Source organism: Anser cygnoides, chromosome Z (assembly GCF_040182565.1).
Source record: "Anser cygnoides isolate HZ-2024a breed goose chromosome Z, Taihu_goose_T2T_genome, whole genome shotgun sequence".
NCBI lineage: Eukaryota > Metazoa > Chordata > Aves > Anseriformes > Anatidae > Anser > Anser cygnoides.
In genome coordinates this window covers 28,240,671-28,312,759 of record NC_089912.1, presented here as the reverse complement: position 1 = coordinate 28,312,759, position 72,089 = coordinate 28,240,671, and the positions used below count along the sequence as shown (strand labels likewise).

The window sequence follows — 72,089 nt, the reverse complement described above, 5'->3', positions numbered from 1 at the left end:
CTGTAGAAGAAAACAGACACCATTTACAGCAGCCATGAATGGCAGTCCAAGAACTGGTGATCCAGTTCACAGCAGCTATCAGGATATTACAGTATGTGTTAATGTCTTATAATACTGCTGGAAGACAGTATACTAAACTTTTTGTTATGAATTTGTACACTGAATACATGCTATCCATCCAGGGGGACTGCTATGTGCTCCATGTGCTCTTTGGAGTTTTTCCTTCACATTCTAGTAAGTTTGAAAATCTTTTGCTTGATCAAATTCTCACATTTTAGCTTTGCTAATTTTTTATTTATTTTTTTTTTAGTAGTAGTAGTACAACCTTTCAAAATGACAGTATACAAATTCTTTCTCTCCCTAAGCTCTGCCTTGCTATCTCTACTGAGTATTCTGTGTACAGTTAGTTTTCTGCAGTTTGCCTTTTTATGAGGTAAAAGTCAGACAAATAACTAGTAGGTGATTCCTCATGACTGTGTTTAACAAACATTATCCATTGACACAGGAGTAAAACAGGAAGAAAACTACCTCACAGTAGTTTGGGCCTTTTTTCAAGTGTCATAAAACCAAGACAGGATTGTCCTATCATCAATGACACAAACATTGCTTTTTCTTAGAGAAGCACTTTTGCTCTGTAATACCTTTTCTCAGTACTCAGATAAGGTAACGACTCAAAACTACTACATAAGATCTTTGCTAGAGTCAGAGGGAATACCTTCTACTTTTTTTTTTTTTTTTTGTCTTATCAAAGCAATCCTCTCTCTTTCTTCAATGGAGGCAAGCAATTTCCTTACACGGATACTTATAGATAATATTGTGTTATACCAGCAAATAACTGCATTAGATAAAACACCTGAATAACCCAGCCAATGAAGTCCTACTAAGTAGCATGACTCGTATTTCTGTTAGTTTCTGTTAGTACAAACCAAGTTTACAGTCCAGGAATGGCAACCTACCTAGTCAGAGAATGTGGAAACCTAAAGCTACAAATGCATTACAGTGAGTGACATACTCTGCTTACCAGTGAAATGGGGGGATATATGCTTTCAGCATATTTCCTGAGCAATTACAGGTTTTAAAAACTGCCAGAAGTATGTGCTGTCCAGATCAAGGTGGCTGGCAATACATTTTTCTAGAAACTGTTCCTCCGTAGGGGAAGGCATTATCTGAATCACTAAAGTAAAATGTGCATATTGTCACTCTAGTTTGGGATGGATTTGAATACAGGGTTGCAGTTTTTGTCTCAATATCAAAGAGTACAGTTTTAGTTCTTCCTTCAGAAAAGGTCTTGTCACTAAATTTTTCCCACCTTCCATAGATCCCACCACATTGCTTGAAGAAAGGAAACAGGTGTAATGGAGTAAGATGATGGAGTTTTCTTTCTGCATCTACTTTCAATTCCTCTTGCCCAGATTTTCTTATTTAAATAACAATACACCAGACATAGCTAAGGTTTCCCTTTTAGAATATATACACCTAGTTTCCTCCCACAGAAAACCATGTTGTGAGTGGTGTCTCTCTTTCTAAATAGCCACCATGATTCTTTAATTTCCAGGTTAAGAGATTAAATCCCACTGAAGAATGCCAGGACCACAAAGAACAGAATTTAACCACAGAAACCTTGCCATTCAGTTACTTTTCTTTTCATAATAATTTAGGGAAAAATAATATTAAATGAAATGCAAATACAAAGAGCTCTCAGTGGCTAAATGATATAGCCTACAGAAAAATGAATAGTTATACACCAGAAAAAGATTTCATTTTCCTAACAATTTATTAAATACAGCATTTTCTTTTAAACCTACAGAATAAGTTCTATTTTTTCACAAAGAGTATCTTATTTTGATACTTTTGTCTTTATTGTCAAAATTGTGTGAGGACTCATCAATTGACATCAGAAATTGTATTTCCATATCCAAGGGTATTCTTCTACTGCCACATTTTTATTTGCCTTGGGCTAAAACAAATGACTTGCACAAGCAGAATAGCTTTCTCATACACTTATGTCTGTGATTAAGGGTTGTAAGTGACCCTGTGGGAAGCTTCTTGAATTTCACAGCAGTGTCTGTCTTAGCTTTGAATCTCAGTTGCAGAAGGAGACATCAATCCAGTCTAGCAGTAGCAGAAGTAGTTGCACAGAGCAGCAGAACTTTCTGGGTCTCATCCATCTCTAGTTCAACCACTGAGAAATATTTGAGGAATACATCTATGAAGATTTGGATAATTGACACTACAGCTGAAATTTGTCTTCATGCTCCTTACTTATTTGCAACAGAAGCAGTGCCCTGGGGAAAAACACCACTATAACAGTTAAGTGGGCAAACTGAAGCCTGAAAAGATTGGAGAAAAGTAGGCAATGGTCAGATAGGGTTTTAGTGATGAGGTTTATTTGGTTAGTGAAAAATAGCTGATAGAACAGAACATTAATTGCATATTAGCCACGCTGTTGCTCTCTTGCTTTTGAGAAATAATGGTATTCTGCTGACAGTGCAGCAGCAAAGTCCTCTGCAGAACTTTTAGTGTATTCTTCATCATTGCCATGAAAGTCCTGTGAAGTTTCACACCGTTCAAAACATCATCAGTATTATTTCCTCCTCTCACATACGTACACATCTGTTTACAACCTATCATGGCAAATGATCCTAGATGTTTAAATTACACCCAGCAGCACTACATCTCAAAATATTTTTCTTTCTTTTTCTTTCTTTCTTTCTTTTCTCTCTCTCTCTCTTTCTTTCTCTCTCTCATTCTCTCTTTCTCTTTCTCTCTTTCTTTCTCTCTTTCTTTCTCTCTTTCTCTTTCTCTCTTTCTCTTTCTTTCTCTCTTTCTTTCTTTCTTTCTTTCTTTCTTCCTTCCCTTCCTTCCTTCCTTCCTTCCTTCCTTCCTTCCTTCCTTCCTTCCTTCCTTCCTTCCTTCTTCCTTCCTTCCTTCCTTCCTTCTTTCTTTCTTTCTTTCTTTCTTTCTTTCTTTCTTTCTTTCTTTCTTTCTTTCTTTCTTTCTTTCTTTCTTTCTTTCTTTCTTTCTTCCTTCCTTCCTTCCTTCCTTCCTTTCTTTCTTTCTTTCTTTCTTTCTTTTCTTTCTTTCCTCCCTCCCTCCCTTTCCTCCCTCCCTTCTTCCTTCCTTCCTTCCTTCCTTCCTCCCTCCTCCCTCCCTCCCTCCCTCCCTTCCTTATTTCCTTCCTTCCTTCCTTCCTTCCTTCCTTCCTTCCTTCCTTCCTTCCTTCCTTCCTTCCTTCCTTCCTTCCTTCCTTCCTTCCTTCCTTCCTTCCTTCCTTCCTTCCTTCCTTCCTTCCTTCCTTCCTTCTTCCTTCCTTCCTTCTTTCCTTCCTTCCTTCCTTCCTTCCTTCCTTCCTTCCTTCTTTCTTTCCTTCCTTTCTTTCTTTTTCTTTCTTTCTTTTTCTTTCTTTCTTTCTTTCTTTCTTTCTTTCTTTCTTTCTTTCTTTCTTTCTTTCTTTCTTTCTTTCTTTCTTTCTTTCTTTCTTTCTTTCTTTCTTTCTTTCTTTCTTTCTCTTTCTTTCTTTCTTTCTTTCTTTCTTTCTTTCTTTCTTTCTTTCTTTCTTTCTTTCTTTCTTTCTTTTCTTTCTCTTTCTTTCTTTCTTTCTTTCTTTCTTTCTTTCTTTCTTTCTTTCTGTCTGTCTTTCTGTCTTTTTCTTTCTTTCTTTCTTTCTTTCTTTCTTTCTTTCTTTCTTTCTTTCTGTCTGTCTGTCTTTCTGTCTTTTTCTTTCTTTCTTTCGTTCTTTCTTTCTGGTATTTCTTTTAACTCTCTCAATTGCATTAATAATGTAACTTGTAATGTATTCTTGGTTAGTTACAGCACTATCTTATTTATAAAAATACATGTTATTTGAAACTTTGGTATACAAAATCTCAACGACCATCCACCTGTACTTAGTACTATAAATATATTTGCAGCTATTTAAACATATTTTGTTGTATATTTATGTATAGTCCCTATAAATAAGAGAATTAATGTTATATTGTATTTAAACTATTCTTAAAGCATCAAAACCTGCTTCTTAAAACCCAGGCCATTAAAACCCAGGCTTATTTCTCAGTAAAGCTTTCATTCTCATTTTACAGAAATGAAACCCATTTGATGTTTGTCTGCTTAGCTTAAAAACGGAATACCTAATATATTAATCCAAATGGAAAACAGATAAATAAGGCCTGTCAATTTTATGTAACCAAAATTAAGTTAAACAAACATAGTTGCATCTTCTGATATTCTTATGCAACCTGCTATCTTTACTTATTCAATATTTTGGGTGATCTAGGTTCCTAACAACAGGACTGCAAAGACTGCAAGATTTGTCATATTTTACCTCAGACTTCAACAAATGAGCTTGTTCATTTCAACAAATGAACACATTCATTCTCTGAAAGGTTTTTTGTTTGTTTGTTGTTGTTGTTTTGAGATTAGTAAGAGTAGTAACTTTTCATTTACTTCAAGTGTAAGTACTAAAGGCATATACTTAGAGTTCATTAGATACAAAGGTATAGAAGCCTGAGAAATGTACTGTGCAAAACAGGGAAAAGACTTTTCAGTTCTAAGGCAGGCCTGCTTAGGCTAGCTTGGGGATCCTTGCAATGAGTGTTATTGCTCAGGGCTAGCACATTATGGAACTTGTGTTTCGTACAGCCATTGGGCATAAGGATATGGTAGTGATTTAGAGCTACCTTCTCATTAAATTGAAATTTAAAACCTGCCAAAAGGGGTTCTCAAAACTGAAATAGATGTTGTAGCATGTTTTACTTTTTTTATCCTGTCCAGAACTGGGGAAAGGCTCACCCACTTCTAAAATGCTCAGTAACAAAGTCCACTTATCAATGAGTTTGAGCAGAATCAGGAGCAAACTGGAAGATCAACTTAATAATAATAATAATAATAATAATAATAATAATAATAATAATAATAAATCTACATTGAAACTATGACCTGGAAACATTAGATCAAAAATATGTGGATGTCAATAATTATTACAGAAAAAAAAGACAAATATTTTCACAAACAGAAAGCTTGCTGTTCTTTCTGCAGTCATCATACAGTAACTATAGCTGTTCTGAAACTTTGCCAAGAGTTAACTCTATTATAATATAAACTGTCAATGAAATAAAATTAAATGGTAAGAAAAGATCAAGAGCAATACCTGACTAAATCTTTAATCTTGAGGACCATGCTACACCACAAACTACCACATCAAATATCCTGGGGTAGAAGTGAGCTGCCCATGGGAATATCATGTAAATTTTTTTTTCTCCCCATTTTATTTTTTTCTGAAGCCTCCAAAAATGAAAGCATCATAAGGCAAGAGCATGAGTTATCATCAGACGTCTTTCATTAACAAATGAATCATACAATGAATTTAATAGTATTCATTTGACTAGATGCTTCTTGGAAAATTCCTGTCACAACCTATGTAGCCATTAGCTGCAGACATGCATCATCACACTCAGATATGCCTGCACACATTTTAAGTATCTACATGCAATAACTCTACAAGCAGTGAACAACAACAATAAATGGACTTCTGGCCAAGGATCTGGATGGGAATTACACTGAAATCACTTCAATTCCTTTCTTTGCTGTAGATTCAGGTATGTCAAAATTCAATATACAAGGGTCTCTCTTGGTTGTTCCCCTCCAACGTTTCCTTGCAGCAATATGCATGCTCTCTATTCTTCCCAAGCAGGGCAACCTCTATCTCTACAAGGATCCAACAGAGTAGAGAGAGCAGAACAGAGACCAGAGATCCACCAGCTAGCTGTGTCTAGTACATAGGTACCCAGGGAAGAAGGGAAGGTGTGTGCACTGCGCTGCAACCAGGCACATACATTTTCCACTTGGGCAAGTGCTCAGAGAAGACCTGATAGACCTGCTTATACTATCACTTGTGCACTGTGTATGAGCCCACACACTTTCCATGAGACACTTCACGCATGTATACATACTAAATGCGCCAAAATTTCATTCCCATGAATGGCATGACCTGGAAGATACTGAACAGATTTTCTGACAGCTCCAGCTCTAAAACATGGTGCTTATAAGGCTTCTTTACAACTCTTATTTATCAGTATTCTCTACTTAAATTTACAGCTATGTGTGCTTGTGTGTGAAAAGTAATGAAATCTGGAATCCTTACAATGCCGGGTCTGTATTCCAATAAAAATAATGAACTCTACAATAATACAAGCAAATGAGAACAGATATCCTTAAATGTCATAATATAACTTTACTTTTCAAAATAACCATTCACACTTAGTATTGTAATAACATAACAATAATATGAAAGAAGTATAGTGACAGATCAGTGATAATAACATATTATTCATTACCTTTATTTCCATATATAGGAATAACAAAACATATAACATACAAAAAATAAAATAAAATAAATAAAATGCAAATCTACACAATTCAAAGTTGTTGCTAATGGCAGCTCTAATTTTATCCACTTATATAAATACATTAACATAATAAAATGTCATGTGATACAAGGCAGGACGATATTGTGGCTTTGTGCTAACAAAGGCCAACACAATTATGCTGATTCATGTGTACTTAAAGTCGACATTTGCTAGACAAATTCTATTGTTCTCTCTACCACACTGCTTTAACACCATACCCTCTCCTGTCTCCACCATTTCGTGATGCATATCTAACAACCCATATGACCAAGGAAAATTAAATGTGCTGTCCAGATACCTGCTTGAGTAACATTGCTAATCAGTAGAGAACTATGCCAGAAGATATCATGTAAAAAATCAGTAACATACTTTGAGTGCAAGACAGACTTCTTACCATGCCCTAGCACTCTGAGGAATAAATTGCACAGGCAGCTCAGAGAGTCAGCATGTGAAATTTATTTAGCCTCCCCACATTTCCTCAGGACAGCACTGTAAGAGAAGTAATCCCTTTTACTTGAAACATCAGTAATGGAGCAGAAAGTGTATGCATTTGACCTTCATTTATAACACTATACTGACGACTATATGCAGAAGCTTTTTCCACCACATCTCAGCACAACCTGTTATCACTTCCATGTTCTTTAAAGAGGAATATGAGCTTGTGTATTTCAGCATCTGAGACAGAATTTTTAATCAGATGGAAAAGGTACTGAGAAATTCAGACAGTATTTGGTGCGTGAAACATATAACTTGACTCATTAAAACTCTGATCAAATTAAAGATAAACAGCCAAATAAATAGTGGTAGCAAAAGTTAACCCACAGATAATTTCACTCATTGTGCAAGAGGCTTCTTAAAATATATAGATATATATAAAATAATTAAATAAAATGTTGGATACTTGGATACTCCAAACTAGGTTTTTGTACCTTCTACTTCCAGTTTATACAAAAGGAAGTATTAACACTCCAGTTGAGGAAAGGCTACCTCAGTGGTTATTTGTCAAATGAGAACTCTGTGAGAACCTTAATCTATTGCTCACATCATGTGGAGTTTTCCATTTATGGCTAATTACAAGCAAATCAAGTTATAGTACCAGTATTTACTGTTTCAGAAACAAAGATATACTGAAGTTGGACTTAAACGCCCTGTCAGTATGGCTAGTGATGTTATAATGACTATAGTTGTTCAGTTGTCAATCTAACACTGTCCAGGTGATTGTTATTTATAGAACTGCTTTGTTTTACACAAACAACACAGGATGGTATTCAATTACTTGTAACATAATTAATGAGAAAATCACTTTAATGAGCATTACCTCCTGGTGAAATCTGAAAAAAAACAAAAGAAAAGAAAACAAAACAAACAAACAAACAGAAAAAGTCCTTCTGTTGGAAGAAGGGAAAAGATGTTACCATGCTTATTGGGGAAATGGAGATACTATATTCTGATGAACAGTACTATTAAGGTTATAATATGTACAAGAATTCCAGCACTATAAGGTCTGCTGCATCAGTGTTAAATGTTGTACCAAGCCCGTACTAATACAATTTTCATAAAGACCCAGGAACTGAGAAGCTGACTGGTGTTGAACAACCCCTTCCAACATAAACAATAATTGAAACACTGGGTAATAGAATTAAATTAAATGTTATTCAAATAGAGTGAAATTAAATGTTATTCAAATAAAAGAGATTACATATCTTAAAACATGAAATTGAATTGCAAAATATTGGGATAAAAATACCATCAAGAAAGTATGAAACAAAAGGTTCGTTAGCTCTGCTAACGTTGAATAGTCTTTCAACAGCACTAGTGAAATCCTAAAACACTACTAACATAAAGGGGAAATTTTTCAAAAGTTCATATTTCATATCTTCAGATCCAAGTAATTTTTTTAAGAATTCCTCTTCTAAAGTGTTCAGTGAATTGTTGCCAAGCTTTTAAAAATGATGAACTCCTTTGATAGCAGAAAAATTATGATTTTGAGGTTAAACTCTGTAAATTAAAGAGGAGACCTAGAGAAAGACTGCCTTAGATGTTACTTGTTATTTCACCTCTATGTTCTATACATTTCAGTCCAACTCTACCATCATTTTCAGATGTCTTAGGGATTACAAATACACTATTTGATGTTTTTCTTAGTTTCTGTCATCTGTAACACTCTGGGAAATCCTGAAATGCTCCAGAAACACCATGCTAAGCATTTGTTTAGGAGGAGCCTTTCTTCTTAAGAACTGAGACACAACTTTCTATTCAAAGAAGTGCATAATGCTGTGAATGAGTCCCTGCAAAATCAGAAGTCATGGTCTGAAGCAGCATGTTTTAAGTGCTGTTGTCTTCCTTCTCACTGTGTGATTTTCTCTGTCATAGTTGTGTGTGTCTTTCAAGAGAGCCTGCAGAGCCTACAGTAACTGAAGTAGCCATAAATACAACTGACTTTCATTGCTTAATGGCACTGAAACGCACACAGTTTTGGTACTGGCAACTGTGCCTCATTCTACTGAATAATGAAAATTTATCTGAAGCTATTAAAAGCAAGAAACTTACCATAGCAGGAAACCAAGTAAATACAAAGTATATACTATTTTTCTTTGAAATAGAAAAGACTCTGTAGTTTCTATTTGTTTCACATGGTCTATATTTGACATCTTTCCTTTTTCCCTTTCTTCTTCTCTTTACCTAACAAAAAAAGTAACTGTTCTGATACACAAGCAAAGGGAACAAACAAGATCCCTGAGACGTGATAAAGCCTTGCAAATGATCTCTTGCCCTGCAAAACATCTTTTGTAGCTTATAGAGAGACCTCCGAACTTGAGCAATAAGGGACGTTTTATCATGGTAGGGGATAAACACATCCACAGCGCTTACTGACATAGAAAAACAAGCACTGGCTCTTTAAAATAATTTAACCAATGTCTCCAATTTTGTTTTCTGCCTACCAGGAAATTAAAGAAATTGCTGGCATAAACTTAAACTATTATTTGCAAAGAGATTTAAACTCAGTTTTCAAGATGATAAGCAATTGAGAAGTGATAACCAATCCATGGCATGCTCTGCCTCCCATCTTTGTTCTCCAATAGAGAAAGATGCTTTTGTAATGAGTTTTTTCCCTCCTACCAGCCCTCAGTGGTATCCGGGGAAAACAGTAAATTAAAGGTTGTTAATGTGAATTACTGAGTACTTCCAATCTGACTGAGGAAAAAAATAAGATAAAAAATAAAAGATTTATGCTATGAAATCATACCTCTCTACAGCTTGTATTTATTGTATACATTGTCTGGCACAATAAGATATGTCTCTCAAGCTTTCTCTCTCTGTTAGATAGCTTATAAAGGTCACAAAACCTAAAGCCAAACATAATGGCATGGAGAAACATCTCTATTGCTGAGTGACTACTGGCTGACTGTAATAGCATCAATTTAATAATACAAAATAAAATTACTCAGACCACAAAACCAACATACTACGTTCCAATACGGAGCAAAAAAATAAGATTCAAATTAGATTCTTTTTACTGTATGAGATAAACTAGTTTCATTTGGTACTGAGGTAAAGAAGTTAACCTTTGTCTGACTCCTGCTGTTTAAAGTAAGAAGGAAAATATCTGGCTCCAGTAATTCCAATAACAAAATCTGCTATATCAAACCAATTTTTTAATTCTGTTGTGGATTGTGTCATCCTGCTGTATCATGTGTCATAAGCACAAACATTAAACTATGACATTATTTAGGTCTTAATTTATAGCGACTATAAATTCCCTTAACTACATTTTGATAGTTTTGTCTTTCCTTAAAGTCTGAAGAACAATTCATGTTTGTTTTTTTTCCCCTCACTCCTTCGTTCCCTCCCTCTTTTCTTTTTCTTCCTTCCTCCCTCCCTCCCTTCCTCCCTTCCTTCCTTCCTCCTTCCCTCCCTCCATCCCTCCCTCCTTCCCACCCTTCCTCCCACCTTCCCTTCCTCCCACCTTCCCTTCCTCCCTTCCTTCCTCCCTTCCTTCCTCCCTTCCTTCCTCCCTTCCTTCCTTCCTTCCTTCCTTCCTTCCTTCCTTCCTTCCTTCCTTCCTTCCTTCCTTCCTTCCTTCCTTCCTTCCTTCCTTCCTTCCTCCCTTCCTCCCTTCCTCCCTTCCTCCCTTCCTCCCTTCCTCCCTTCCTCCCTTCCTTCCTTCCTCCCTTCCTCCCTTCCTTCCTTCCTCCCTTCCTTCCTTCCTCCCTTCCTTCCTTCCTTCCTTCCTTCCTTCCTCCCTTCCTTCCTTCCTCCCTTCCCTCCTTCCCTCCTTCCCTCCTTCCCTCCTTCCCTCCTTCCCTCCTCCCTCCTTCCCTCCTTCCCTCCTTCCCTCCTTCCCTCCTTCCCTCCTTCCCTCCTTCCCTCCTTCCTTCCTTCCTTCCTTCCTTCCTTCCTTCCTTCCTTCCTTCCTTCCTTCCTTCCTTCCTTCCTTCCTTCCTTCCTTCCTTCCTTCCTTCCTTCCTTCCTTCCTTCCTTCCTTCCTTCCTTCCTTCCTTCCTCCCTTCCTCCCTTCCTCCCTTCCTTCCTTCCTCCCTTCCTTCCTTCCTCCCTTCCTTCCTTCCTTCCTTCCCTCCTCCCTTCCTTCCCTTCCCTCCTCCCTCCTTCCCTCCTTCCCTCCTTCCCTCCCTCCTTCCTTCCTTCCTTCCTTCCTTCCTTCCTTCCTTCCTTCCTTCCTTCCTTCCTTCCTTCCTTCCTTCCTTCCTTCCTTCCTTCCTTCCTTCCTCCCTCCTTCCCTCCCTCCCTCCCTCCCTCCCTCCCTCCCTCCCTCCCTCCCTCCCTTCCTCCCTCCCTCCCTTCTCTCCTTCCTTCCCTCTCTCCCTCCCTCCCCACCTCCCTGCCTCCCTCCCCTCCTTCCTCTCTCCCTTCCTTCCTCCCTCCCTCCCTCCCTCCCTCCCTCCCTCCCTCCCTCCCTCCCTCCCTCCTTTCCTCCCTTCCTCCCTCCCTCCCTTCCTTCCTTCCTTCCTGCCTGCCTGCCTCCCTGCCTCCCCGCCTCCCTGCCTCCCTCCCTTCCTTCCTCCCTCCCATCCTTCCTCTCTCCCTTCCTCCCTCCCTCCCTCCCTTCCTCCCTCCCTCCCTCCCTCCATCCCTTCCTTCCTTCCTTCCTTTCTTGAATTTAATAATTAGTATAAACTTAGAATAATATCTCTGAAGTTTAAAAAGACCTTGCAAATTGATGGGCATCAGAATAGGGCCTTGGGACTGACTCTCTACATCTGTGAATCCTATTTTCCTGTTATACCTCATTATATTGGAATGGCAATATGCACTTTCTGCAGGTGTGAATGATGACACAAGATCCAAGGGCATCAAGAATTATAACTCTGCTTTATATCACAGAATCTTGTTCAGAGAACCTTAAAATCTTCAAGCTGAAATATATTATTGGTATGCACAAATCATGTGATGAAGTTGTTGGAGATGTCTCAACTAATTTTGGACATCAAACAAAAGAGGAACCTTAACAAAAAGTATTTCAATAGGACAGATCATGTTGGCCAGAGTCTTAGTAATAGGGCAGTAATGCTTTTGTCATCTCAGCTGCTGTGTTAGGATAGAAGTAGATCATATTTCTAGACAAACTAGCTCATTCACAAGCAGCACTGGAGGTTACTTGTAACCTAACCTTAGGCTAACAAAATAAGTTCTTAAAATGAATTACATCTATTCTCCTTATAACATTTCATAACTTTGAAGTTCAGTTCTGTTGGGTGTGGAGGAGGGGGAAAACTACCAAAACTTTTCTGTTTCTTCTCCTAGCAACAATTTTCATCATCAACAGCAAAATTGGGGTGGTTGTGGGTGTTAATCTCACAAGGATATTTTAATAGCAAATAAAAGGCCTTTTCTTTCGCTGCCTGTTAGTGCCCACAGCCCATGTGCATACCTGGTTTAAAGGTACTGTAAAGGTTGAATAGTTACTTGCTTCACAAATAACATATTAAACTACAGTTCTGGAGTAGAAATAACCTAGCACTAACTTCTCAGAAAAAAAAAAAAGTCTCTTAGAATAAATCTTTGAATCTTACAGTAAATGTTTAAAAAGGAGACAGAGATAGATTTCATGTTCTAAAAATCTATGTACCATGTTAAATACTTGGATTACAAATTGTACCACAAAGTCAACTCGAATTATGGAACCCACTCTGCTTTTGCTGAATGTGCTTAACTTGTTTTTTACTCAAGTTCCCAAAGAAGAGATAACAATGTCACATGTGGGAATATGAGGATGTCACAAGTGGGAATAGAAGCAGAAAACCCTTCAGACATAAGTAATATAATATTATACAAATTTTAATTTGTTTTGTAATTGATTAGTAGGAGTTTTCTTTGTTTGTTTGTTATTTTTTTTTTATTTGAGAATGCCCATATAACAAAAGAAATGTCACTTTCTGCCTCTTCTCTTTTATTAATAATTCATTAATATTATTAGGTGTGAAGGTTTTTTTTCTTTTGTACAGTTGTCTAGCCGCTTGCCTGCCTGCAGTAGGTGTGCAAGTGATGGGCACTGTTATGATAATGCAGAAGCACTGGTACAGGGTAGTGAAAAGGAAAGCACTGTGAAAAAAATTTCCTAAAAATGCTGTCCTCAAAAAAAAAAAAGGTCAACAGTTATCCATACCTTAACATGTTAAGCAGTTAAGACACTGCTTTTAGTGTGAGTTTTGATCTCCTTTGATTTGATTTATTCTGGGTGGACTGTAGTTACTTACATGGAGACATGCCTGTTAGACACTGGCAAAGTTGAGGGCAATGCTAAAGAAACAAAATTTTTCCTATACCGTTTACAATTATATGATAACTTCAGCTGTAGAGTCCTTTGACAAGATTGCACAGATACCACAGAGTCTTCCTCCTGACCAGTAAAGTGTTTATTTCAGCAGGAAAAACAAACAAACAAACAAACAAACAAAATGAGCATAAAAATATAATTAATCGATACCAGAAAGGCCATAGGATTGTATTTCTAGACTGGCCTCCTGTGTTACACTTGTATCTGAACCATGCCTAAAGAGCTTTTCTACATTTCACTCCTCAGTAAAAAATAAATCTAAGGTGTATTACTAGGCAAGAACATGAAAAAACATATGTAAAAGACTTGTAACCATGTCACAGACTGAGATGACCTCAGGAGGAATACCATAATCTTTTTTACAGTGGGGGCAAATGGATAACTTCAAGTGCTTACCATTTTAACCTGATGGAAAACTTTCCCAGTCTAAAATCTGACCAGTCTGCAAACCTATGATTCACCAGGCAGCAAACTTCATATTATCCTCTAAGCTATATCAGCAGCCTCCCCAGTTCAGTATTCTACTTCCACATGTGATCATTTTCAATGTTTCATTATACTTAATTTTCCTAATAATGCAGTGTTAGAGCAGATAGATTCTTCTTGAAAATTACATCAAAGGAGTTGCTACACAAAAGAGGTGGTGGACAGAAGTATTTTCAAACTGTTTGCATTGTTCCAGACTGTCTGCCTGACTGGAACGAAAGTTTTCATCTACTCATTTTCAGGTAGTTACTAGCTGTAAAATCAGATTAGCTCTCAGACAGGCAAGCCATAACTTGCAATTTCCCACATGCATCCAGAAAGGGAGGTGCGTTCAGATGGGATGGTTCTGCTCTCATAGCACATGTTCCTTCTGTAAGGACTATGAAATATGAAGGAAAAGTATATATATAACAGAGTTCTGTGGCTTTGTCTCTCTTCTGAAGCCAGAAGATTTAATCTTTACTATCATGTATTTATATATTTTACCATTCTGAAGGCAAAGTATAACATATATTTCCGAGTAAAACATTTTCTTAGCAATGGTTGAGGTCTCTGGACAGCACTTTATATCTGTCATTTTTATTAAAAGACTCTGACATACACAAGACAACTCTACTACCATATTTGAAAGAAATCCAATATTGGATATATTTGTTTATGAAGATACTAGTGATGGTTGTTTTTGAAATGTGTGATAATACAATAATAAAACAAAGCTATTCTGGCAGTGTCTTTTGGGGGAAATTCAATATCAAAACTTATGTGATGATATAAGGCACAAAGCTGAAAGTCTAGTGATTGTAATCATCTAAGAAGATTAAAAACAACAACAACAAAAACTATTTCACAGAAATGCACTACTGCTTGAAGTACTATTGCTAATAGAGAATTTAATTTATAAGGAAAAAAAAAAATAACGTGGGTATGAAACTGCTGACAGCCGTTCAGAAAGTTCAGATAGTGTACAGTTTCCTAAAATTATCTCATTACATGAGGACAGGGAAAATGACCTAATAAAGTCTGTTTCATCTCTAACTTCTATTATCTTCAATAAAAATATATTTACCTATCTAAGGAAAGCAATTGTTTTCACATGTAGATGTCATTTTACAGCATAAACACATATTAAATGCTTCCTGGAATACATTCCACATTTACCACAAATTTTCATCTGGAAACATAAGAATTTCCCATTTCTCCTACTTCCGTCAGAATTCTAAGCAACCTCATCAAACACAAATTTATTCTCTGATTCAGAAAAAAAAAATGCATTTTGTTTTGTTTTTTGTTTCATTTTGTTTTGTTTTTGCTTTGTTTTTGCTTTTGCTTTCAGAATTGCTCAGACTGAGACAGGTTTTCAAAACCTTTCCACAGGGCAGATTTTCCCTAGATCTTATCATCAGGTTTCCATTCTCTTTCAAGCTTTAAGCAATGAATATTGCTCTATATATCTTTTCAAGCAACATTAATCACAAAAACAAGACACTAGTATATCTTGGATGAGCACAGATTAGCCTAGTATTGCCTAATGTTCTTATTCTTCTTAAAAATAACAAAAAAATCATGGTTGTTTGTTTATTTAATAAAATACATTAATTCCCCAAAGATTTACTTCTTTATGGAAGCAGTTAAAAAATGTTACACCCTTTTCTGTTTAATGCCAGAAGTGTCTTCTAGTAAAACCATGTACAAACTAGTACATTTAGTATAAAGAAAGCCCATGATTTGTTACTGTAGACATAGTAACTGTGAGTAGACTGTGCATCAGCTACCAAATAAAGACATTTTCATTCATTAGATTCATTGGCAGGTGTGAGTCAAGAATGAAATGGAGGATAGGAGGTGGAGACAGTGCAATATGTATTTTAATCTGCCGCTAAATTGCTCACTTAGGGTTAATACCTAAAGAAATCTTAGCTGAGAGTAGCAAAATTGAAAATATGATGAGCAGAAGGCCCTGACTGTAACACTTTTACTGTCACACTGCAATTTTGATAAGCCATGCTTTTGTTTCCAGCAGACAGCCACTCTCAGAGAGTTCGGATCTTTTCAGTAACTGAAGTTTTAAGGTACATTTCTCTAGTATTGATTTGATTGTACTAATTGTGCTTATGGCAATGTTGCCTACATCAGTCTGGGGTCTCCCTTTTCTTTCATTTGGGATGCCTGAAAATGCCTCCTGGCATTACTGTCTGACATATCTTTACTGAAGCTGAGTTCTCCTTTTCTCTTTTCAAATGGACTACTGCTGAGCAAACAGACAGCTCTTTCTCTCTCTTGCTTTCATGCAATGTTAGGAAGGCAGTCATACAAGATGACAGATTCAGTTTTATCTTCTGCTGAGTGACTACATCAGATATATAATTAACTCTACTCTTTCCATAGAGAAAGAAATCATCTGAAGTCTTCTTTTCCTTATAGGGTAATAATATTTAACTTTAATCTAAAATACAGTAGGGAAAGAAAATATTTTTCCTTCAGTAATGATGAATTCTGAACAAACAAGCATTGGGTAATGAATCTTGAATGGCTGTGCATTTTGCTGGATAGTCCAAGATCACATTCCCCTCTCTTCAGTGTAACAGGGAAAACTGAATGGCAGGATATCTTTCCACAATAACAAGCTGATTCAAAGGGGATTATATATTTTGACTTTCTGTAGTAATATTAAACTATTCTACCATGATATTTTAAGGTGCTGTGGTGAGGAAACAATGAGGGATTTAGTTCATAAGAGTCAGAATCAGCTCACGTCCATTTGAAGAAGCTTGACAAGCAAGGATAATCACCTTCAATATCATGTTGTATTCATATTCTTATCATGCTTCACACTGATGCTTAGATGGTAGAGCACAGAACAGGGACATATTTGATCACATATTTGACCACAGGTTCCCATAGCTATTTTGTGGGATATTGACCCCAGCATACATATAAAAATGCAGTATGGTGTCTTAAATAAATACTGGAGAAATGTCCTGCAGAGCCTCTGGTGAGCTTGAGAATCATATTCAAATAACCATTATACATTAAGTCAGTTAGATCACCTGTGGGGTACTACCCACTCTGTACAACAATATCATGATCTTGCCCTTATAGGCTGAGGGTATTTGAATATGTTTGAAGAGACTTCAGACAAGTATTTAAGTGTTTTACTGAACTCACAGGAAGCTCTTAACTATTTGCGATTTGCATATCATTGGTAACTAGTTTTTTATAACCCACACATCCATCCCTTCTTTTAGAACTGCAGATGCTCCTCCTCATTTAGCTCAAAACATTTCATATGACATTTCCTAGATGATACGCCAAACAGAGAATCAAAGCCTACAAAAGGTACTCATAAAAGTACATTTGAGATTGAATGCAGCAATTTGCATTCAGCATAACATGAAAATATCTCCAAGGTCAAAAGGACTGCTTGCACTCATACACTTAAGGTAGTCTGCAGTAAAGAATGTTGGATGGTGTACAGAAGAGGGAATGGCACAATGTCAATTACAAACACAAAGAAAGAAATTAGAAAGTATTCAGGGCACAAATTTTTATTTATTTATTTATTTTTCCCCAAGAAAATCAATGTACTTAGCACTGTTTGAAGACAAAAGCAATATATTTTGGCATTAATTCTAAACTAGCACTGTTTCACTACAGAAGAACCTATTTCATTACAAATTAAAGTAAGTGGTGCTTGCTCTTGTGTGAAGGATTATTCATGAAAAAGCATGATTTGTAGTAGTAATGATACATAGCTTCTCTATCGTAGTGTCCTAGCCACAATTGTCAAGGAGGCAAGATCTGTTACTGACGTCAAAAACATGGAAAAAGAAACAATGTGCAGACAAATCTTGGCTTGCATTTCCAGAAATCAGTGATAATTATGGGTTCCTCTGGAGTGTTGCTCAGTCAGAAATCCTGCAGCTCATGCCCAGTATTCTTCTGCTTGCTTTATCTCTAATTCTGCATTTTCTGGCTGCATGCTAACCACTACCACATTATGTTATAGCATTTTTTTTTCTAATCCATCTATTTATGTCTGCTCTCAGTGCAGAAGATGATCTGACTGCTTCCATAGTACTCAGCACACAAGGAAATGTTCTTGATTCCACTGACCTCATACCTCAGGATCCCACTCAAGAAGTTTAAGAGGAGACAGCAGTAAGGCTGTTCTACAACATTATACCCTAGTTCTGATTTGGGGCAGAACTTCCCCACGAGTCCACAGAATGCCATATTCATTCAGACTGGGTATCTGTCCCAAGGGATTAAAAAGAAAAAAAGTTTAATAAAAAATCACTATAGTATTCTCTGGAGAGAAGGGATATTATCCAGAAAGACAGGCTTGAGAAGTGGGCCTGTGCGAAAGTCATGAAGTTTAACAAGGCCAAGGGCAAGGTCCTGCACATGGGTTGGGGCAATCCCAAGCACAAAAACAGACTGGGCACAGAATGGGTTGTGAGCAGCCCTGAGGAGAAGGACCTGGGGGTGTTGTCTGATGAGAATCTCAGCATCAGCTGGAAATGTGCTCTTGCAGCCGAGAAAGCCAACCATATACAGGGCCGCATCAAAAGCAGCATGGCCAGCAGAGTGAGGGAGGTGATTCTCCCCCTCTGCTCTGCTCTTGTGAGACACTACCTGGAGTCCTGCATTCAGCTCTGGGGCCCCCAGCACAAGACGGACGTGGACCTGTTAGAGCAAGTCCAAAGGAGGACCATGAGAATAATCAGAGTACTGGAGCAGCTCTCCTATTAAGACAGGCTGAGAGAGTTCGGGCAGTTCAGCCTGAAGAGAAGGCTCTAGGGTCACCTCATAGCAGTATTCCAGTACCTACAGGAAAGCAGGAGAGGGACTCTTCATTAGGGATGCAATGATAGGACAAGGAACAATGGTTTTAAACTAAGAGAGGGTAGATTTAGATTAGATATTAGGAAGAAATTATTTACTGTGGGGATGGTGAGGCACTGGAAAAAGTTGCCCAGATGTGTTGTGGATGCCCCATCCCTGGAGGTGTTCAAGGCCAAGTTGGATGGGGCTATAGGCAACCTGGTCTAGTGGGAGGTGTCCCTGCCCATGGCAGGGGATTGGAACTAGATGGTCTTTAAGGTCCCTTCCAACCCAAACCATTCTGTGATGATATGATTGTATGAATATGGTCAGTTCAGTCACAGAGATGATATCCTGAACAGGAGAGTTGGACCAGATGACCTCCAGAGTTCCCTTCCAGCCTAAATCGCTGTTTGTTCTGTAAGAAAGAAATAGTCTTCAGCAGGATAAGAAACCATGACAAAACAGACCAGTGGCCACTGCAGTAATACTCTTAGTTTTAAAAACTCAACTTCATTGCAATTTTGTTATGTGTAAGAGGAATACCAGTGACACAATTAAAAACATATTTACTGTGTTTCCACTTTTTCCTCCAAAACCAAATGTTTGTTCTCTAGATTACATAACATGCACAGGTATACCCATGATATGTTCATATATAATCTGTATAGCAAGTTCTTCCTTGCTTAATGACAGAGGCACGTGTGTTTTCTTCTATCAGAAAAATTTTGAAGGCCCAGAAGGCTATAAGAAAGCAGTATATGCTGACTTTTTCAGGCATCTTCTAGCAAACTGATGGCCTTTAAGACATTAAAACAAAACAGTTAAAATTCCCTCAAAGTCAGGTTTGGGACTCTCTTCTTTTACTCTTGACTCTTTGTAAGAGAAAAAACAAAAGTTCAGTGATGATTTTTGAGCCTTCTAAAGATAGCACAACTCTATCAAAAAACCATATCACAGAACCATAAGGTATATACAATTGTTTTGTAGTACAGGAAAGGTTTAGTACGTGAAGATACTATGCTTCATCATTGCTTGTGTCAAACCTTGGTACATATTTAAGCATTTTAAACATTATACATATTTATCATTTTAAACAATGGTGGGACCAATCGTCCTATGATTTTCACTGATATAAAGACAGTCATGGAAGACTGTCAGCCAAGCCTTCTTTGGAGGTTTGAACTATTGACCTACTGACCATCACAAGCCAGCAGTCTGAAAGAATTACACTGGATGAAAATCTGGCATGATAAGTTATTTAACATAGAAAGGAGAATTGGACTTGAAGCCCAGTTTCTTGAAGAACCAGTTCTTTGAAGAACCAGTTTCTTTCTGCGTCCCATCTCCTAACCCTCCACTGCTCTACTTTCTTTTTGCTGCTTCTCTTTATTAGCATGCATTTCATTACATGCTCATCCCAAATTTGCTACCCCTGTAAAAAATATAATCTCCAGTGATACTTTCACATGCTTTGCTTTAAAATCTGGGGATTTCTGAGCCCAGAAATGCTTTTGATGGATAACACTTATGAAACTGTTCTTTAACTGACATTTCATGGAAGGTAGTTCAGGTTGTCATGGGTGATTACCCAAAGGGTGAAAATTTGCTATATTTATAGAAAAGTTCTATGAAAAATAAATTATTTTAAAATATTTTATTTTGGAAACACCTACAAGCTTTTTTTAACTGAAAAACTTTTCATGTGCCCTCTATTTGTCTCTGTCACTTCTGAACCAGACACAGATGTTGTTAATCTGTCATAAATACAGCTGAGTTTGCTCCCCTCCCCTAATTTATCAGTTTGGAAGATTTAGATCTTTTTTTGAAAGAACTGTATCTTAAAGAACAATAGAGTGGCAGAATTCAAGCAACCTTAAAAGTTTTCTGCCAGTTTGTATCCTAGTGGCACAAACACCTAAAACATGTGTTTCTTTTTTGCAGTCTCACTGACAGCAAATTAAATGATCAACTTAACCTATCAGCTAACATGAAAATCTTCCCTCTTCAAGCAAGTATACGAGAGATTAAAAGATGAACCTCTCCAGCACATCAGATAGTAAACATAGGTGGCCAGTCTCTTTTTAAAGAAATAATGAAAAATTTTCATTGTTGACTTTGTGCTTTGGCAACTAAGTAGTTCGATTTTCAAAATTCATACATATCTTACGTTCACAGGGAAGAAGATGGTAAGAAACTGGAAATTTTACAGCTCTCTTCTGAAATCTCATCTTTTTTATCTTTATATTTATAAAGGTCATTTTTGAAAAATTTCACAGCTATATATTATCCTGAAAAGAGTCAGTAAGCTGTTCAGTTACAGTCAGAAAAGGAAGAGAGATCTAAGGTAAGGATATTCAAGAGAAGTCTCTCATTTTGTAAGCAGGTCACCAGATTAAAAATGCTGGAAATCTTTATCTGAGCTGTGCATCAGTCACGGCTGGATTATAGGTAGTCTGGCTGAGCACATGGCACAGTGTGCAGATAACCAGGTTAGCTCAGAACAAGCAACTCCACGTACCAGAGGCATTAAGGTCACACTAGTTCAGTGCTGCACTGTCGCTTCAGCAGTGTTAACTAGGTGCAGGAGAACATCCCATTAATGGGACTATTCATCTTCTGATATTGCTTTGTTTGGAGCAAAGATGAGTGCCTCTACTTGGTAGCAAATATAACTACGTGGGTACACTTTGATGAAAAACTTTTACAAGTAGCAAAGGAAGGCCTTCAGTCTCTGACCTCTGTACAGAGCATAAGGCACTGGGTGAAAAAAGTGACAATGAGATGTCTATCATACATGAATTCTTGTGTCTCTGGGTGAGTCTTGGACAAGCCAGAGATAACTGTGTGAACTACAATGGCTCTTCAGAGATCCAATAGAAACTAGGAGAGAGAAAAAAAAAAAAAAACAATATATCAAGGGGAAAAAAAATCAAGGAGAAATAGGAAACATGTGCATGCATACATGCACAAGCTCCGTGATGCACTTTGATGAGTTAAAAGTTTTACGCTCCTTGTTAAAAATGTTGGTATGAATTTGAAGGAGAAGAAATAGTATATGAGCTGCAGCATGAGGTGTGCATCTGTCACAGTCTGGCTTTTGAAATAAATATCCTCAAAATTTTTTAAATAATCCAGTTTGTAGGAGGCATCACAATTTTCCCTATCACTACTGTCAAGGACAGGTGATGTTTCTTAGGCACTTTCCATTGTGCAACACCTGCACCATCATTTCTTTCTGAGTAGAGCTTTAAAGCAAATTCTAACCTCAGTGAAAGGCACCAGACTTACAGTTCTGCAGAATTCAGTGCCTGAGTCTTGCTCACTGGTGGTGCTGACCACCCCACACAACCTCTCCACAGTGTGAGCCAAACTTCTGTGGAAGCAAGCAGTATCATTCTCCAAGCTGTAGCAAAAGCTAAAGGCTGCAAGTTAAGATCAGACAAGTATTTTTGGAATAAGTTTTACTTAAAAATAAACAATAACAAAACAAAACAAACAAAAATATGTCATTTACCCCTAGGACAAAACAATTTCTGCTATTTAATTTAAATCCAGACAGAATGCTCTGAAGATGTCTAACACACATTAGCTGCTACCAAAATTATGACAGTCATGCCATATAACTTCTGTATGCATGCAGATAGGACAGCACACTATGAGGAAAGACAAACATAGTCATCAGTCTTGCCATAATACATTTTCATTATTCATTGTTGTTACATTTGTTACAATGTTGGTACAACAAGGATAACTATTGTTTATGTAATATTTGTGCTGTATTATTAGGCAACTAATAATACTTCTGTGTTCATTTCTGACGTACACATTTGAGACCACATTTTTAAAAATGTTTTGTACAGAGCAGTCTCCAGAAACAGCTGTATAGTTATGAATTTTCAGAGAAACCCATCACTGCACAAAAGACACTGACAACTACAAACAAGTCCTTTATAATGGTGTGGAATGCTGTACAGTAAATGCTTCCAGTACCTGGGGAAAATCCTGACATAAAAAGCAGCATGTTTTGTTTCTTGGTTTTCATTTGTTTTTAAGGTCATCTCCCTAAAGAATTGTTAAATGCTGCTGTCTTCCCTTCTTGAAGTCTCTGCTCTAGGAAGAGCAGCTGCAAAGTAAATTGGGCTGTTTTGCAGGAGACCTGCCATCAGAGGCTGCTGACAGGAGCTGGTCAGCCTGGTTCATACTTCACTAGCAAGCTCAATGAAGATTTACCTTGCTGGGCTTTGCGATCACCACATTTCTGTCCATGCTTCTAGCAGTAGCCTGAATTCAATACTTATGTTATTCCTGCCTTATGCTGAGTTTAGAGTGTGCCCTAATAAACCATGCTGCTGCCTTCCCGACCTCACCTACACTAGAGATGTCCAGATCACAGGAGCTGGAGACCTGGTCTGCATGGTGGCTTTGCACCCGCCTCTCTTCAGTTCCTGCAGAGCACACGGGAGGTTGGGGGAAACATCTGCTGCTTGAGTATACAGCTTGTGAAAACTCTTAGAGCTATGTATCACTCAGAAAAAGAGGCAGGCTTCTCACTTTTCCTTCTGAGGCTGCTCTGCTGGTCTGCCTGGCCCCACAGGTCATCAGGCACTGCCAGGAGTTTGTGTCTTGGTGATTGTGCCATGATGGGTTAGCAGTGGAACTGGGGCTGATCACACTGCCATCCATAGTGCCTTAAACGACCACTTTATTTTCTTTCAGATCCAAAATCTGTTAAAGTATGTCAGATGACATATGTATATCAAATGATATACTTAGAGATGTAAACTTTATATATATATATATATATATATAAAATTCAGATTACATGTGTTTTGTAAGAACTTAGCCCAATTTTAAAGTGGTGTAGAATCTGTATTGCAGTGTACTTTTATAAACAGCAAATCTGGAACCCTTGAGGGAAAAAAAAATCCAGGCTTCTGCTTTCAGAATCAGCCAAACTATATTTTCTATTGCATAGGTGACGTAAATATAATGCACAGGTGACACAATTCAGATGAATCCTTGCATGCGTTAACATGCATTCAATCCTTTTCTTTAACAGCTCAGCTATTGCTGTATACCATACAGGCTATTTTATAGCCTTGGAGGCATGTAGCACACAAATTACTGAGTGACTGCAGTGCTACTTGCTGAGACACTAGACTGCTGGCTGACTGTAACTGTTTCAGACAGACAGCACTATTTCCTCTGAATTCCTTTAGGGTGTTCTCCCAACAAAGGGAAATGGTTTTGAAGTTTTGCTTTTACCTGCTTGCTGCCAAAGAAGCTCATCATAAAACCCATGCTGTTAATCCCTGTTGGAGCTGGAGCCAGGAAGCTGTGAGCCAACAGTGCTTAAAAGCTAGATGAACTCTGCAGAGCAAGCTAAATATGCTCAAATATATGCAATTCTGAAGTAGATTAACTGTTGAAAGGCAATTGTTATATCAACTACACTAAGTCTTTTACCACGCAATATAGCTTAGAGTGATTTGTCCCTCAAAATCATTGTACATTCATTTTGTACATTCATTTTTGTACAATCATTTTGTACATTCAAAGTTTGAGCTTTTGAGAAGACGACATCACTATATTTTAAACCAAGGTGTACTGCTACATTCTGGCATCCAGGTTCCTCTTTTTTTTTTTTTTTCCTGAAGAAAACTGAGCAGCTGTGGTTTCTGCCACCGTGTTACAGAAAGCATTCCAGGGCAGCTGATACTGAAACATGCAGGTGTCTATTTTCAAAGGAAATTCTGTCACAACCCTCCATGGGACTTATGTGGTCAGTTCTCCAAATAGCCTCATAAAAATGTTTTCCAAGGTGTTTCTCATACTCTGTAGATGCTTCCATATTTATATATAAACACCTGATTGCAATTTGGTATTGTTTTGGAAATAGGAGTGTCTTTAATGCTTTTTTTTTTTTGAAATATAAACTGTCAATAGTATTTTGTAAATATATACTATCCAACTGAAAGTCTTGCCTGACTCAAACAAAAAAGAAAAAAAAAAGAAAAAAAGAAAAAAAGGGAGCTGTGTTCTATAATATAACTTCTGCTGCTTGTCTGCTCTGCACCACTGATCTCTGATTTAGAGTTGCATGCCTGAAAATACAGAAGAGAACATAAATTGCAACATTAAAAAAACAAAGCCCAGAAAACATTATCCGAATTCCTTGTTACACCTGTTCTCCCAACAACAGTTTTCCTTTCCTCCTTTCACCCCTATGATCAGTTATCATTTCTCACAGTACATGTCTAATTCACTCAAATTACAGCCTCCAGAAAAAGCTGGTCAAGAATTTTCCAACTGAACAGTTTTTCAGTGAAAAATGTCGAAACACCGAATCCAGAAGTTTTCACAGTGACATTTCAGTTTCAATAAATTTCCACAAGACACCTGCCTGTTCTCTGCCAGCTCAGCCATGGGGCTGCAAGCATATCTGGGCCTTTAGGTCTGCAAAGACTATGCAGCTTTGCTCCCTATTAGATGCTGCAGGGCATTGTAGCTCCCAGGGTCAAGAGCCCAAGGAACTGTCACCTCTGACCAAAGTGTTTAGTTCAGATGACTGGCTTTGATGGAGAGAGAAAGGAGTCAGCAGCCCTAAGAGTCCTTGTCTGAGATGTCCTCTCAGGGCTTCCTGTGTCTCCACACACACTCTGATGGGAATTTGGCGGTTGTAGATCCCCTAGGACCCCATGTTCAGCCAAGGCTTTGCCAGCTCTGGAGTCTGCTTTTCAGTGCAGGGTCTTCCCCAGGCATTTTTTAACATATTGCTCAGTCTTGTTTTCTGAAAAAAAAATCAAGACAGAACACTTCCTTTCTGTGGGAAATTTCCAATTGTCAATTATTTGACTCTGAGTCAATATTCTAGAATTCTTATAGGAAAAGAATTTCCCTTGAGAGGGAAATCCCAAGCTTTGAAATGTAATCCTTCAAAGATATAGGGAAGAATGCCTCCAGAAATCTGTCATTCAGGGAATACAAAGTTTTACCATGACAAGCACAGGCAGACCTCTTCACCTGAGCTGCATCAGAAGTATTCTAAGTCAAAACAATTCCCATATTTTTAAATAGTTACGAACATTTTTCTTCAACCTATCTTTTGCTGTTAGTACTGTCCTCAGGCAGACACACCACAGAGTCAATAGTGTGAACCCCCTTAAACATTTAAAAGGCATATCAGAGTAGATATAATTGTAAGGCAAATGTCTTTCTCCTGTACGGCAAAGCTGCATGCAAATGTGTGAAATCCATGAATCTGGCAAAGGAGATATTTGTGTCGGCAGCCAAATGTCTGTACATTTAGATTAGGAACCTGGATGTACAAAGAGATCAGACAATGCAGATAATGTGTAATTCCTCAATTTATTACAATACTTGTTCTTACAAGTGCCATTTTCATAAAACAAATACAGAGAGCTTAATCATGCTGCAGGATCCACTGTATCACAGTAAAATGGTTCTGTAATACCCATAAGCTATAAATCTTGCTCTTAATGTAGTTCAGAATTAGGAAACATATATTTCCTTTTAATTTTTTTGAAACCATGCACATGCATGCAAGCACACGCAAACACACATATATATATTTGAAAGGTATGCTGATTTAGGAAAACCGGAACGTGTCCTTCCCATCTGGTTCACATTTTTCTACACTAAATGAATTCTTATATCTTTGCTATGGCAGAGTTGTTACTGAATGAATCTAAGCTTGTTCACAAGAAATAAGCAGTAAGCAAAGAGTCTCACAAGCATGGCACTGGAAATTTTTAGAAGTAAAAAAATTACTTAATCCAATTTCATTTAAAAATTTCTATTGTTTTCATTAAAATAACCCTCAAAAGTCATTTTTCATGTTTTGAGGAAAATCCCCAAACACTTGTTCCAATAAATTAAAAATATCAGATTTTTTTTCTTTCAAAAAAGTGGATAGGACTTATACATTATTTTCCAATCATATCAAACATTTAACCCACAGTGGTAGCTGAGTAATCCTGATCTCTATGCCCATTAAAAAGTTCTTTTCGCCTGTGACCAAAGAGCAATTGATTTTAAATTTAAAACTATGTTTAAAATATTTTTAACATGTAATCCCATGACAATGATTGTATTCATACCGATTTCATATACAAGGCTTAATATGCCTCCAGTATTTATGTATAAGTGAGCAGTGCTCTGCGTAAAATATGAATTATGGAGGTATAGTCAGATGGTAATTCGTCACATCCTCCTGGCAGGTAATCTGATTGTGTATGACAGCTATTGTTTGCACAGATGAGCACAATGACTGGCCAAGACTCTTTTCTGAGCAGTCTCAGTGGATGTTTAATGTGCTTGATTTATTATTTTTTTTAGGTAGACAAACTTCAGAGTATACCACAGTACCTTTAAGAAATTGAAGGGACACCATGGTAGAAAGCAAGCTGCACTGCTGCTGTTGCCCTTTCCTGGCTTTCTGGCAGCCAGAAGGCTTTTGGTCCTCTCACAGAAGCTCCCACGGATCTTGTCTTTGTTGTCTTGACATAACATACTCTGCTAAGGCTTCATCTATGTCTTGGGCTATTTCTTTTCCCAAGCTTTAAAAGGAATTTCATCTGATCGTCTGATGTTTTACTAAGAGATTATTTTAACACAAAAACTTGGATTAATTTCTTACAGCAGAACTTCATTTACTGGCTCCTTTATATGTAAGTGAATAGGAGAAGAAAATAGAGAAAAAAAATGTCTAGTATTACTTTTTCTGAATATGTTCAATGTAATTCCAAAATATGATAAGTCAATTGCTCTTCTTATTGTATTAGAAGCTTTATCATTTGGTTACTCTGCAGAATTAAGGAATCAGATAAATTCAAGAGCAATATAAACTGATCTAGTTCAGAATATTGTTTCCAGCAGTAGCCAACATGTGTCTCAAGAACAGGACAGTCATGAATCACCTGTAAACCCTAGAAAATCACAATTAGGTCTTTGAGAACTAGAATTATACCTCCCCCCCCCCCCCAATAATCCCAGAAAAATATCTCTCCAAAAAACTTGTCCAGATTTCCCCAGAGCCCCCATAAGACTTCCAGTGTCTAGATCATCCTGTGAAAATGCTTTCCACAGATTAACTATGAACCTGGTGGAGAACAACCTATTTCTGTCTATTTATCATCCGGTACTTGATATGATGTTGGTACGTTCTTGTAATAGAAAGGACGGTAAACAAAAAATAAGCAGAAGGAACTTCCCAAATTGTAATGCATCTCTGTTTGCATCTGTTTCATCTATGATTTGATGGGTTTCTTTAAAGTATCCTTTCCCTTTTCCAGGGCAAAGGAAGACCTTTACTCAATTTTTATGATTCATCATACAGAAGCAATTCCATACCTTCAGATGCCCTGTAGTGTCTCTCTGTATCTCTTCTGTTTTATTACAACACTTCTTAGAAGAGTGAGCAAATACTGAGAAGAGTGTTAAGGTACAGATGCATTATGGCATTGACAGCTGATGTGAAAATGATCTGCCTATTCTTTTCCTAATAACTCCCTGCACGCTGTTTGCCATCATCTGTTTATCACTTGAAAATGTAATCTGCCATTTTATTACCCACTCCCTGCACAGATCTTCACAGTCAGCCTTTGTATTTACTCTACTGAATCATCCAGTGTCCTCAGTAAACTTTGTCTCCTTCCTGCTCATCCCCTGATCATTCATGATCAAAGTAGCCCCACACTACATATACTGTGGGAGTCTACTGCTAACCTTTTCCCTTTCAGATTACTGACCATTTATTCCAAGTCTCTTCTTCACATTTTCTAAGACAGTTATTTAAAAATGTGATGACCTTACACTTTGTCCCATGACAGCTAAATTGCTCTAAGACCCTTTGAGAAGGGACCTTGTCAAATATCTGCTAGAAATACAAGAAAACCATATCAACGGTATGTCTCCTGTGTATGGGCTTACAGTCTTCTTCAAAGCACTACAATACTTTTGCAAGGCAAAATCTGTTTAACTATTCCTCAGTGTCTACCATTTATTCATATGAACAATAATCCCATTTTAAGAAGAGTGCCTAGCAATATTTTGTGTACAGCTAGCCTGTAATTACCTCTCACAGAACCTCCCTCAACAACTGGCATTGCATTAACCATCTTCTAATTCTGTGACATTAAGACAGCTTTAATCAAAAAGCTACATGTTAGAGTTTGCTAGCTCAGTTGTTTGGGTTTTGAGCTCCTTTAACATTTTAAAAATCTTCATGTTTTGTTGCTACTTATTTTGTTGATTTCTTCTATGCTGTTTTGTATATCAGTTCAGTTTGAAACAATTTCATTCCCAATTACACCTGCAATAAAAAGGCTCTTGTAGAACCAAGCCGTTTCAAGATGAAACTGAGGTCTAAAACATTTGTTTTTGCCTTTTTTCCTGTCTTTGTCTTTTTCTCTTAAATTTTATTTGCATTTGACGGTACCTTTTCCTGTACCCAAAGTGTTCACAAATATGTTTTTTTATTATTGTTTGTGCTTTTTTCTTCCCATTTGTCATCCCACATATTCATCTGGTGTGAGAGGGGTTGGGGCAGATGCTACTGTGCCTGCTTCACTGCCTAAGTATAGGTTCCTGATAAAATTCTCCTGAGCCCTTTTCAAAGCAGTGCTGTTAATAAAAGAGTTTTTTTCCACTACAGGAAACATAGAAAGTCACAAAACCAACAAGTCACGCAACTCATCTAGATCAAAGCATCATTCTGGATTACATTTTGAAAGGTTTTTAAATCAGTCCCACTTTGTCAATACATATGATTGCACCTGCATTTTCCTGGCAGTAACATTTGCTTGGTACAAGTTTTGTGTGAGCAAAGTCAAACTGCTTTTGCCTGCCAGTAACTGGGCTCAATATGTGAGTGCAAGCAGATTTCCAAACACCAAGAAGCTACTTTTCAAAACTTTGGCCCACAAATTTCTTCTTTTACAATTGAAAGATATTTCTACATTTAGAATTATCTTTTACAATTATTTGTTAGATCAGAGGCATAAACAGGGATTAGCTATTTCATTCCTCCCCTGTCTGAAATGCCATAAACAATGGTTTGATTAAAACCTGGCTAATTTGCTGGTCATATGACTTCTTCTGTGGTTACATGCCAGTTAATCAACATGAAGAGGTATGTAACTACAGTAGGGCATGTCTGGTTATTCAGTGGTATATAGGTAATATATCTGCCACCAGCCAGAATCGCATCAACAATTCAGCCTGCTCTCATCTGTGCTGCCAGCAGCCTGCACTTTTGAAAACTCATAACAGCCTTTTGTAGTGGGCAGAGCAGGAATGGTCTGCTTCACCAACTTTCCTTATATAACCTCATGCTTCAGCTGCTTTACAACACATGGGCTGGATCCCAAACATATGACAGCAAATTTCAAATGACAATAACAGAACAGGAAAGCCCATCCAATGTTGTAGGTTTGTCAAGCTGTTCAAACAAAACATAAAAGGCATCTTAGGGGCCTGACACATCAGCCACAATCAGTTTACAACTCTCACCTAATCTATCAAAATCTTATGCTTCCTTGTCTGGCAGCCCAATGTACCTGTGAAATCATAAAACCACCTGTCTGTCAAATCTGGTAGTGCTCACTGGCTTCTGTGAAGATGATAGCTATTTGTAGTTCTTACATGCTGAATGATGATCACTACTTGGTATTCAAATAAGTCTCAGAAAGCATGGTTTGTCTCTCCTGACTCCTGTTATTGTGCATGTTTCCAATACTCAAAATATTAATCTACATTACTGAGTCATAGCCTGTGAGCCTGCTGAAAACATTTTGTTCTTATCAGTCATGTCCCCAGGTTTCAGATGTGACGAAAAAATTCTTAAATCATTCATTTCTAATTGTTTTCCATCAATACTTCTGTAACCCAAATGCTGCAGCTGAGAGCAGAATTCAGATGTTCTCATTCCTGCTATACACAGCCTTATTCTCAAAATCCTCCAGCTTCAGTTGCTCATTGTAGACAATAAAGGTGGAGTTAAAGGTTTTAGAAACTGGTGTTTAATTTGCTGAGTAAAAGGGAAAGAAAAGACAGAAAATAATCTCTAAAGTGGAGGTTCATTACATCACATTTGCCCATGAACTAAGGTTTCAATTTGATTGGCACAACAGCAGAAATAAGAGAGTCAGTCGTCTTCTCCTTTTGATAATACTTGCTGTAAGACTTTTAATTGCTCGGTATTGTATTACTCACTCATTAACTATCTTCTGACTCTTTAAAGCAGCACAAGAGACTACCAGCCACAATACATAGTAGGTATCTGAAGCTGCTCTTTTTCTCCTTTAAAATTATATGCTAATATAACAAAACAGATGGCAGATTATTCTTACTAGTATTGAGGCCCTGATATTGCAAACCTTCCAAGCACAGCAGGTTTCATAAATATCACAAACCCTTGCAAACAACTTGCAGAGCTATCACCAAGTAAAAAGTAAGGGGGTCAACCAAATAGGTTCACTTCACAGTCCTAGTAGGATAGCAACACTGTAGAAATCTCCAGTCAGAGATGGAAAATTTCTCATGTCCCAGCTCAGAAGTACAAACCCACTATTTTTTCACCCCTACACACAACACTTCCTTATAACACCTTAATTTCTTCCAGCTGGAGAAAATTAAAATCACAGAATGTTCTTTGTTGAAATGGACCCACTAGGGCCATTCAGTACAACTCCTGGCTCCACACAGAGTAACCTAAGAGTCAAACCATGTATCTAAGAGTGTTGTCCAAACACTCTCTGAACACTGGCAGACATGGGGCCATGACGACTCCTCTGGATATGCTGTTCTAGTGCCCATCCACCCTCTCAGTGAAGAACCTTTTACTAAAATACTCTTTAAACTTCCATGGTGCATTTTTAAGCCATTCCCTCATATCCTATCACTGGTTACCAGAGAGATCAGAATGTCCCTCTCCACTACCTGTCATAAGGACCTTCTAAACAGCAGAGGTCACACTTCAGTCTCCTCTTCAATCTGAACAAACCAAGTATCCTCAGCTATTCATATGTATTGCCCTCCAGTCCTTTTACCACCTTTGCTGTCCCTTTTTGGACACTCTAATATTTTATATCCTTCTTGTATTGTGGCACCCAAAACTACGCTCAGTACTTGAGGTGAAGTTGCACCAGTGCAAACTATAGCAGCATAATCACTTCCCTCAAACAACTAGATACACTGCGTTTAATGCACTCCAGGAGACGGTTGACCTTTTTGGCTGTCAGGGCACATTGTTGACTCTTATTAAGATTACTGTTAACCAAAACCTGCACATCAGTCTCTGCAGGGTTGCAGTCCGGCCACTTGTTCCCCATTCTATTAATTCATCAAGGATTATACCTTGAGAGGGTATAATCTGCACTTGAGAAGCAGAGAATCTGGCATTTGCTCTTGTTAAATTTCATGGGGTCGGTGATTGCTCAGTGCTCTCACCTATCAAAATCTCTCTGTAAGGGAATCAAAAGCTCCTCCAAATTAAGTATCATTCACAAACTTACTTAGTGTGCACTCAACTCCTGTGTCCAGGTTATTGATAAAAGCATTGAAGAGAACTGACCACAAATGGATCCCTGGGGAGCACCACAAGTGACTGGTCTCCAGCCTGATGTAACCCCTTTTGCTATAGCCCTTTGAGCCTGACCTGCCAGCTGGGTTTTTGATGCATTTTATTACATAGTTGTAAATAATGTATACATACATACATACAATACTGAATGCTGGACATTTTCTCCAGAAGAATACTGTGAGAGACAATATCAAAAGCTTAGCTAAAATAAAAATTCAAAAAAAAAAAAAAGACATTTACTTGACATCTACTGCTTTCCTTTCTTCCACTAGGTGGGTAACCTCATAATGAAAGGACATTACATTAGTAAAGTATGACTTTCTCTTCTTGAATGCATGATGGCTTTGATCAATAACTGCATTGTTTTTCAAGTATTTTTCAACAACTCCCTGAATAATCGTCTCCATAATTTCACCAGCCTCTAAAGTGAGACTGACAGGCCTATAATTACCAAGGTCTTTTCTTTCCCTTTTTGAAAATTAGAATGACTTTTGCCAGCTTCCACTAAACAGGAACATTTCCAGATTCCCAAGACTGTTGATAAATAACTGAGAGAAATCTCACAATAATATTGGCCAACACTTTCAGTACCCTGGGATGAATTCCATTGGGCCTCGTAGAATTCTGGGCTTTCAGCTGCAGCAGAAAATCCTATACATGTTTAATGGCAACAGGGAGCTCATCACCCCCCCCCAAGTCATTGTCCTCCAGCCCAGGCTCTGGAGGTCCCAAGACTTGATCCCAAGAACTTTAACACTGGTGTTAAAGAGAGAGACAAAGAAGGCATTAAGCTTTATCTTCATCCTTATTCACAAGGTGACCAACCTCATTAAGTAGTGGACCAATGTTTTCTTTAATCCATCTTTTGCTGTAAACATACTTTCAAAAAGCCTTTTTTGTTATTCACCACAGTACTGGCCAGCTGCAACTCCAGCAGAGCTTTGACCATACAAATTTTCTCCCCACTATGGTAAGCAGCAACTTTTTAGTCCTCCTGTGTAGCCCGACCTCGATTCCAAAACCCACACACTTTCTTTTTCCACCAAACTTCCAGGAAGAGATTGCTGTTCAGCCAACCTGGCATTCTGCACTGCTTGCTTGATTTCAGACATGTTGGAATTATCTGCTCCTGTGCCCTTAAAAGATGGCTCTTATAAAGTGTCTGGTATTTATGGACCCCAATGCTTTTGAAAGCAGATTCCTACAGGTCCTTTTTAACTAGTCCCTTAAACAGCCTAAAGTTTGCTTTCCCAAAATCTAGGGTAGCAGATCTGCAGACAGGTGTTCCCGTATCTCCAAGGATTTTAAACTCAACAATTTCATGATCATTGCGGTCAAGGCCACCAATCCTCACTTCACCAATGAGATAATCTGTATTTACATACAACAGCTTGGAGAGGGCATATTTCCTTATTGGATCCCTTAGTACCTGTAAGAAAAAGTTATCTTCTGGGTGCCTCTGGAATTTCCTGGATTTGCTTGTGTCTGCTGTATAATTAACTAAAGGTAAGCTTTGATAATTTAGGATTCATTGGATTTGCAGCTGAACAACCATTAAAATACCACTTCCTTGTAGATTGTGTATTGTCCTTATATAACACAGACTGTGAAGTGTAGGTCCACTGCTAGGTTTCTCAGCCATCTGCCATATGTGTTAGTTCATCAGCATCAGCATGGTGACAAGAAACAGGGAAAACACAGTATTGAGAAGACATTTATACATTATTACAAAATAAATAAATAAAATAATCTCTCACATACAATGCAAATTCGTAATATCAATAAGACGAATTTTAAGGTTGTGAGGTTCAACATTATACAACAGTCTCCCTAATAAAACATTTATGAAATTACTATACACGAAAAATTATAAGGAATCATTAACAGTGAGGCTTACATAAGCCAGGCTTATCCAATATAACCAAAACCCTATCTCAACTCAATACCATATAAAAAAAAATAAAATAAATCAAATTACCAGGCTCAGAAGTAAGCGAAATCCCATATTTCATTTGTTAGAACCATGGAACACAAGCTGAAAGAAAGAAATAATCATGTAAAATAAAAACATAAATGTTTCTCAAGAGGATGAATGCCTACAACTTGCAAAGCTTTTACTTTTGCAAGTAGCACATGTCTGTTTGCCATTAAAATCAGCAGGCTATTATTCATGGCAATATCTGCAGGAGCAGTTACAGCTTCATTTTAAAATACGAAAATTTAGCTCTCAGCAAGCTGCATGGAAAATTACTTTTAAAATACCTCAAAATCTCCAAACATTTTATTTGTAGTGAATTCCATATTCACTGTGGTCATCACAATGGCTCCAAGTTTTCTACTCAGTTAGTAAATGTGAATGTTCCTTCAATCATTAATTGATATTTGACATTTAATAACTGTTTAATTGCATTTAAATTACATTATTATATGAGGCATTTAAGTATTTAACATTAATAGCCTTGCCAATAATTGATTTTTTGAAATTGTTAGCTATCAAGCCCTTCATCAAATGAATCACCCATAGTAAGTAAAGGGAATTAGCCAGCTTCCTCTCACAGCCTCACCCCATCACACAACCCCAAGAAGACAGCTGTAAGGCAACAGTGTGGTTGAAAGAAATCCATTTACCCATTCTGCTGTTGCTTTCAGAAATGAAAACACTAAGGAACGTTTAACCACAGGGGCCTCTCACTTTTCATGGTGACAGCTCTGTGGCCCCTACTGAACTAGACTCTGCAGAGACACAGAAGAAATTTCTAAAGGTTCAGCTACTGTGCTGGACCATTAAGCCTCTGAGGCACCAAGAGGAACACAAAAGGATTGTCAGTGTCAGGTCTGAGACAGAAAAAAAAAGCTTTGAAATATAAGAACGGATAAAAAGAAAAGCCTGTACAGGTAAGTCATCCTTGGTCAGATAAAAATACCAGGAGAATGGATGATAAAACTTCATTTGTAAAGCTGCTGTCTCTGGGAGAAGCCCAACTCATTTATTTTAACTGAAAACCTGACACATTAGTTTGTTGCAACTTCAGGTTTTAAGAGCCCACAATGGCTACAAGCTCAGCAATAAGCATAAGAAGAATCACAGAGAAATAGAAGGGTAAACAAGCTTTCTGCATGCTTCTTTACGCACATTTCACCTACAGTATATCAAAGGGAAGATGACACATTTCACCCAAGTTGCTTATCAAAAAAGGCAAATTTTAATTTGTCCTAAAGGTGCCATAGAGAATATATAGCCAGGAATAAACTCAGTGATGAAGTGATTTGATGTTTATTAGATGTTTAAAGTTGTTCCTGGGGAATATTTGTAATAGAAATGTAGTTTTGAAATGACAAAATGTGACATCTTTATCAAAGGAAAACAGTATATCCAGACAGAACACTATAGATCCTGAATTCAGTTTGACTTCCTCACATCCCTTTCACCCCCATCCCTCCCCATTCCCCCCCCCCCCATTTCCTCAGTTGCAGCCTTATTGTGAAAGACATGAAGTTTTAAAGCTTTTAGTTTTGTGACCTTTTGATTTATCTGGGACAATTGTATATAAATATCCAGAGTTCCACATCCTTGATAAACATCAGTTTTCCCAGTTTGTAGGTTGGCATATTTTGGGCTGTCTCTGCATAGGTAAGATTTATGTTGGAAGCATAAAATGAGAGCAAAGAAAAATGAAAATTATGATGAAAGGCTTTTCCTTAGTTAGCAGAAGTCCTAACTCTAACCAAAATAATTTTAGATAATAATCTTTATAAGATGTAACTGAGATTTGTATGCTTCAGAGACAAGACAAGTCCAATCAAAAGATATAGATTGAAAGTTACTTTGCTTAAAGCATTGCAAATGGAGTTTGGAGGTAATTTAAATGGGATGAAAGGACTTGCTCTACACTGAATGCAGTCTAAGACTAGAAAATGGTGTTCTTAAGGTATGATGTGTTATGAGAACTATTAGCCTGAAGAAAAGCCATTACAACATATGTAATTAAAAGTTGTTCTGATGTTTCTATAAGAGCATGCAACATACACTTTCTCAAAATACAGTCAATACATGTGGAAAGAAGGGAAAAGACAGAACAAGGAAAAATGTTGGACAATGAATCCCCTTTGATATGGAGCAGTAATAGCTCTTGGCTTAATGCTTCTTCACACACACGCAGAGAAGGAGGTGGGTCTGCGAACTAACTTTCTCCATTCTCCCAACCCCTCCTCCTATCTTCTGCTTCATTACCCTTCCCCAAAACCAGGTCTCCAAATCCAAGTCCCATTTATCTACTGAACAGCCCATTGCTATAAGCAAAAACCTCAATATATGTTCCAGGCTCCTGTACCTCTTACTTCCTATTAGAAACCTTGGAAAGCCATGCCCTTTCTTTTACACATCAAGTCATTGCCCACCTAAGGAACATTTTAATTTGTGATGCCCTTGCTCACTTCCTCACCTCTCTTTCTGTTGAGCTGGAACAGAAGTACAGTCTGAGGTGGTTGGTTTTGTTCCTCTAAGTGCTTCAAGGCATAGCAAAGCAATCCAAGCAGCTGAGAACATAGCCAAACACTGAGAAAGGGACCACAGATCGCTCATTGGTGTCAATTGCCTCTGTATCTAGCATGTCAGGGAGATATCTCCCACAACACTATCTCCCAGCAACACTAGCACCTGTAACCTTCCGAACTGTTTCACTTCTAATCAGTTTCACCTTCTGTGAATTCAGCCTCTGATTCAGTTTAGATTTGACTCTGGTGAAAAATATTTAAAGAATATTTTGTCTGGAATATTAAAAGGATGAGGACCGTTTTTTACTTAATGTAACTTTTGAACACTAAGCCACGTGTACAGTCTAAATTAAACAAATTAGTGTTCTTGCACAGATGTGCTAAATGAGTTATATCTGAAATTCACTACTCTTCATTAGTGAATTTATATTTGTTCACTACTAAAGCAAGAATCTCCATGACAGTATTTAATGCACCACTTGTCTAAGTCCAAAGGTTTGTTGCAGGAATGTGATGAAATCACATGATCCATGCATAGAGTAGAATACCATCCAACCACTTCCTTATTTTTGTCTTTCTTGTTTATTCTCTGTTTTCTTTTGTACATATTTGACAAACTTTTTTTTTTTTTCCTCCCTCTCTGGTAAGGTATGTGAGAGGATGCACTAAAACAATAATGCAATGCAGTCTTTTACTAAGTATTTAAAGGCCACAAAATAAAAGCACTTAGCACATATTGAACATTGCAGCTTCAAAATGTTTTTGCAAACTTCATTGATTAATCTTCCAGAAACTCCCTGAATTATCTAAGATGTATCACTCCTGTCTCACTAATGGAAAGGTTGGGTAATCTAGCTAGGAAGAACTGTGAATTGTGACTCTCTTTTCTTTACATAAGTGAAACTTTTCTTTCTGGTACATCCTAGCTAGGTACATTACCAGCTATGTGCACATAGTTGTTCTGAATGAAAATGAACATGTACTGTTGAAGTCTGTTCACTAAAAAGCTATTACCTTTCTAGGAAAGTTCTCTCACTCTCTCTCTTTATTGAATTTGATTGCTCTCAGCTGACCATTATATCTAAGTTTGTAGTTTGTACCAGAAGCAAGCAAAATAAATAAACGAAGAAAAAATTATTAAAAAAATGTGAATTTACTAACAATTACCATTATGTAATAAAGTGTAGTGTCTCTCAAGGTTACTTCCCTTCTGAAATTTTCTATTTTATTGCTAGCTTATTTTCTATTTTGTGCTTTTTTTTCTTAAATTTGCTGCTTAAAGGTTAGTAATGAACAAATTGGTAACATCTTAATGCAACTGTGTTGATGAAAGTTATTAAATAGGTAATTCTCTATGAGTTAAAGGTTTTGTTGGGCCACTTTCAATGGAGTTGTTTGAGTCTGAGACGCAACATCGTGAGCAAAAAATGACTCAAGTTTGCACTTCATTTCCTTTATTCTGGCTGAGACCCTGACAAATATCATTCAGAAATGATATGGTGGCTTGAAAGATACAGATGATTGTATTTGAAAGTAGAAGAATCTCCCTTTTCTTCCATAGCAGATTTCTAATAAAAAATCTGTTACAGCAGTTTGAATGTGTATTGAAACAAGAACACTGGCTTCTAAGAAAACAGCTTCTTTTAACCTATTGTGTGACAGCAGATTCCCATGGGGAAACCACTGAATCTCTTGTGAGTAATTTTCAGTGTATATTTCAGAAAGATGGGCTGTCTAAAACTGAATTTCTGCTTTTGAAAAATGCTATATTTATAATCCTGGTGACTGACAGTTTCTTGTGGCAGAGCAGGCCATGTCCTGCTGCACACAGCTTTTTAACACTGCCTTGGCAAAACACCTAAGCAGTTAAAGACTATCTGTTAGGGTAGATAGTGCTGGGGTTGTTTCCTGCTCAATTGCTTCTTAGTCTGCTTACTTGAGATGGTCATATAGTAGTCATATTAGGTCTTTGTGTCAAACAATATCAATCACATAAAATACTAAATTCAAATGGTTTCCAGTTTCTTCAAAGGCAAAGTCCATAGACAGAGGTTTTCTTCCAGGTCCAGCTGAAGAGATTTAAGACATTATAGAACAGTTACTTCTTACAGTTCCTTTCTTCTGAAGGTTACTGCCTAAATGTTCTGTCAACAGAGATGTTCCTGTGAGTTTTTATCTGATTCAGGTCGTATCAATCAAGTAGGGTCAAAGCTGTTAGCTCTGCTGATATTGCAGAGTAATATCTATTGCACATAGAGTAAGAATGAGCCTATTGTCACAGCTGTGTGAGCAGAAGCCCATAGCAAAGGGTTAGTAGCAATCAGCTGGGAGGTAGTAGTAGCATAAACTGCCACAGACATTCATGAAATATACATCTGTTCATAGTCCAGCAAATTGAGATTTTTGATTGAGATTGAGATCAGATTGAGTTCCAAATCACGGTTTCTGCCATCAATATTTTTTTCAATACTCTACACTCATCTGCATCAAATTAAAGTTGTAGAGAAAATTTCAGTGGCAAAAAGAGAAAGCAACTCCTGTTTGAAAAACATAGCAAGAATGAAATACTGAATGACAAAAAAAAACAAACATCTGCAGTAATATCAGTCTCTCTTGAATAACTTAGCTCCCAACTTGCTAGTACAAACATATGGCATAACAATGTTCTTTTCCATTGTCTTACTCACCTTCATTACTCCTTCCATCATGGTTTCAGTGGACACGAAAATCTCAGGTGTTCCAGGACTAGTCCTGACTCTAACTCACTAAAAAACTCTAATCGAATTTGTATTAATTGATCTAAGCGTAGTAATTTCAGTTCAGAAGGTGCCTATGAAAGTGCCTTTTTATGCCTAAAATATGATGACCCTCCCCTAAGACTATTTACCTCTGTTATTGTCTTATACAGCTTCAGTACTGGCGATCTCTTTGTTTTCCATACGTGGTGATGTAGAGCTTAAGACTATGTCTTGATGGAGAATCCTTTGTCACAAAGTTGTTTCACAGATGTAAAGTGGCCTTAGAGAAGACCCTTGAACAGAATCCTTTCATTGAGGAATAGATTTGTCCAGTCTATGCATTCTCCCAGACAGTTAGAATTTTTCATTAAGGTGGTAATTCTGAAGTTTATGTTGGAGGAGAGAAAGAAAACTAATTAGCATTTGGTAACCATGCTGCTGATGAAACAGAAGTCATGTAAGAAACATAGGTACTTTCCACAGTAGATCTTCTACACATCTACTCTAAATGATAATTTAAGCAGGCAAAACTCCCCTGGCTACACTGCAGAGCATGGAAGTAAACAGTCCAGAGTATGTTCCCCAGGGTGTTCAGCTTGCTAAGGCACAAAACAGCTTCTTTTTGGCTGCTTTGTCCTAGTTTCCTTCACATAGAATGGGGACATGGAAAAAGGGATTGTTTCACAGGGTCAAAGCACAGTCCAGAGGCCCAGGTCAGTGTAAGAGCTGAGAGGTGACATTATGTCTTCCCGCTTGAAACACAGTATTAGTTGCCATTCTTTTCTCTGTTCACAAACAAATTAACAGAGTTCTCCTTCCTTTTCATGCCTTTAGTAACATGGATTAAAAATAAATCTCGTACGATTTCTCTGAACAATAGTAGAGCTTAGAATAAAATGATTTGATTTGTGGGGTCATTACATTTTTTATTTGTGAAACTGTAGTACCTGAATGTGCTGCCATTCAGAAGGACCTGAACAGGGCAGAGCATTGTACAGTGACAAATCTCATGAAGTTCAACAAAGGCAGTGCAGGGTCCTGTAACTAGGGAGGAATAACCCCATGCACCAGTACAGGTTGGAGCTGACCTGCTAGGAAGGAGCCCTGTGGAGAAGGACCTCTGAATCCTGGTGGACAGCAGGCTGACCATGAGTCAGCAATGTGATCTTGTGGCCAAGAAGGCCAACAGTATCCTGGGCTGTATTCGGAAGAGTGTTGCCAGCAGGTCAAGGGAGGTGATCCTCCTCCTCTACTCAGCCTTGGAGAGACCACACCTGGAGTATTGTGTCCAGTTCTGGGCTCCCTAGTACAAGAGGGATGTGGAGCTCCTGGAGTGAGTCCAGTGGAGGGCTACAAAGATGATTAGGGGACTGGAGCATCTTTTATATGAGGAGAGGCTGAGAGAGCTGGGCCTGTTAAACTTGGAGAAGAGACGACTGAGAGCAGATCTTATTAATGTGTATATCTTAAATATCTCAAATATCTTAAGGGAGTGTGTCAAGAGGATGGGGCCAGACTCTTTTAAGTGGTGCACTCTGACAGTACAAGAGGCAATGGGCACAAACTGAAGCACAGGAGGTTCTGGCTGAATATGAGGGGGCACTTCTGTACTGTGAGGGTGACAGAGCACTGGGACAGGTTGTCCTGAGAGGTTGTGAGTCTCCTTCCCTGGAGATATTCAAAACCCACCTGGATGCCATCCTGTGCAACATGCTCTAGGTGATCCTGCTTGGCAGGGGGGTTGGACTAGATGATCTTCACAGGTCCCTTCCAACCTCAGCCATTCAGTGACTCTGTGATTCTGTGGTGTTTACTGTCCAATAGCTGTTAGATTCCCAGTAGCTGTAACTAATTTCTGAAGAATGTTCTCTCTAAGAATAAAGTAAGAGTAAAGTAGTATTATTCCAAATTAACAACTTAACTACTTTCATTTTCCTTTTCAGTCAAGAGACCAGTTCACAACTAAGGTCTCATAACAATGGCAGTTTTAATTACAGTGTTATCCAAGTCAGAAGCTCATTTCAGAAATGGGAATTCTAAATATTTCAATTAAGTCAAAAATCTGTTCTTCAGGGACAGAGAAAAATACATATCTCTGTTAGCCAAAAAAGTATCTCAGCAAAAGAAGGACAGCAATACACCTGTACACCTGTACACTTATACAGGTGTGGTATGAATCTGGATTTCCTTTGCTATTTATATATATCTTCAAGAACAACAAAAGAATCGGTACGTATTTCTTACTGTTGAAAGTCAACTTGGTTGACATACCAAAAACAAGGTTTATAGAGCAAGGAAGAATGAAGCCATGTTTACAGCTGGCACCAGTAAGAATAACATGATGAACTGTAACAAGGAGGCTCTCAAGTAGGCACACATTTACAATTGCATGTTTATTCAGGTTTTCTCTGCATACTCTTTTGAAAAGCTGATATGTCAGCCACTTCAACAGACCCAGAAAAAGCAGTAAAAAAAAACAAACTATGTTCTAGAGGCTGACTCATTACTGCCAAGGTATATAGAATTGCTCAAAATAGCTGTTCTGGGCTAGGTTTGAAGCTTCCAGTCTGAATTCTGTGTTTCCATAGAACTGGCATCCCTGATGTTATCAGTGACTTTAGCTGGTCACTGTTGTTATTATGCCTGGGCTTTCTTTGCTCACTGTGAACTAAGGCAACAAGCTACATTTAGCAACTAAAATTAAAGCTGAAGTAAGCTCATAATGTCATTGATGAAGAGTCACCGAAATATCATTTTAGCAGTAAACATATAAATGAAGCAATGGCAAGGATAAAAAACATTTGTGGAGATAGTATCCTGAAATCTCTAGGGGAAGACAAGGGGGTGGGGGGGGTGTGTGTGGGGGGGAGGGGATTGCAGGCTTTTTACCTGCAAAACTGTATTTTAATTTTTGACCACCTCTAATCAGAATGTGTCTTTGTAAGAATTATTTTTCTTTTACTTTTCATAAGACCTTAACAAGAAAAACACTGTAGAAGGCCTGAAAGAAGACTGCTTTGGGCTCTGCATCAAGGATACTATAATTCACTGTCAGACCGAGAAATATTCACAGAGGAAAAAGATTTTGGAAATCACAACTAACACCAAAAACATGAGAGAGGTTTCCTTGATTATATTTGGACCAGACAAATGAAAGAGGTGTTTCAAGGAGAAATTACATCACACAAGATTTACAGGAAGTGAGGCTAAAGTTTTTTATTGTTATTTTGTTTTGTTTTAAGCTTGTTTAAAATCTGGAATTTGAATTGGCAAGTAAAGAAAGAAAAGTTTGGTGTTACAAAAAAAAAAAAAAGAAAAAAAAGAAAAATCAATCTAACTGTAGAACTAAAAATAACTTTGCTTTGAACATTTTTTCCCATTTTTATTAGAGTTGAAAGCATGCCCATTGATCTAGCAAGAGCAATTTGCTAATAATTAGACCAGCAAGGTGAGACCTAGGATTTTAACCAGGAAAGGAGGGAGGAGGGGATGCTCAAATTTCACAAGTCCGAGTTTAATACAGATGAAAAAGGATTAACTCATAACCTTCCTCACAGCAAAATACATACAATTATGTGACTATGTCAAATTACCATGCAAAGCCACAAGTCTCATTGTTTATTTATTCATGCAGAGTTTCAGATAGGACATTATACCCAGGAATAATATTTCAGGTAACCATAAAATATTTTTACCACTTACTGATAAAAAGTAGGATAATTCTGTTTTTCCCCATCATCTGTAAGTGATTTGTTTTATATTTACCTTTGTCCACAAGGTACAAGTGCTTGTAGTTTGATTACCCTAGAATTGGTAGTTTGCACTATGTAAAGCGGATAGAAAGTCAGAAATATATTATTTTAAATAATAATTACCTTTGACAGTTTTTACACAAACATTTGTGCATTCCAGCTTGATGAGACATTTTTAAAGATATAAAATTATGTGTGAAAGAATGTAGATTTTTATGAATAGTTAAGAAGGTAACTGTTCTTGTCATCATATTTGCTGTGAATGCTTATCAACCAATTCTAAAAAAAATATCAAAGGTATTCATTTTCTCATAAAATATGCATTTTTTTTTATTTTAAAAGAAAGAAAGAAATCAATTTTAGTTTGAAAGGCACATTAAAAATGTAAGCTCAAGAGTATGGGATACATTTCACAGAAGATTGCAACTGCTAACAGTTTTTTTCTCATCTACCAGAAGAAATCAAATGAAACCAGTTCGCCTCTAGGGTTTTAAACATCATTACAATTCATCTTAATAATGAAGTTAAAATTAACTGAAAGAAGACAAAATTAAAAAAAAAAAAAACTTTCCCCCTGCTACCATATGATTTTATTCAAGAAAAAAATTGATAAAAGTAATGTCTGCTGTATATATTTAACATGAATGATGAGATATCAAGAGTGGAGGTGTCATTGGGTTCAGGAAGTAAAAGCTTGTATATAACTTCTACAGATATATTTTCAAAAGCAATAAATATGTGTGCTTTCCAAATAACACAAAGAAGCATACAAAATATAATAACAAAGGTATGAAGGTATGCTATAATTATACTAATAATAACACACACTTCAAAACGTACACCAAGGTATGGTTCCAAGGCAGCCTTTTTATTTATTTATCTGCAGAAGAATGAAAGAAATAGTGCAGAGGTCAGCAAGGGCACCTAATCTATCCAGACCCCCCATAAATGCTTTAATGAGTTTGCTTGCATTCCCTGACCTTGATCTTACGCTGTGCTGAGCACTTTCAATTCCTACCGTATGTGGAAAGCACCTTACAGTATAAAGCTGATTGTCTCCCATCCCCTCAGAGATGAACTAAATGTGCACTAAGCTTACTAGGAATGTTTTATATCACAAATTAAGTCCTTTAGGACAAATAAGGTTGTCACATCCCAGCTATGACAATGGTGTCGACAATAATGGATAGTGCTGTAAAGCTGAACAAAAGGAGAGCACTGGTGGTTTCTACAGCTGTCGGAAAAGATCTCCATTTTACTATCTTTTTACCCTGTCTGACTGTCAATATTAGTAGCACTAAGTCATCGTGCAGCCGTTTTAAACATTCCACATGCTTAAAGAAGAGCTGTGGAAAAAATTATCATATGACTCCAGCTTGATGAAGACAGTAAATGGAAAGGAACCTGACCCTAGGAGGTCAGATTACCCTTTTGCCCTTGATGCTTAGAAGAAATTTTTCAACAACAACAAAAGCAACAAGGTAAAGGAAGGAAGGGAATTTGCCCTCTGACAAGCTTTTGCACTGATTCTTTCAGCGTAAGAGTTGCAAGGTTACAACATGGCTGAGTCAGCCACAGCTAAAATTGAAATTACAAACCCCAGAGAAGGTGCATTACAGCCAAGATAACACCAGGGACAGTCACTGAAACTGGAGTGTTCTTCCTACTCCTCCCCGTCATTCTGCACCGTTACCATGTACTCACAGAAGCAACACATAAACACTGAGTTGAACCCCATTGGAAGAATACGGAAATTTGCAAAGTGTTGCAGTCAGTCAATGGAAACACACTTTTTTATTACCTCCTAATAGAAGGAGGTGGTGACTGACCCTGGAAACTGTCCTTGTTTTTACAGATAGTGGTCAGTTTTTAGTACCCATTAGACTGCTTCACACCTGCCCAAAACTTGACCCTACCCTCTTTCAAAGCTCTTTGAAACACCAGCTCTATTCACCATGCAGGATAAATATGCATGTGTGTAACCCCTTGCTGCATAATTGTTTTTGATGCTAAAAGCTAATGTGTCCAAAAAGCAACCTGACAAAGCTGTGGAGGAGACATCCAGCAAAGACTATAAACAGCATTGGAGCACAGACTGGGAAAAGAACTCACTGAGAGAAGCCCTGCAGAGAAGGACTGGGGGTTCTGGTGGACAAAAATCTTGACATGAGCCAGCAATGAGTGCTTGCAGCCTAGAAGGCCAACTGCATCTTAGGCTGTATCAACAGAGGGGTGGCCAGAAGGTGGAGGGAGGTGACTGTGCCCCTCTGCTCTGCCCTTGTGAGGCCCCACCTGAAGTGCTGTGTCCAGGTCTGGGGCCCCCAGCACAGGAAAGATGAGGAGCTGTTTGAGCAGGTCCAGAGGAGGGCCACAAGACGATCAAGGGGTTGGAGCACCTCTTCTATGAAGAAAGGCTGAGAGAGCTGGGGATGTTCAGCCTGGAGAAGAGAAAGCTCCAGGGAGACCTCATTGCCACCTTTCAGTAATTAAAGGGGGATTATAAGAAAGATCTTTAGTGAGATGATGACAAGACAAGGAGGAATGGTTTTAAACTATAAGAGGGGAGATATAGATTAGATGTTAGGAAGAAATTCTTCACTCAGAGGGTGATGAGGCACTGGAACATGTTGGCCAGAGAAGTTGAGGATGCCCCATCCCTGGAGGTGTTCACAGTCAGGATGGATGTGGCCTTGGCCAACCTTACCTAGTGGGTGGCATCCCTGCCTACATCAGGGGTATTGAAACTAAGTGGTCTTTAAGGTCCCTTCCAACCCAAGTCATTCTGTAACTCTACAATTCTACCATTCTATGATTCTAGGATTCTATGACCATGACACCACTTCTGATTCACAAAGTTTCTAAGTTGAATTTCTGAAGACTAGGAGAATATTCTGGGAACGTATTTCTGCATTTATCCCTTCTGTATATGTCGGTGACAGCTACTCTCAGAGACAGGATACTGTGCTAGATTGACCCTTTGTTTGACTAGGTCCAGTTGCTCTTCTTTTCACCTATCATTTTTTTAGATCAATGAATGTTGCTACTAATAAAAACAGAATTAAATGAAATGAAAGTTTTATTTGCAAACTGTGCCCATAAAAAAAAAAGATTGTTTTGTTTGTCCTCCCTGCTTGTATTTTGTTCATAATATTGTCATGTCTGTTACTAAAATAGTAAGTTTGCCATAGCATCAAGGTTTGTTGTAGTAATACTTTTGTCTAACACCTACAAGGGACCTCAGTCTGGATTCTTCATCTGAAAACTATTATAATAGAAACAAAATGTACAACTGCATGGTGCTTTTCTTAGAGCTCAAATAGGTGGATATATAGTTTTTCTCTTTTAAATCCTCTACAATTGGAAATAAAATTCCGAAAAATACAGATCGCAGGTTTAGTCAGTTTCCCTCCTGAGAAGGTGGGCAAGCTGTTCTGGCTCTCTTTGAAACATCTTCTGTCCTTTCAAATTTTCTACTTGCACACTGTGCTTTTAAGACCTTTGTGCTTTGTTTCACAGAGTGAATGCATGGAAATCCATGAAGTGCCCAAGCACACAAAAAGCTGCTACAGTTCAAAAAATCTTAATCTGCCTTTTTTAATTAAAATATACCTTTTCTTAGCATTGTGAACTTTCAAAAGTAAACTGGAACTGTTTTGTTCTAATTGGCTTTTTCAAAATCCTGTATTTTTATAGTCACATTGCCTACGGCAAAACATTACCTTGAAGATGTAAGGAGGCTTAGCAGAGAAGATATTGACTGAGCTGTTATCCAGAAGAGTAGATCTCAGTGGAATGCAAGTTTGCACTTTGATGGATCTAACATAATGAGTGGATATTTCCCTACAGCCCGAGTACTCATTTGCAGTAAATACCCAGTATACTGGTGAGGTCTTTACAACTCTTTGGCAATATTGCTAGAGCTTTGGGATCTCTATTAGTAGACGAAAGGACATGCCTGGAACACATAGTTGGTCATACTTTTGCTAAAGTAAAAAATGACTCCCTGTGTCTGCTAATCCTTGCAAATTTAATCACCATGATTCTGTCACAATTTTGTTTATTAACTTCATACATACATTTTAAGTACTCTGAAAGAAATAAAAGTGGTAACACCCTACAACAGAATGTAACCTTCATTATTTCAAACAAAAAGAGCTCTTACTCATTTCATTCACCTTTTCCCAGGCAGCTGTGCATGACAAACAAGATGACAACAGTGAGTAAACCTCTTACATGATAACTAATTTATGGAGTTTCTGAAAATGTTATAAGAATAATTAATTACATAAATAAAACTAATGAGAAATGATGCCACTCTGTGCATTTCAGTGACCTGTAGTGCTGTGCTAAATCCAGTGACAGAGCCTGCACAGTGGTGTTATAGCAATCAGCTCTTCTGGTACCAACAGATGTTTCATTTGTGTGGCAAAGTGACACAAACCTGATAGGAAAACCATATGCAGCATCATTTCTCTGCAACATATACAGTTCAATAAATAAATTAGAATGAAATTGAGTAATCAGCTAAACAATGTTTTGACTTTAGTGGGGTCTGTTTTCACTTCCAGGCTCCTAGAAGCGGGGAAGATGCTGACAGAGGAAGAGAGCCATTCTCATATCATTATGGAAGCCTGAACTCAGTATGACCCAATATTATTTCACAATATCTAGTTACTGCTAGACTTTTAAGCTCAGCAGAGCAGGGCATTCCTGTTTGACTGGTATCTGGCTCAGCAAGACAGCGGTTCTGACATGAGCAGGTAATTGCTACCATAATATAAATATCTAATAAAAAATAACACAAAATAGTCTAGCTTAGATTGTTTTGCATACTGTCACTATAAAGTGACTGGTGTTCTCTCTTCACTTTGCTAGCAAAAAATCTGCTAATGCATGACAATAGTTAAAGACCTGTTGAATGAACACTGATTATTCAGTGGAAATTGACTTCACGTATTAACTAATCCAAAGAAAATATAAACTCTGTTTTGCAGAAACAAAGAAACAAACAAAAAACACACAAAAAACCCACCATGATCTCAGGGGTTATGCATTATAACATTAGCTATAGAGCAGTTCACCATCTTCCAAAAAACAGAAGCACTAAACAGTGGCAGAAATAATTTGAATTGTTCTGTTTCAGACTAGAAAAGGGTTTGTGCACCTGAAAGTCTGTATTTTTTTCTAATATTGCTTTCTTCAATAAAAGACTTTTTTTCTCTGTCAGCCTTGTCTGTCTTATATAATTTCATGATAATTACTAACATAACAATTCATCTGGATTTTCATCTACTTTACCAGTGCAAAATGTCAGGTCCATTACTACACAGTAAGTAAGACAAGGAAGGCAAACAAAGGTAGCAAGAATGGGTCCCCATCCATGTATTATTTGGAGTCATAAAGATAATGTGAATAGATATGTACACATTCAGGTACATGTATAGAAAAATACATGTGAATGAACTCCCCAGATCCTGGATCCTATGGACACAGATGGGGAAACAGAAGTCTTAATGGCCTTTGGGACTAAATGATTGCATCCAGACAAGTATGAGAGATTTTAATGCCGAGGTTTTTCACCATTCAGTGAAACATTCCTACTATTACAAACTACCAGCAACTATGAAAAACCTTCAGTACACAATGTAATGATTAGTCATGCAGAGGGAGTTATCTTTATTTTCTATTCTCAGAGAGTAGAGCTGACATTGAAATCAACACCTCTGTCTTCAGTTGTTTAATCCCATGATTTACATTTAGAAAATATAATAATATATCAGTATTAGGGAGGAGTAATAATGGTGTTTAGTTTGCTTTAGTTTGATACACACAAATGATTTCTGCACGTGCACAAAAGTCTAATGTGCTTTTGATTTCTCATTCATCAGTAGGAATTTTAGAGCTTTTCATCACACCATTGGTTTCAATCTCAGCAGAAACACAAAAATAGCTTATCTGCCTTTAAAATCTGAGGTCTTTGCAAGGGGAACACTACTTACTATGAACTTGTATTAAGTGAAAATTTAGGGATTTCTTCCTTGAATAAATTAAAGCATGTTATTAGCAGGTAAATGAGAGGAAATATTCAAGTATACAAAGTGGGACGAAAGTACTGTAAGTTCCTCCTCAATCTACTCTTAGATTTTGAAAAAGAAGAGAAAAAGTGTATACATGTATCTAAAAATATTAATATGAGTATGATCTGGAAAGCATGAATTTGAGTAATAATCATATTGTTCTGTCTCCGGGTAATTTATGCCTTTCAAGTAATGTTCTGAAAGAAATGAGCAAAGTTACTTTCAGCAAATACTTATTTTAGTGGCTAAACTGAAACAGTAGTTTGTGAGATAATTGGGTTATTCTTCCTACAGGGAAATAAGTACTTATTGCTTTATGTGCTTTACATAGTTGAAAATCAATAATGTAACTTCAAGTGTGGGAGTTATTTACTGACTTAGATTCAAATAACCTTTTAAGTCTTTTTCTTTTTTTTTTTTTTTCCTAGTTCACAATTTACTTAACAACCCATTTAAAGGGACCAGATTTTTGAAAAAAATAAACTTGTATGTACATATGTTTTGGATATCTGCATAAACTACTTCATACTCTGAACAAAATTTGTGTGTATACTATTAATATTTGTGTGTATACTATTTTCATTGACCTAAGCATGTTTTTTTAAGCATATTTGTTATGTATGATTATTCCATTTAACACACATTTTAGAGTTGCATTTATTTTTTTTTGCTGTAGCTGTAGTTTCCAATTATCAAAAGGAATAAAAAGGAATAAATGGCCATGTTTTATTTAGTAGAAAATGAGATTTTTAAGATTTTGATTTTATACTGATTTTCAAATTGCATCAGGTTGAAACAGATATGTAGGCATATTCTTAAACTTCCACATTAATTGTCATCTACAGGAGGAATGCACATGAATGGTATATTCCTGAATGAAAGCTGAAGCATTATTATTCTCTCTTTTTGCTTTGTTTTAAGCTTAGAGCAATAAAGTCAGTTCAATACCTGAAGCCACTCTTCACAGCTCATTGTTCTGAAAATAAGTACCACAAATAATGAGTATACTCTATTTAGAATTTTAGGCTGAAGAGGAGGGGTTTGCTTTGCTACAGTTCTGTTAGATTATATCCTCAGGTATGTTGTTGAAAGTTAAATAATGCATTGAGAGATGGAGAGTACTAAATAATGCAGATTTGCAGGGTATGAGGTTTTTTTAAGGTAAGCAAGAGAACATTCTTTGAACAGAAAATTGCAATGGAATGGAAAATATATTCTTGTGCTAGAGAAATTTTCATTTTAATTTTAGGCATTAAAAACAATTCATTAAGTTCCAAATTAGCTGCAATACATATATTCTAGACCACAAATTCAGGCATTATTCAGGTATCATGCATTAGATATCAAAATGTGAACAAACACAGGAAAATATAATATGTTCCTTTATGCTACACTCATATTAAAAAGCATTTATGGGATAATTTACCTTCTTTACAATTTCATCAGGTAACACCAGATTCCTTAAAGATACCTTGTTTAAAATATTTACATTTCTCTGTACTTCCTAGCCCAAATTCATATGTCTGATAAAACACAAAATCTTGAATATTTACTCCAGGTTACAAACCCAATAATTATTTATATATTGTTTATTTCCAAATAAACAAACAAAAAGAATCAATGGGGTACCTAAAATAATATGGACAGTGTTTTGGTTTTTTCTTTTCCTTTTTTTTTTTTGTATATGTGTTTTATCATTATTATTATTATTTATTCATTTAGAGACATAGGAACTAGTAGTACAAGCACTCTGAATCGTTGTTATACAATTTCTTTTACAGATCTAGGAACTTACCAGGATTAATTCTCTAGCCCTCAGAGAAGAGACTAGAGACCCCAATTCTATCTTCAGCCTGTGTGTGTCCTGGCTAGCTCATGTCTGCCGAACAAGTGTGCTCCGAAGGCTCCCTAGGATCCTGTTGATTTCAGTCTTTAGAGTGGGGGACCTATAAGAGGACACCATGGCTGAGAGACAATGAACAGCACTCACCAAGCTTGTGTCCTGATAGGCTGTAAGCATGCTTTTCTAGGACTGCACTAAAGGATCAAGACTGCTGAGCAAACCTGGTTCAATTTGAACATGACAAAATAAAATACAAAGTATGAGACATTAGCCAGCATTGCAGACAGAATCTCAAGGAAGTCAATTCTCTTTTACTAAGCAGCATCCAAAAGAGGAATTCTGATTTTATACAGTTTTTCACAAAACTATAGTACTTTTTAACACAGATGGGATTAGAATCCATGAGTTAGAGCTCAAACCTGCAGGGGACTCAGACTTCCTTTGCTAACGTCCAGACTACTAAATTAAGCAGGGCCAGGGTCTCACAAGTACTGACTCACGTTAATTCACAATGTTTAACTCTCAGCATACTCCACAGAAGAGTTTTGATATTTTTCAGCTTTTATCATGTTATCAGACAGTTCCTGGGTGGAGTCTGGGGATTAGGTCATGCCAGGGATTGTTCTTAAAAGGCCTTTACAACACAGCCACAAGGTTTTGAAGAGGAGATATTGATTTTTTTTATTATTTTTATTATTTATTATTATTTTTATTTAAAGGTGAGAGCAATGCTTTGCCACCTGGTTGTTCCAGGACCAAACGATGGTCCCTGGTCTCCAGTCTTCAGCCTTTGACTCTATTGCACCCATATAGTGACTGCCTCCAGTTGTCTCTGCAGACCATATCCAGGATCCTGCAGCACTCTGCTCAGATGTCAGTGTCCCACATCAGGCCATTTAACTATGCAGTCCATGCTACTGTGTCCCAGTGTCCCAGTCAACTGTCAGTACCAATATAATCTGAAGTTCAACTCTACTGACACATTGACTAAACTTTCTGCAATGTTTGGTTACCCTGTAAGATACCTTGATGATATTCATAGCTAGGCTTTAAATTCTATGTTAAATTTCTGATGACACTGATGATACTTCAGTTAACCAAGAAGTTACATCTTTCTGTCTTTTGTTTATTCTTCAAACTTCAGTGCTTTTGATTTTTTTATTATTTTATTTTATTTTATTTTATTTTATTTTATTTTATTTTATTTTATTTTATTTTATTTTATTTTATTTTATTTTATTTTTTTATTTTATTTTATTTATTTTATTTATTTTATTTTATTTTATTTTATTTTATTTTATTTTATTTTATTTTATTTTATTTTATTTTTTTATTTTATTTTATTTATTTTATTTTATTTTATTTTATTTTATTTTATTTTATTTTATTTTATTTTATTTTATTTTATTTTATTTTATTTTATTTTATTTTATTATTTTATTTATGGGGCCACAGCACACCTAAATCTCAGTTATTTTTCTCCCCTATCTTCCCATTCATCTGGCACAAACTAATACTAAATATTCTATTCCCATATGCTTTGTTTTATTCTTAGGAGCCAAAGATTTTTTTTAAAACATGTTTACCCAAATCAAGTGTCATAACTTCTAGACCTATACATAAAAATCTCCCCATTAGCAATTCAGCAAGCATACATTTCTAGACTATATGGTGTTGTTTGATAAGACAGCAGGGAAGAAGCTATTTTCTGATTTAAAGATAGTTTATCTTCTTTGACAGTTTTCATGCCAGTTTAAAAATAATGTATCTTGGAAAATACTGGCTTCTCAAATAATGAACAGATTGTGGTTGGCAGATAGAGTATCTAAATATTATTAATGTCATAACTTTTTGTATGTTTATCAGGGACAATTACCATAAATTAGTTTAGATGTTAACTTATATATCACAAAGTTAAGCCTTAAACAACACTGCTTGTATGGTGCTGACAAGGTATAGATAGCTACTGTTTCTTCTGATGCTAAATGTTCAAAGTGTCAAAGAACATTCTCCAGAGACAGGATTGCCGAAACCGATATATTCTACTGGTCATGTGCATTAGGGCTATTTCAAGGAATGTGCTGGTGCATAAATGAGTTCATTTATGCAAACTTCCTTTTCAGTATCTTCTGTCTGATCATTTCTCTAGCCTTCTCCAAGCACAGTCAAATTTAGAACGACAGAGAACTCAGGTATAATGCATTTTTTAGAGCATTTAAAAAGCCAGTGAAAAATCATTTACATAACTTGACCTGAACGATTTTTTTTCTGATAAATATTGCTTTATTTTTTGTTATTGTTGTTCACGAATTATCTCAGATCAGATTAAAACAGCCAATACCAGCCATGTAATCATTCTTTTGTTGTTGTTGTTGTTGTTTATTTCAAATCATGAAGCCTTTGAGAGGCTTGCATTAATTAGCAGCACATATTATTTCTGGTTTTCTTATGCTGAGTTGTATATATTTCCCTATGTTTAAGATTAATCTTTGAATTATTCTGTGCCTGTCTGGTCACAAAGTGGCAATACTTGCCATTAAGTTACTCCATGCCTAAAGACACAAGGGAGCTCTACTGCAACTGGCTAATATCTCCTTGAATTGTTTATAAAACTTGTGGTGTTGCTGGCTCTGCTGTCTTACACAGCCAGAAGCTGCTGGAATTCATTAAGGCTGCCATGTGAGATGAAAGCAGCCAGCCTTCATGTGCTGGAGCATGCAATTCCTTGGTTTCCTGCACATCTGCATGTCTCTGACTAGCAGTGTTCAGACCAAACAGCTACCAGATCTTTGCATAAGGTTTCATGGACTGTTTTAAGATTACTGAAGACACCAAGAAGCTTGCATGTTCTCTTTTGAAGACTGCAAATTGTTTTTAGTGAGAAATACTGCCTACAGTAATGCTGCTGCTGTCTCAGCTGTGGGCCATATTTTATACCTAATGCCTCACATTTGAAAGGTCAGGTTAAGCATTCACATGTAACTGCAAATATATTTTGGTTAAGGAACAATTGTTTAATGAAAAGTCACAGGGGTCACCAGAGATACCTAAGAAGTTCTTGTACTTTTGTACGGCTCAGTATTGATAAATTTTATTGCCAGTTTGGATGACAGCACGTAAGATTCTTCATTAGGCGGTCAATTCATGGGTGTCTGCCTTTCAGACTGGGATGCAAGGACGAATTAAATGGACACGAAAAGAGTATCATCATTCCAAGGTATGAAGGTTTTTAGTGGTTCTTCACAGCCAACAGAGACAGCAAAGGACTCTCAGAACCACAACTGCAGTTCTGTCATCATGAATGGACATCCACACTTGGGACCCAGATATTCAAGCATTAAGTGTACGACAACCCATCACTAGATTGAGCACAGTTTTCAGAGAAAGTAGTAGCTGACAGCTCATAGTTTGTTGATATTGGAATAAGAAGAGTCACAGTAGCTCCCATACTCTGTATTACCAAGAGCCCACTTATGTGGTTTCATGGAGATGGCACAACACAATGAAACTAAATGCATCAGGAGTCTCCTTGATCCCCACGCTCTCGTACACACATGTAGCTGTTTTCCCTACAAAGATACTTAAATCTGGAGCTAGCTTATGAAGAGTATAGCAGTTGGTAGCATAACTTGCCCTACATCAGAAAAATGATGTAATCATCCAAAAAAAAATTGATGTAAAGAGGCTAAAGAATCAGATGCTTATCTGGCTCATTTTCCTCTTTCATGAGGTAAGGTCTCCATCAGGTATGTAAATATAGAAAAGCACTGCCCAGTAAAGCAGTTCCTGACAAAGTCTTGTGAAAATCCATACAACAGCTACAAAATATTTTTTGTTTTGTTTTGTTTTGTTTTGCTTTGAGATAATGACTGAGTATACTCCTGTGTTACTCTGATGTTACTCTTATTTGTAGGCCTTTACCTGCCTTTGAAATCGCACTGAGAACAGGATGTGTATAGGCTACAAATGTAAGGGAGAATAAGAAGCAAAGAATACAAAGCACAGAGATGTTGAAAAGTAGCCTGGCACTTTTACCTATTGAGAGATGCTGAACCCAAAAATTACATTTCAAATTTCAGTTGCTACAATATACTCAGCTTCTCCCATTATTCTTAGCACAAACCATCTACAGTATCGCCTGGAGAGTCATTCCGATAAAGCAGCTCAAGCTTAGCCTCTAGAGCTCCCTTGACACGTTTTTTTTTTTTTTTTAAATTACACATTACTACTGTTTTATGTTTGTTTGTTTGTTTTTCTACATGCTTTTTCACCTGTCAACATTTCTTGCCCAGTCTTTGATGTGTTTCTGCAGTTCCTCATTTTTTTTTTCTCTGATATTTTTCTCAGTCTTGTTTTACTGAATGATATTTTGATCTTGGAGCATTATGGTCCCGATCCAAATTAATTTCCATGCCAGTTTTTCCTCAATCTCATTAGTACTCATTATCATTTCTAAACTGGTTACTTTTGATTAGTCTTCTCTGTGGCTTTTTTTTTTTAATTCCTGCCTGTATACTTTGCCTAGATTGATATTTCAGGGTATTTTATTCATTTTATTCAGCTGGCATTGTGGGATTTGTGACTTCTCTCTTTTCATAAGCACAAACTGAATGATTTTATTTACCCTTTCTTTAACAATTAGTTAACAGATGAAGACATTCTCTTGCTTTAGTTTCTCTTCCAAAGTTACACATCTTTAATTCATCTGTTTCTCTGCTATATTTTGGTTTCTCCAAAATACTTTTACATTGACTGCTATCACATTCTTTCTTTCCCAGATAAATACAATCTTGACAAATAAAGCTTCTGAAAATTGCCCAGACTGACATCACACTCTTCACTATAAACTCTTGCTCAGATTAATTTTTTTTTCTTTATATGAAACTATAAGAAAAAGTCTGTAGTGCAGTTATGAAAGAATTATTTGTTAGGAGAAACACAGACAAAATCTGGAAAATGAGATGGGTCTTGGTTCAGCTACTGTTGGGCAAATGCACTGCTGTTGCCTACACCTCTAGCAGATTCTAACTAATGTCCCATTTTAACACCCAGTCAGCATTTGATACCAGATAATTTTTTTAAATAGTCGTTAATTAATTGTTCATGTTCTAGATTCTATAGAGAAATACAACATCTAAATGCATTGGCAAGCTTTTCTTCCAGTACATTTTCCTATTATACTTTATGATAGAATATTTGAGTAAACAAGTTGGACTTGTTAGGAGTTGGATCCTTATGGGTCCCTTCCAACTTGGTATATTCTATGATCCTATGATTCTATGAAGTTATTTGCTTTCTCCATTTTTTCCCATAGAACTACCTTTTCCATTTCTTTCTTTATCCTTTTCTGCTCACAAAGTCAGCTTCAAAATCTGTTCCAGCCTCTCCATAATATTTTGTCTATGTAATCTATTTTTCTTGTGCATTTTCATTTGCATTAAAACAAAACAAAATAAACCACCAGTAAAGTGATCCTACATTCTTAAAAGGAGCACTTGAATCAGATAAGCTCATCCTTCTTTATTTCATTTTGCTGTCTTTTATCATCCACAGTCATCATCACCTTGATATTATTTGGTTTGTCAGCTCATTTGGAGAGAGACAGACTTTTCTGTCTTCCATACAACATCTAGTACCTACTGGAATACTGCTGTTAAATGAGAAAGCCATCAGCCGGTGACTGCATGGTAGTAAATAGTTTTCTAAGTTATTTTCTTACTCTGTGGAAAAGCAGTAATACTTGTAAAGACAGGTTGTACTGTTGACATTTTCCTGAAAGACACCAAGGGCTAGGAGATGACATGTAAACTATAGACAAATCTACTTTTCTTGTCTAGTTGAAATCTTTTATAGTATTGTCATCCCTAGTGGTATTTCACCAATACTCTTCCTCTCCCATGACAAAGCTGGGCCAGGAGAACAGCTGATTACATTTTCTCTGCCCTAGGGCTAAAAAAGGAAAAAAAAACAACAACAACAAAAAAAAAAACCACCTAGCAACAGGGTAACCAAAACCTTAAACTTCCATTTGTTTTCTATAAAAGACAATGGAGAAATACAAATGCTTTAATTTTCACTGCATTTTAATTAGGTATGCCTAACTTAAATATGCCTGAAACACATTACTGGAATATTACTATAAATAAGAAAAAAAAGAAGACCAATTTCTCTAGGTTTTTTTTATTGAAAAAGGTAGGGATTTTCCTCAGGAAAATTCTGCAAAATACAGCATAATAAATACTATAAGAAGATATTGTTAAGCTCTCATGATGTTTTCTGTTCTGTTCCATATTAGCCATTTCTTTCTAACTCAGTTAAACTTCAGAACCAATGAAGGGAGTCATTTTATACGCAGTGAAACCCTTGGCACTGAATTTACAGATCATCTTCCTCAAAGGTTCTTCTTCCAAATCAGAATTTCAAATGGGTTCACATTAAAGACTGAATTCAAACTGGTGAGATTTCCTGTAATTAACTGTGATAACACAGGGGATGTTGAATGCCCTTTAAAACAGAGTGGTAGGGTTGCAGCTGCCTTTCTGGGATGTAGTACAGTTTAGGCATTGTAAGGTACATTATGATTTAACACAGCAAAAAACACTTTCAAAAGATTGGCATGTGATGTGGCAAAACTCAATCAGAAAAACAAACATATAACTGTTTTCTTGTGCTTGGTGCTTTTTAAGAGCACCAGAAAACACATTGCCATTGCTACAGTTTGGCTAGGAGTTGCCTAGGACATATTTGAATTGTGCTAACTATGAATAAGGTTTACAAAAAGACAGAAATAACATCTCAGCTTCCACTTAGTGTCTCACAAACAGGAGACTAGCTATGAAACAAAACAGTCTAATTACTGATTATGGAAAAATGATTTCTTTACCTTGCAGCTTCCAACTCCCCTGCTTAAAACAGATTACCCTCAGTTTATGCTTCAGTCTTACCAAATTCAAAACTATTGCCCTTCTTTCTGATTTGTGGCTCCCCATCCAGAATGAACAACAATTTACAGGATTAACTTGCAATTAAAATGATAGGTGAACTTTTTTGTTCTATCAAAGAAGCACGGAGCTGTCACAATAAAATCTGCAAATACCATCCGCAGGGAGAGCTAGAGAGTACATTGAGAATTCAGAAGTAAAAGTAAGGAGCTCACACAATATATTTGCTGCCATTTAAGCCCAGGATACCCTGAACATGAATCTTTAAGAAAACTGTCAAAAAAGAAGGTGTATCTGCTGCAGAGGCAACCTCACAAGATGGGAGCAGGCTGATAGTAAAACATAAACTATCAACAACAGATGGATTAATTGACCATAATGCACTGTTCCATTAATGCCTAGGGACAGCAGCAATGCCTTGAGGAAATGCCTTGAGGTTCTTACTCTAATGATGAACTGTGGAAAAAGTTTCTCTCCTGCATTTTCCTCACAGGAGTATCCTTCCCTGCCTCAGGAGGCTGAAGAGAAAATGAGTTATAATGGTTGGCTACCATTTGGAGTGAAAGGTATCAAAAGAGATACAAATTCTAAAGCTCAAACTGCTTTTTCTAGCCCATTTTCAAGGCAGTCTTGATTAAACTTATGTGGAATTTCTAGGCACTAAACTCCAGAGTGTTCTATGTTTTGTTGAATATATAAGTATATATATATGTAAAGGATTATCAATGTTGAGGCAACAATGCCTTCTTGTGAGAGAGGTCAGTCAAATTCATAGAAAAAACATTATGCAAATTCTTTTCCTTAGAATCTAGAAGTAGTTTTTTCTTACTTTTCTTACTTTTTGGTTGTTTTTTTATTTGTTTGTTTCTTTTGTTGTTGTTGTTGTTGTTTTTTCAGGAGGTATTAAGGTATCGTCCCTTCCATTAGTGACTGGGTTAGTGGTTTAAAAGAAGTGATGCCTAAGACTCTGCTCTGCACACCTGTCAGTTTGACCATTTACTTGAAATCAGGAGGAAACATGCATATTTAAGCCAGCACTAGTATCTGATATGAAGTTAACATTGCTATGCGGATTGAGAGAAAATAAAATTGAGGCAGACAATGTCTCAATTATGCACTCAGCCCAGAAGGATATCTAAAATTAATTTTTCTCTTTCTTTTAGTTTATTTATTTTCTGCACTTCCTGTCCTCAGTCACAAAAATACTTAAATACAGGCTTTCTTTTCTGGGTTGTTTGTCTATTTTTCACTCTCAGATATCTTTCTCTTCCTTGACATACTATCACAGTCATGATTAATATGAAAATCTGCATTTTTTTTTTCTGTTGCATAATTCTGTTTCATATTACAAGAAGGGCACACAGTAGGAACACCAAAAGTCCGATTATGTATTTCAAATAGTTATTCAAATAGAGTTGCACATTGTAATAGTTTTTTTATTTAAAAAGGGGACAGATATATAGAGACAAAAATAGACAAAAGTCTACAAAATAATGTAGTGGAATGAAATAGTATTCTGCCTTGAAATGCTTTGCAAGTTCATTATCCAAAAACTAAGGAAAGTTTACAAGAAATAAGCTTCCCAAAGCATCAGAAGTTGTACCTGCAACATCTTATAAAAACACTTTGAAGTGAATCACACAAATAGAATTTTACCTCTTTCCACTTATAAACCTGGTAAAAATAGCAAACCACATATCTTGAAACCTTCCTTTGGCATTAATTTATTGTGTGATGAGATTATTTTTTTTTAGTTTGAAATTGAAAAGAAGAAGGAGGACGAGGATGAAGACGAGGAAGAAAAGAAGAAGAAATGACAAAGAAAAGCATGAATATTAGAAACTGTTGCAATTTCAGACAGTCTGACCATATTTTTAAAGAGTCAGACAAACCCTGAAATGCATTATCCCTTATCATTCTGCTCTTTCTTATAATCTATCATTGTGACAAACACACAATCTGTCTTCATTTTTCTGAATGGTGGATATTGCCTGCACCCAAAGAATCCTCAGTCTGCCAAAACAGCAAAAACCAAAGCATCTGTGGGAAAGATTTCAAGCATAGATGAGTAGGGCTGCCGTAGCTGCATTAAGTGCAGAGGGGAATGTATGTGCACCTGCTAAGAACCCTGGAACACTCTCCCCTGTGGGGAGGCAGGGTCCTCTGTGCCATCTCCAAGTACACCACTTCTTTCACATGTTGGCAGGCCTGCAATATATGCTGAGAGCTCTTTGTCTCAACTGAAGTGTCCCATGCTCTTTCTCTTTCTCCATTCATTTTTTTCACCTCTTCCAGTCTTGTTGATCTTCATAGTAGTAAATCATTGATGGGGAAAAAAAAAAACAAACAAAAACAAACAAACAAACAAAAAAAACCAGCACTAGTAGAAGTAGGGAGTCTGCATGATGGAAAAGAACTAACAAAGGATTTGGGAGAACATGACAGTAGGCTCTGACATGGAAAGATTAAAAAGGTGGAGAAATAAATAATCTTTTTTTTTTTTTTTCCCATCAACTTTGAGATCTTTCCTTTAATTCCTCACTCACTCAGCCTTCTTAACAGGATACTAAAGTATATCTTGCATGTCACACCTAATTCATTACAATTTATTCACGAGCTATTTGGCTTGAAGGTCACACCCAGAGAGTGGGGCTCAATGGCTCTATGTCCAGGTAGAGGCTGGTGATGACTGGTGTCCCTGAGGGGTCCACCTTGTGACCTGTGCTGTTTAATATCTTTATCAATGACACAGACAGTGGGATCAAGTGCACCCTCAGCAAATTTGCAAATGACATCAACATGAGTGGGCAGTTGATACAACAGAAGGAAGGGATGCCATCCAAAGGGACCTGGACAAGCTTGAGAAGTGGGTCCATGTGAACAGCATGAGGTTCAAAAAGTCCACGTGCAAGGTGCTGCACGTGGGCCAGGGCAATCCCAGACATGAGTACAAACTAGGAGAAGAACTCACTGAGAACAACCCTGCAGAGAAGGACTTGGGGGTTCTGGTGGACGAAAAGCTCAACATGAGCCAACAGTGTATGCTTGCAGCCCAGAAGGACAACTGCATCCTGGGCCACATCATAAGAGGAAAGGCCAGCAGGTCTTGGGAAGTGATTTTACCTGCTCTAGGGAACCTGCTTTGGCAGGGGGTTTGGACCCAATGATCTCTTGAGGTCCCTTCCAATCCCTACAGTTCTGTGATTCTGTGATTTTCTCTCTACTCTGCTCTTGTGAGGCCCCAGTTGGAGTGCTGTGTCCAGGTCTAGGGCCCCCAGCACAAGCAGGATGTGGATCTGTTAGAGCAGGCCCAGAGGAGGGCCACGAAGATTATCAGAGTACTGGAGCACCTCTCCTATGAAGAAAGCTTGTGAGAGCTGGAGATGTTCAGCCTGGAGAAGAGAAGACTCCAGGGAGAGCTCACTGCAGTCTTTCAGTACTTAAAGGAAGATGAGAATGACTTTTTACATGGGCTGATATTGATAGAACAAGGAGGAATGGTTTTAAACTAAAACAGGAGAGATTTAGATTAGATGTTAAGAGGAAATTGTTCATTGTAAGGGTGGTGAGGCACTGTAACACGTTGCCCAGAGAAGCTGTGGATGTCCCATCCCTTGAGGTATTCAAGGCCAGGCTGGATGGGGCTTTGGCCAGCCTGATCTAGTGTGTGGCATCCCTGCCCACGGCAGGGGTGTTGGAACTAGGTCATCTTTAAGGTGCCTTCCAACTGAGTCATTCTATGATATGATATGTTTCTATGATATTAATTGTCCTCTAGGACACCAGTCACTCCTATGGGAATATATTTTTTTCTCATTCTTCACAAACAATCAGATGCACAAATGAGATAATTTTATCCATGGTAGGAGTGAACATGGCACATGCATACATCTTCACAAAAATCCTTGTGCACCCATGCATGCATACACATGCATATACATTTGATGAGAGTAATTGCATTGTTATTATTACATAACCCAGTGTCAATTTGAATTAAACTATTATAGCTCAATGTACACACCCAATACTTTTAATGTATTGGAATCTAAATTCTCAGGCAAAAACTGCAGTTAATTAAAAGCCATTAATGTTTTAAATATTTTGTCATAGTTCATAGAGTTCCTAATTTTCCTTGATGATCTATTTTAATGGTTCATGAGTTATTTCTTCTCTTATTGTTTCAATTTTTAAAACATGGGATAAAGAATTTCCAAAACCATAAAAACTCTACTCTGATTTTTCAGCTTGTTGCTCTTAAGTGTCTATGATTTAAGCATTCAGAAGTATTTGAATGTCTGAAGGGGCATCTCAGTTTTCAAAACTATAAATGCATGAAGTACAACTGCAGCATAAGCTGAGATGTAGGCAGCTAACATGTTTATGCATTTTTGCAATTCTTGTTACGGTCAGGTCAAATGCTTTTGTAATATAGTCTTGTGAAGTTAACTTTAGTGTTTTTTGTTTTGTTTTTAAGAACCAGCACAATTATAGGGCCTATCAGGAGATGATGAATGTACAACTCATGATCTTACGACACTTATTCCTTGTCCAAATTAGGTATTTCAAATTTATTACTTACAGTTTTCAAAAACATAGCAACCTTAAAGATTAGGTTGCTTTTCTTCTTTATTTATTTATTCTGTTATTACAAAACACTCATCAATGTTGTGTCAGACTGCTATGCAGAAAGTGATATACAAACTACTAGAAAAGCACTGGTTTAAAGAAGATATCAGACATTTGTACTAAAAGGTCAATTATTTCAGTGTTCACCTATTCTGAATAAAACCAAAATATTCTAATTAAACTATATTGCAGTAACATCAATGGCTAAAGTAACTACATGTTATTTTCAGTTGAGCTTTACAAACTTAAAACAAATTGATACTCACATGACACGTCTATGTTACAGACAGAAAGGAAAACTTTGGTTGTCATAGACAATTTCAAAGAAAAAGTTAATAAAATTAAGCTGTCCTCTTTCCCAATATTGTAATGATTCTTACAGTTCTTTCTGTACATTCTTTCTACACGTTTCTGTTTCCAAGAATGTTGGAACAGATCTGAAATACAGTGGGAAGGGAAGGGAAGGGGAGGGAAGGGGAGGGAAGGGGAGTCACAAAAATATTAAGACTGGTAAATAAGGGACTATCAAGAAAAGGAGGTCAGAGGTGGTGTGACCTGTTGAAACTTAATATGGTTTTGTGCACTCATGCATTATGAGACATCCTTTCATTACATACTGGTACCCTGAATAATGTACAGTGTGTAATGAACAAAACTTACCTGTACAACACCAATTTCTTCTGTTACAGAATTCAGCATGTGCTGCAGTGAATGGGAAAGACTGATGTCATAAAAGCAGTGATGGGAAACTCAAAGTTGACAGAAAAAAAACATTAAAAAAAAAAGAAGGAAAAGTAAGTATCAAATGTACATATATGAGAAGATAAATACATGTTGGGGAAAAACATGTGTCTGACATGGCTTAAGAAAAGAGAAAAGAGCTTTTAAAGTATCCATGCAGTAAATAAATACCATTAATATTTTAACAGAGGAGATCATAAAATTGTGAATAATGATGCAGAAATAGTAGAGCCAATACTTCTGCTCAGGATTTGGAAACAAGCACAGTGCTTTACAAATATCTCTTTACAGGGATGATAGTTTTTTCAATCCATTAATAACTAAGGAAAAGTATTAAAGAAAAATATATTAGAATTAGGCAGTTTTACATCAGCAGTCCTGTGTAACTTTCACACACACATTGTTAGCAAGATGTCTGAAGAATTTTGTGGACTTTCCTCACTTACATTACATTCTGAGATATCAGAGGCACTGTGGAGGTTTCAGAAAATATTATGAATGCTCCAATGGGAAAATGTGTTTAATCATATTATGCTGGGAAAAATCATGGAAAATCTAGAATGGAATTCTATCAATTAAAAATTAAATGTGAGAAATATAATCAAGGTCAACTGATACCATCTAAGGGCAAAAAAGCTCTGGTAAATCAAATCAGATTAAATCTGATTAAATTAAATTTGTAAGATTAGAGTTCTCACTGGTGAATTTATTGCACAAGTATAACATTTATGAGGCTCTTGACTTCATATCTATGATTCTTTCATTAAGAAATTAAAATTACACAGTACCAGGAAAGCATTCATTAAAAAGAACAAGAATTAGATAATTGATTAGTTGAAAAAAAATGGCGGTAAATAAACAGTATTAAACGGGCTGTTTCTAGACGTAAGTAGTATAAAAACCTACATTGCTAAGCATAATTTAGAAGCACGCATTAAACAGAACTAAAAAAGTAAATGACCATTACATAAGAGTAGTAGACAAAGCTAAGGCCAAGGAGAGACCAGCTGTGGAACTGACACAACACGCTTTTTCAGAAATGAAAACTCTCTTCCTTCTCTTGCCCCTCAAAATGCAGGTCATATCTATACAATGAGAAACTATTTCCTGATAGCAGCAAATCTGAAAAAGAAATTCAGAATCATTGCAGACAAATAAAAAAGTGTTTCCAGAAAAACACAGACATGATGTAGGTTAATGCAAACCTCAAAGGAACCAGAAGGGAGGAGGAATAATGAAAAGCAATGGTGATTTTATGCCTCTAGATAGAACTGGTGAGATTGATGCTGGCAAACTACCTCCTGTTCTGAATACTGCGCAGAGTTCATTTTTAAAATATCTCTGGAAAAAAAAAAAAAAAAACACAGAGCTGATACGGGAAAAAAAAATAATACAAAATTATTCCAGGCTGCAGAAAATTCAGGTGAGTGAGGACTTAAAAATATCAGTCCATTTATCTTATATATATTTATATATATATATATATATAAAAGACTGACAGGCAGGTAGCTTGATTACAGTGTATAAGCAACCTCACAAGGAAGTAAAGAACTCTTTAAGGGGATAGATAGAAACCAGTGGATAGAAAAGGAAGGCAGACAAATTCAAAATAGGAATAAGATAAAAAATTTAACAGTGTAGGTGATTAACATCTGGAACAAACTCCCAAAGGGACTGGTAGATTGCCCATTACTTGGTGCTCTCAAATCAAAGCTAGGCACCTTTCCAGAAAATGTACTTAGTCTGGAGTCATTGTTTGAAATTTAATGTCATGTAATGTACAGGACATATGTGACTAGACGATCTAATGGTCTCTCTTCTGGCCTTGAAATCTGTCAATCAAAGATAAGGCTGTAAAATATTGCCAAACAAAATTGGATTTTATCCCTCTTTCTACCACACTGCATGCCTAGATAATGTCTAGCAAATCACTTGATTCAAAATATCTATAAATAGTTGCTAACAATTTACTGTTTGGTACTTGGATCCCCATCATACAGTCTTGTATACTGATGCTTACTAGCATAACCAAAGTTAGCGAGAGCAATATAGGGAGCTGACAGGGTGCCACATACCACAATCTGAACACCAGCCTCTAGGAGTTCAGAAATAATTGATCTTACCTGTTTGCCCCTCATGTAAATGGCACATTCCCTCCCCATCTAAGTTTTAGGAAAATAAACCAATATACATGAACATTATCACACTGAATATCAAAGAAAAGCCTACAAGAAAAATAGTGATTTTCATTCTCACACAAAAGTGTCAACAGAGTTCAATAAGTAAGGCATGAAAACATACATTTCATAATGAAGTATAATGACAGAAGAAACATCCAGTTAGTTTACAGATGGTTTCAGTCAATGAAAAAGGCAAGGAATCTATGGATAGTATACAGTCACAAAGAATATATTAAAAATAAGACCAAATGCACCAAAAAATTAAAGTTATATCACTTTACAGAATTATTATTATTGTTGTTGTTATTATGTTGTTGTTGTTGCTATTATTTGGCAGAAATATAGCTCCATCTTTGGTGAATTTCACACTGCCTTGACTGTAATTGGTTAAGTGGCCTCTCCTCCAAGTCTGCAGAATTGACAGGAGAGCTATAAAAACAGAAATATTAAATGGACCCAACTAAGCTGCCTGGGACAAAAAAAAATGTGGTCTAACTATTCCCAGTACAACACCATAAAGAGATAAAAATTACAGAAATTCAGGTACAAGATGTTTCAATAACATAGTACCTGATGACCTATGCACCTTGTGGCTGTAGTTGGAGAAACCTCTAAGTCCTCCTGATAAAAATCCTATAGCTCTTGGATACACTGCTGTGGATAAGTACAAGACCTGAGGGGGCACCAGCTACCTCTCATGATGCCTTAAATGTTAAAGCAGGGAAGAGGAATATTAGCCCACCATCATTGCTCTGTTTGAACAGCACATAAACTGGCAAATTGCCACCTGCTTTTCCTTGAATATACTTCTTCTGCAAAGCTTCAGGTGATGGCTAAAACATTCTTTTGCCATGCTTCAGTTCTAGCCAGAATACTCTAGAGATCAACCTTAGCTTCCCAAAGGGTAGTTAGGATGCATATGCATAAGCTAATACAGGTTTACAAAGACCATTAAATAGATCATGAGCTAATGAGCAGTGGCTTCCAACCTGTTCAAACAAGGGTGTATGGTAAAATCTAAACTGTTTTCTCAGCATTTGTTTTTGTCCATTTTGTATGCAGATAAAACTCAGGCACACAAAAGTTAAATGAATTGCTAGATCTTACATGGCAATTTAGGGGCAGCGACATGAAGAGATTTAAACATGGTGCAAGTTTTAATCAAACTATGAAGGAAGAATTTGCCTTTTACTAAATTTGGGGACAAACTTAATCTGCTTGCATTTAACTGTCATGTTAACAGTTAAGCTTAACCATGTAAGGAATTGTCTATAGGGGAAGATTTTGCTTGCATCCTGTGCTCATGCATCTTACCTGCCATGTCCGCTGATATAGATGTGAATTTAAAGTTCATTGATTTAACTCAACTCTTACATAGATACCAGTAATATAATAAAATTGCATTATTTTCAGTCAGCTATGTTTTCTAAGTCTGCAAGTGGGTGGGATCCCATACAGCTTCACCTGAAGACAAACATAAAAGCTTCCAGCAGTGTTCTCTAAAATTGATTCTGAAGTCATGGTAGTATATCTCTGTCTATCCTCTTGTGGGTGAGTTTATTGCTGCCATTTTATCAGGAAATCAGATGTTTAGGAGCCATCCTTATAGGGACAACAAATAATAATAATAATAACATCCAAAAATATCCAATTTTAATGCATATACTTGAATATTCTTGCTGAAATTGCAAATTGTGCTTAAGAAGCATTCTGACAGATCCCAGGTTAGTTGTTCAAGTTCAAATCTCCTTCAACTTCTCCCCTGGAAAACCAATGGTAGATGTATACAAGGAGTGTAAGAATGAGTAAGGATGGTCCTGTAGCCACTTTTAAGAATAATCAGTCAAATTATGGCAAACAGAAAGAAGTGTACAGACAACACAGGCTACTAGTGCACACGGTACAATGTGTGGGTGACACCCACAAGAGTGACAGCAGGGAAGGCTGCAGCTCTTTTCTTGCTTACAACCATTCTCTCATTCCCCCTCCTCAAAGAAAACAATGGAGAAAATACGATGGAAAGGGCTCAAGGTTTGAGAAAAGGATAGGGAGATCACGCAGCAATCATCATCACAGGCAAAACTGACTCAGCATGAGGGAGGTTAATATAATCTATTGACTATCACTAGAAGACTAGAACAGTGAGAAACTAAAAACAAAAATCACCTTTCCCCATCCACCCTTTTCCACCTCCTCCCCCCAAGCGGCGCAGGGGAATGGGGAATTGGGGTTGTGGTCAGTCCATAGCACTTCTCCGCCACTGCTCCTTCACGGTCCCTCTCTGCTCCTGCTCTACATGGGGTCCCTCCCACGGGATGCCGTCCTTCCCGAACTGAGCCTGCGGGGGCTGCCCACAGGCAGCAGCTCTTCAAGAACTGCTCCCACATGGCTCCGTACCACGGGGTCCATCCATCCCCCAGGAGCAAACTGCTCCAGCACGGGTCCCCCACGGGTGGGCGGCAGCTCCCCCCAGGCCCCCTGCTCCTGCGTGGGCTCCTCTCCACGGGCTGCAGCTCCGGCCCGGGGCCTGCTCCTGCGGGGGCTCTCAGGGGGCCGCAGCCTCCTCCAGGCCACATCCACCTGCTCCACCGGGGGCTCCTCCACAGGGCGGCTGCAGCGTGGAGATCTGCTCCATGTGGGACCCATGGGCTGCAGGAGGACAGCATGCTCCACCAGGGGCCTCTCCACAGGCTGCAGGGGAACTGCTGCTGCGTGCCTGGAGCACCTCCTGCCCTCCTGCTGCACTCACCTGGGTAGCTGCAGGGCTGGTTCTCTCTGATTTTCTCACTCCTCTCTCCCAGCTGCTGTAGCACAGCAGTTTTCTCCGTTTCTTCAATCTGCTTTCCTAGAGGCCTACCCAGCGTCACTTCCTGGCTCAGCTCTGGCCAGCAGTTGGGTCCATTTTAGAGCAGCTGGAGCTGGCTCTGACATGGGACAGCTGCTAGGCCCGGCTCACAGAGACCACAGCTGTAACCCTTGCTACCAAACCCTTGCCACATAAACTCAATACATTAGAATAACAAAAGCTTTTCAACTGGTTCCACTGCAATCTCAGTGTTCAAATACCATCACTTATATCACTGAAATTTTCCTAATGCGGGAGGGTGGTCATTTGTTTCGTTCCTGGTTTTTATGGCTTGACGGTGTTTGTGGCTTTTTATAACTTGACAGTCTTATCTCTGCTTTTATTGTAAAGCAGTATCTGTACAAAGTGCATTTGATGGGCTAAAAATATGTCTTGGCTAATTTTTTTACAGTCAGTATCACAATACCTTGAACATTTTCTCACATCTTGGCAGACTTTAAGAGAAGACTAGGCCCACAGTGGAGCTGACAATACACCAGTTGTTTTCTCTGCTAATTTAGGTCTCTTCTAAAAGATATTTTAACCTCATTTGTTACAGTTAATTAAGTCTACTTGTTCGTAATGATCATCCCAAGACTCTTGATGGCAATATATAAAATGACTGAGGAATTCAGGTGCCAAGTGTGAGGTTAGAATTAGAAAGCATTCCCTTAGATCTCCATCTTTTTTTTTTTCAAAAGAAACTCTTGAGAAGATTATATGTATGTGTTTAACTACACGTTTCTATGAGGCATACCTGTGAACATATCCAACATACCTAAACAATTATGTATTTGAAAAGGCACAAGATAAAATTAGTTGTATCAGCCATCTGGGTACCACAGAAACTTCCCTTCCTATTTCCTTTACTCCCCTCCTCCCACATGGCCAAAGCCAGAAGGATACATATCGCGGTTTTTCAATCAAAACTTCCCCAACTCAGTAATTCAGTCCCCTTTCGTCTATTTAGAATACATTACACCAAGGTAGAATCAGCTAATTTCATTCTCACTGCATCTGCTCTCTTCTGTTGCAGCTTTTCCATTATTCCTTCTATTCCTTCATTTGTTTCCTTTGTCCCATAACAGGTGCCTTATGTGAGGGATTTAGCTATTAGAGGCATAAGCTGCAAGATGACACAAATGTAACATTTCAAGATCAAATAGTAATGACATTATGCAAGAGACTCACATGACATTTTTTTTTTTTCCTAGCAACAGCATGCACACATAGCACAACTTCAGTGGCTGAGCCCAGAAAAAAAAAAAAAAAAAAAAAAGGATATATACTGTCTCCTACCTTTTCTCTAGCACTTAAGCATTGAACTACCTAGTTCCCCCTGTTATTCTGCCTCATTCATCTATAAAATGACATCATGCATCAGAAAGAGAAAGAGATGAATTAAATTGGAATTTCTAATAAAGTAAGTGGTCCCAGTTTCCTGGTATTCATAATTTTTACTTCCATGGCAGTTGCAGTCCAACAGCAGAAAGTGGAATCTCAGAAGAATAAGAAAGTCCTTTATTAGGAGGGATAGTGATATTTTATATGAGGCAGCCACCATGTACAGACATAGTGAGCTTGCTCAATATAAGTAAGAGGGGAAAAAAAAAAAAAAAAAAAAGAGCTCTAGTGGCCCTTCTTGCCTTTTTAGGTTGTTGCAGTCGTGATGTGATAAAACCTGCTCATGTGGGAATTAAACACATAATCTTGTTATAAGAAATAACATCTGGTTTGCCTTGTTCTCAGGTCTCAGAGGGTTAATTTGTTTGCTTTTGTTCAGAAATGGAAGAAAGACCTGCATTTGAAACAGCAGGTGGAAAATTATCTTCTGGATAGTTACAAAAGTAGCTGTAGTGAGAAATCACTCAAAAATCCATGTTTCTGAGACCTCAGTGTGCCTGGGTATCTTGATCTGCCAACAAGTACTGACAGGCTGCAAATGCACTTGGCTTGAGACCTCCCTCTGGAGAGCACAAGTCATCGTATAGTTCCTTCACATATATCAATCTTTGTTCCTTAGTCTTTGGCATGTTACATTGCATGCATAGCCCCATAGCAGTAAAGGCATGCCCTAGGGAACAGATGTGTTCAGCGAAGGATATTAAAAAATCCTCAACTATTTCTGGAGATGCAAATTCTATGTCTATTACTAAAGCAAAGAAAAACAGTGAAAATGGGAATTGGAATTTCAAAGACATAACAGCAAGTGTTGCAATGCCAGTACTGATACTGTAAACCTACGTAGAGCAAGCTGGTGAAAAGCAGAAGCAAATACAGCGGTCAGATGTACTTCTTGTTTTTAAATTTGTACACTGTTCTCTTTTAAAAGCTAAAGATACATGAAAATGAAGAGGAAGAAGAAACACCAGTGCACATGAAACATATCACCCGCTTATTATAACAATCACCATTTTAATACAAATGGAGATTAAATAAATAAATAAATAAATCCAAAACCTATGTAAACTGTTCAGAGGAAAATAATTCCACCTAAAGCTCTGTCTTATTGAGCTTAGGAACTACAGCAGCTGCAGTATTTATTTAACTCTGTATTTTCAAATAGTACAACAGGTTAGCCAGACAAATGGTGTCAACATTGGGTAACAGCTCACCTGCTCAGCTGTCCACTCATGGGACATTGCAGAATTCAGAGTGCTCTTTACTTCTTTGCTATGTTTGTGAAGGCATTAGTAAATACAATGAAAGCTGATGTGTGTGTATATATATATATATGTAATATTTTGTTTGTTTATTTGTTTGTTTTTCCTCTTTGATAGGATGCATTAGGACGTTTCTTACCTGCCTGTTCTGACTGAGGCAATGTAAAATATTACCTGAGTGTGAGTGTGGCTGAAGTTTTGAGGTTTTCTTGTTTAGATTCAGTTAAGCAATGCTGCAGAAAGAAAAAAAAAGTACTGCAAATTTTGGTGATGATATCGGCCCTTCAAAATGAAACAATTTAACTGTTGTTTTTTAGTAAGGCTGGTAATCTTTAGGGTCCCAAATTTAAACTCTTTAGACTTTTCAGATACATTAAATAATGCATCTACTCAAAATATCACACTTCACACTTTTGTGAATAAAAAGCTCCAGACAATTCCAAACTCTGAGATTTCTGCCTTAAAGAATTGTTGCATTACCTCTGCAAAGCCTTTCTCATGATGAAGCATGCTTTTCATGCTCTCAACTTAAAAATAACAGCCTAAATAATGTTTCTCAAACTCTGTAGTTTGGCACAAAGATACAGTACAGAATGGATGCAGAAAAAAAAAAAAAGAAGAAAGAAAGAAAGAGAGAAAGAGAGAAAGAGAGAAAGAAAGAGAGAAAGAGAGAAAGGAAGAAAGAAAGAAAGAGAGAAAGAAAGAGAGAGAGAAAGAGAGAGAGAAAGAGAGAAAGAAAGAAAGAAAGAGAGAGAGAGAGAAAGAGAGGAAAGAAAGAAAGAGAGAGAGAGAGAAAGAGAGGAAAGAAAGAAAGAGAGAGAGGAAAGAAAGAAAGAAAGAAAGAAAGAAAGAAAGAAAGAAAGAAAAAGAAAGAAAGAAAGAAAGAAAGAAAGAAAGAAAGAAAGAAAGAAAGAAAGAAAGAAGAAAGAGAAAGAAAGAAAGAAAGAAAGAAAGAAAGAAAGAAAGAAAGAAAGAAAGAAAGAAAGAAAGAAAGAAAGAAAGAAAGAAAGAAAGAAAGAAAGAAAGAAAGGAAGAAAGAAAGGAAGGAAGGAAAGAGAGAGAGAAAGAAAGAA

At 37.2% G+C, this 72,089-nt stretch overlaps 1 long non-coding RNA gene across 4 annotated transcripts; it reads right to left on the bottom strand.

The window, feature by feature from the left end:
• Positions 1-22,038: 22,038 nt before the first annotated feature.
• Positions 22,039-69,771, bottom strand: LOC106042330 (uncharacterized). Of its 4 annotated transcripts, XR_010827647.1 has the most exons (6): positions 68,258-69,771; positions 63,248-63,289; positions 41,038-41,219; positions 39,298-39,729; positions 34,095-34,151; positions 27,533-33,758 (listed from the first exon to the last, which is right to left on the bottom strand). It is a non-coding gene; the product is annotated as an uncharacterized lncRNA (long non-coding RNA). The 4 variants fall into 4 exon arrangements; XR_010827649.1 differs by lacking the exons at positions 27,533-33,758; positions 63,248-63,289 and adding an exon at positions 22,039-25,303; XR_007159742.2 differs by lacking the exon at positions 63,248-63,289 and having other exon boundaries at positions 68,258-69,770.
• Positions 69,772-72,089: the final 2,318 nt, after the last annotated feature.